Below are 72,089 nucleotides of genomic sequence, written 5' to 3' on the forward strand. Positions count from 1 at the left end.
TCACTATTTATTAGTTGTGTGACCTTGGACAAGCCACTTCTCTCTATGCCTGTTTTTGTATTTGTAAAATGAAAAACGAAGGGGGTGATCTCCAAGGCTCTTCCAGGTCTAAATTGCAAAATGCTACAGGCATATGGGGCTGCTGTTCTCTTGATCTGCAAGGCAGTCCCCCGCCCTTGGGACTCTGGTCTCCCAGTGTAGGTTGTTGGGCTCAGGGCCCCTCCCTCTGCCCCCTGCTTCCCAAGCCCCGCCTTCCCCAGGGCCCAACCCTGCTGCCCTGGGGATTACAATCACAGAACTGGAAGCTTCACCCTAGCAGCCACCCTTCCACCCACCCGGCCGGCTGCTCAAGTTAGGCACCCATCGGCCTTTAAATCAAGCACGGCTCATCCCCAGTGTCACTCTCCCAGTCCCCTGTGAAACCAGTGACGTCTCCTCCCCTAGGAGGCTTGGCTTAATTCGAGGTCATGTCAGCAAAGGCCTAGGGTTTTGTTCAACGAATGCTGCTGCCAAACACAAATGCCACCTCGGGCCACGTAACCAAAAGCTCTGGATTGCATGGGTGTCCTTGAACCAGTCATTTCTCTGCTGAACGATAGCTCGTCGGTAGGAGGGGAGAAACACTGATCTCTCAGTTCCCAAGCAGCCCTGGCATTCTCTGGCTGGGTCCTGAGGCTGGATTAGGTGATCAGTAATGTTTTCTCAGGTTCTGAAGCATCTGATCCCGTGTTCAAACCTCTAACGACACTGAAGTGGCCTGTCCCTAGCAGGGCCTCGAGGCCTCTATTGTGGGGCGGGTTAGTTTCACTTTGACCCACGCTGTAGTTAAGCTCTCTTCCTCCTAGGCCCTCCCCCTCCCCACTCCACTAGCCAGGTTTCTGGGAAAGCCTACCACTTCTTTCCCGGGAACTTGATTAAACTTGGGCCCATGACTACTACTCACGTCCCTGTCTGTAGTGCAGGCATTAGGTGGGACGTCTACCAAGCACACCCTGCTCAGTCTCCTTAGAATTCTGGCTGAAGCCCTAGAGCAAGTCACCTGCCTGAAGTGTCCTTAACAATTTACCCAAAGGCTGGAATGTTCTATCTTCCCCTCAGGATACCAGTCTCGACTCTGTCTTCTTCCTCCTTTCTCCTCCCTCTCTCTTCCTCCCTCCACCACTCCCTCTCCCCCCTTCCTCCTTCCTCTCTTTTTCTGACTCTCCCCTTCTCTCTCTCCTCCCCTCCCCCCAGGCCTTCTCCTAGCCATTCTTTTTGAAAATAACAGAATTATCTATTTCCTGGGTCAGGATTCTCTACAGGAACCAGCTTGGTGCAATGGACTAGGAGTTGGGGAACAAATAAGAACTTGTAGCTGAACAGCAGTGACTATAACTGTGGACACATCATCCCGCCCTCCACCTCAGTTTCCCCATCTGTTAAATGTCGGGGTAGAGTAGATTTCTAAGGTCCCTTCCAGCTCTAAGAAATTCTAGCTCCATTTCTAGGCCAGCTTCCCCCAAGCTCCTGACACTCATGAGCTTCACCCTGTAGCTACCATCTAGGTAGGCCCCAGTGGCAATGACCCCCTCCTGGATACAGTGACCATGTTCTTCTAAGGGGCAGTTACTTACGCAGCTGGGTCTCCTCAGTCACTGATTCTCCCTGGCTACCTTCTTGTAGGGAAAGGGGCAGACTTGAGCAGCTTCCATGCTGTGATGGCAATTCGCTCAAACAGATTTCTATCTAAAAACCTCAAAACATCCCACCAGTCTTGCTGACCTTTTTTTTCCCCTGCCCCACCCTAGTTTTCATGACAATCTTATGTTCAGCCGCTTCAGAGAACAGAATTCAGCTAGACAGAGAGAGGCACAGTATAGTGGGAAGAGCTGTAAATTTGGGAGTTTGAAGACCTAGGTCTCTGACGTTCACTGCCTGTGTAACCTGGTGTGTTTCCTCCCCCTTCTACGACTGTTTCCTCATGTTAACAGGAGAGGACTGAACTAAATGAGCCCCAAATCCCTTCCAGCTCTAAAGTCTTTGATCATCTTAGATATTAATATCCAAAGCAGGGAATTCATTGCAGTGCAAAGAACCCTGGATTTAAGCTAAGACAAACAGCCAAAAAAAACCTGGATTCACATGCCTGTTCTTCTTTACCAGTTGTGGGATGCTGGCCAAGCCACTTCACCTCACCCTTGGTTTCCCCATCTGTAAAATAAGAATACACTCCCTCCCTCAAAGGGCAAGGAAAAGTGCTTTGGAAGCTTCAAAGGGCTACTGTTAATGCAATTCAAAAGAAGCCATGCTTTCAGGATATAAATATTAAGAGCTGGAAGGTCCCCCTTTCACAAATGAAGAAATTGAGGATGACAGCAGTGATGGGACCACAACCAAGAATATTAGTTCCAATTCTCTTTAAAAGATATAACTTGAAAATGCAGCTTTTCTGAGTCCAAGTCTAGACCTTTTCCACTATACTGGGCTGCCTCCTTAAACAGGGAAGTATGAGATGTCACTTTGTTCCCAGGGAGCATCATGTTTCTGGAATCTAACATGCCAATTACTGACCCCCTCATGCTAACTTGACAGGCTATCAACTGGTTGGGAGAAAGCTGAGGTTCCTGGCGTTTTCATTAAACCACATAATTCTTTAACAGTTCACGGGTACAAGCAACATTAAAAAGGAAGGAAAAACAGTTGAAATGTGGACATTTCAGTATGGGTATTACATTGAGCCTCTATCAAAGCTTAAACCAAGTAAATTGTATTTTAAATGAGACTAGGGACAGACACTTGCCAAACTCTATCCATCCATTTGTGACTTAAAGGAAACCACATCTGATCATGTAAAGTGCCATTTATTTATGATGAAAATATCGAGTTAAAAAAAATTTGCACCAACAAAATGTTTGATACACTTTCTCCTTCCCCTTCAAAACCAAGCACAAAAAAAATAGCAACTGGGGGGTGAGGTGGAACCAACCCCAAGACAATATAGTTTTAGGACTGGAGTTCCCGACCTAATTTTTAAATTAAAATCCTCACAATTAGTTGTGAGTTTAAGAATTCCCAGGTGTATCTAGACCCATACAACCCTAGACGCTAGTAGTCATTTCAATCACACAATTGCACAGATTCATTCATATTTTAGAAAAACCTCTCCCCACCCCATGTCTGTACAAGATATTCAATCTCTAAGCCCAGAAATGTCTAAAGTCAAGAATCCTCAAGTTAGAGGGGTTAACAATTCACTTTCCTCCTCCAAGCTAACCAGTTTTAACATCCAATTCCTGGTTTAAAATGTCCATCAGATTTGAGTGACTGGAGTGGGATTTCCCCAGGCACTTAGAGAGAGCTTCGTCACTGTCCTTTGGGCCTGGGAAGGCAGAAGCTCTAGAGGGGCAAAGGTAACCTCATCGAAGATGGGAAAGAAACTGGAATGACTTCGGATCTGTGGGAGAGACAGTAGGTTTTCCAGCTTCTACGAAGACTGAGTTAGCACTGAAGTCTTCCTAAAATTCTTGGGCAAAGTTAAATGTTTTCTGGGCCAGACTCATTGGAAACTAAATACACAAAATAAAAGCACAATCCATTATAATTTTCTTAAAAAAAAAAACCCACACACACCAGCATATATGAATCACAAAATCAGCAGCATGATGGGGATGAGAAGGCAAAAAAAAAGGGTACCCCTTTGTTATCACACTTTGCCAACCTGTTAATGGACAGTCCACGCCTCTTCTTGGACCTGACAGCCATGTGTCAGTAGCAATTAGTCCCCACTGAAAGCCCCTCCCTTTCTGACAGATCTAACAGAATGAGGAGTTGCAGATTAAAGGACAATAGAGTTGGGGGATTCTTTTCTTGAGGGGATGGGGGCAGGAATAATAACTCACATTTCTATAGTGCTTTAAGCTTTACAAAGCACTTTCCCCACAACAACCCTGTGAGGTAGGTAGTGCAAGCATTATTATCCCCATTTTACAGATGAGGAAACTGAGGCACCAAAGGGAAGGGGGTAGAAGAGGAATAATCATTCTGCTGCCATGAAACACACACCACACCGAACGCTCCAACTCTCTGGTGTCCAGTCAGTCTCCCTGCTCCCCTCCTCCTCCCCCAGCGCTCCAGTGACAACTCACAGGCCTGCCTGGCCAAGTCAGTACTTCAGGTTTTAAATCAGCCCCAAAGTGACTGAAAAGTCGAATCTCAAGACCTGAGGCTGCCCTCCCCCCACCCCAGAATGAAGTTTCCTCCAGTAGACGGCATGGCAGGGGGAGGTTCAGCCACTTCCACTGCTCTAAGCATGAGGACCTAGCCAACAGCACAGGGTCAGATCCAGATGTTTGCATTTGATCCCCAATTCATCCAGAGCCTATGCAATGCACAATCTCACTTTCCTCCCACAGACCTGCATAGGATTTAGTATAACTTCAGTTCACAATGGTAAGCCTGAATTTAGACCCATCAAGTCTGTTCCATTTGGGGCAGGCAATTGGGGTTAAGTGACTTGCCCAGGGTCACACTACCAGTTAAGTGTCCAGGATGACATTTGAACTCTAGACCCCCTGACTCCATAGTGCTACCTAGCTGCCCCTTGGCCATCTTTCCACTTCTGATGGGAAGCCCGGAAAGGCCAGTATTCAGGCCCCAGGCTCAGCTAGCTCTTAACCCTAATTCCTGACCCTTCTGTTGGGGAGAGAGAAAAGCTCAATGCCCTTAAAAGAAGACATGGCTAAGAAACTCAAGCATGTGTTAATAATGCATAGACCAGTCCTACAGACATCAGGCCTCCCCTCTGAGGGATGCTCCTAAGGGAGCCTGGTTACCTACACAACAGTGGCTTGAGAACTCGGGAGAGGTTTGTTTTTAAAACCTGCAACACTGTATATGCTTGAGTCTCTGAAGGACAAAAATCAGAGAAAGTGTTCTAGTTACTTGTCAAAATCAGATTACGAATACAAGTAGCCTCTCCTTTGTGTCCTGGGAAGAGGAGAAGAGAACTTGGGAATGTGTCGGGCGGGGTATATCAAGCTGGTTTTCCAAGGAGAACCCAAAAAGCATGTAGGCAAAGTCAGCGTGCTTAGTGATCTGAAGCCTGACATCACTTGCAGAGTTTACCCTCTGGGATCAGGGGTCACATAGAAGGACTAGCAAAGCACTGAGCACTAACCCGGGGCGGGGGGTGGGTGGAATTGTAGAATCACAGGATTGTAAGAGACCTCAGGTGTTATCTGGTCCAACACATAATTTGAAAAGAATCCCCTCCACAACACAGGACAGAGAGCTGTGCAGCCTTTGGTCAAAGATCTTCAGGGATGAGCAGCTCATTACTTCCCGAGGCAGTCCATTCCACTTTTGGACAGCTCTGTAACAAAGTTTTTTCTTACATCACATTTAAATGTTTGCGGTGGTGGTTGCTGTTTTGCAAAATTCACCCATTTCGAGCTCCCTGTTTTTCCACTGGGATCCCCGCCCCCCCCCCGCCCCCCCCCCCCCCCCAGTCTTTCTTTTTCAGTTCCAAAGTTCCTTTAACTGATCGGCACACAGCAAGATTTCCAGCCACTGGTGGGGAGGGGGGGATTCTTGGGAATATTATTCACTTCCCTTTCTTCACACAAATGCTGATGACCTGGGTCATGACAAGTACCATTCTTTTAAAGCTACTTGCATGCAACTGGTACACAGGCAGAGTAACATTGGCTTATGCTAGGAATAAATGAAGGGAACGAACATCTCAGACCTCAAGGAAGAATCAGAGCCCAGAAAACACCCCTACAATCCACCGATTCCTATCAACTATCAGCCAAACAAGCCGCCTCAGTGGTGACTTGGCACTAAAGAAGTGGGTCTACCACCTAGGGAAGGATGGTGGCATCTCTGTTTGTTCAATAATCTGCCTTGCACTGCATCAGGGAGGCCAGGCATCATATTTCTGACACTCTAAGTATGACTTTTAAAGTGTTAACTATGGGCAGTTAAACCAGTCTTGCCCGGGTAAAGAAGGGCATGCTGGGTCCCAAGTTACAGCAGATCTAAATTCCATCTGGCTGAGTGTGAATGATTTGAGGTCCTTGTATGTGTACTGTGCAAAAGAAGCAGGGTCAGGGTAGGCTGGCAAAGGTCAAGGAGCCAAGACCTTCTCCTAAACACCTGCTAAAAATTTGGATGCATTTTTATTTACTGTAGAGGTTGGGTTTTTATAAATCACACTGACACTTCCTCTCTGGAAAGTTAAATATAAACTCATCCAAAGGGAGAACAAGTCAAAACTTCTTTCCCTAAAGGAACAGAGGTGGGGTGAAGCAGCCCTCTAACATCAAGCTGCTTAAGTGAGTGGCAATCTTCTGGAAAGAACGTTGTACCAGGCCCTGAATAAGAAGAGAAAGAGGATCTGGTGGGAAAGCAGGGAATAGGGTTCTGCTGTTTCTCTAACTCAAATAATTTTCATTGATTCTGACACCTTCTAACATGATCAAAACCACCTCAGGGTAGTACAGAAACATGAGGCTAGGTGACCCCTGAAAACCAACAAGCAATGTCCTTTCTTTGGCCTGTTCAACAAGCTAACACCTAGGTTTTGCAATGTCACTTGTTCCTTTTCAAAAAAGCAAAATCGATCTCTGAATTCCCCCCTTCCTCATCCTTCAGCCTGGCTCTACCACAGTCTGTAGACTACTTCTAGGGCTGGGTTCTGAAAGCCCCTCAGTCTGGGGATTAAAAGGAAAGACAAACACCCAATGGTGGAGGACAAGCATCATGTACACAGTTTGGTTCCCCTGTCTCTTTTTTTCCTTTTCAAAAAACCCTAAGTGAACAACAGGAGCACCACAATTCCCAAATATCAGAGAAGGAGCTGCACTGGACTGGAGTACGCGTGCAGGAGAATTAACAAAATAAAGCAAGCTGGTTTTGGCTTGTTCATAAGGGGCGAAAGACATTTCCTGCGATGGTGTTGTCCAGGTCAGGGTCCGTGTGGGGAAGGGAGATGGAGGATGGAAGGGGGAGGTGAGGCAAGGAGTAGGGAGGGAGGGAGGAACTGGGGAGGAGATTGTCTTTAGCCCAAAGGGCAGGAAACAGTGATGGACAAGGAGACAGACGATGGACACAGGACAGCCTGCTTCACCATCAAATGGCAGTGCGTGTGGGAGTGCTGGGCTGGTTTAACCTCAGAGTTTTACATAACCAGCCTGCAAAATCCACTTCTTCCACTTCTGACCGTTTGATAAAAGTGTGATTCTGAAAGAACAAATGAAAGACATTAATAAATCTAACAAGGCTTTGGCCCAAAGGGGTCAAACTAAGACTGTCTGTCTCTTTCTTTCTTTGTCAGACTGATTATCATCAGTATAAGGAATTCCTATAGTGGAAACGCCCTCACCTGACACAGATTAAAAATTCATTGGTCAATTAAGTCTTAAGAAAATTAACTAGGGCACTGAGGGTCTCCTCTAAGCCCCCATCTTGATTACCATCGACGATGAGAAGTCTAAAGAGGAAAAAAATCATAAAACTGCAAAAAAACACCAAACTACACTTTTCCTTTCATTTCATAGATAGAAACACTAAGGACCAATGACTTGCTCAAAATGTCTACAGCTAAATTTAGTGGGACTAATACCTGCGTCCCTTGACTCAGATGGTGTTTTTTCTATTACATCATACTCCAAAAGGGGCAGGATTTAGCAAAGAACAGAAATGAAAAGAAGCTGATTCAGTGGGGCAGATGGGGGACCCCTCGTGCTTATGACATAAACAGCATGAAGACTAGCTTCCCAGGCTGATAGGAATATGTGAGCTAAACATGTGGGATCAGATTAGCAAGTACCTTCATACTACAGTGGTTCTATCGAGGGAAGACAGTTACCAAGAACATAAGCACCAAGGTTAATCAAAGGGACAGGCCTTCAGAGAATGCCAATGCCTGGGCAAGCTGACTCTACTAACTGGACCTCAGCTGACTCCTCTGTAGGGGAAGACAAAAAGGAAAAGGAAGGCAAAGAACATATTTACCTCCCTGAGCATGCCTGTAGAAACTTGACTGTATAAAATGCTTAAGGGGAGAAACTAAGGTAAGGTGAAAAGATGAGTGGCTTCGAGTCTGAAAACTCAGGCTCAGGGCCCTTCCTAGCTGTAAGATCTTGAGTCACATCTCAGAGGGCAATACATACTAGAAGAGGTATCACCTCGATAATTCCAGCCTCAACCTGAAGGTCTCCAGTGACAGGGAAACCAACAACCCCTGAGGTGCATCGACTTTTGGACGGCTATAGTTTTTTAAATTGTCCTTAACACTGGGTCTGAGTCTGCCTCTTCATAACTCCCGCCTACTGTTGACTGGATCAGCAGATTCTTTGGAAGTTCGTTTGTCATGACCTGTTCTTGAACAGCCCCAGTTGGCTCTTAATGAGAACTGCTTCCCTTTAGAAATGCTCACAAACTATGTCCATTCAAAAATAATTTAGAAATTTTGCCAGTAATCGAAATCGTATCACTGATCAATAGTTTGATTGCTTCAGGTCTAAAGAACACAGATACAGTTAATTCCTCAACTAATCCAGGAGTCATCCTTCAATATGAGGATACTCTCAAAGCCAGGCCTTGGTTTTAGACTCAAATCCTAAGGAATTAGCCTGAATTATGCCTGGTTTGGAGATTAGAAAAAGAGTGAAGAGTCTGACTGGGCCTTCTGCTTCTACGCAATAAAGCCCTGACTTCTCTGGGATCTCTTCTGCTCAGAGAAAGAAAACACCCCAGGATGGTGGTAAGCAACCTAATAGCGAGACTCTATACACATTAAGAACTCCAATCCTAAAGCCCTGAAAGTTGCCATTCCTCCTCCCCAACCTGAATCAGATACCTACCATCAGCATCTTCAGATCTGCCCTCTCAGCTGGGTTTTTAATTAAGCTGGTATTTAATGAAAAAGAGAAATAGAGAGAAAGAAGGAAAAAAAGACCAGTCAGTTATTCTTTCCAAACCTACTTTCACTTAGCTGTGTTATCCTAGAATTTAGTGTATCAGGAAACCTGACCTCGAAGAACAAAACCTGTTCTGCAGCAGCCTTGCAGAGCTGCTGTTTGGGTGAGGGGCCCCAGCATGTTACTAGGGTTTGGAGGGCAGGACCCCCTGAAGGCAGGGAAGGGCCAGGGTCTGAAAACAGGAAGTGATCCCGGAAGGGGGGAGAGGGAGGAGAGTAGGGAGGGAAATTCCCACCCTGTGTCCTGACAGGAACTTTAGTTAACAACTTCAGCTACATTTTTAATGATAACTCTCTTCTCAAAATTGGGTATCACAGTTACAAAATGAAAGCTTTACTCTAAAAGCAGAACTGACTACAGACTCCAAATGGCTGCTCAAAGAAAGGACAAAACAATGGTAAATAACTTGCCTAATTGTAAAAATTTTATACTCAAAGTTGCTTAGCTGAAAATAACCAGATTAATTTGTCTTTACCCACCTTTTCTGAATAAAAGAGCAAATGAAACTGGCTGAAATTCAAAATACAAGATTTCTGGCAAATAGCTACTGACCCAGTTGCTCAGATCAAGTAATGATTTTTGCTGTTAAACTATGTAGAGTTCTCAAAGGGAGGACAGACTTATAAGACTCTGAATTATTTGCAGGGCTGCATTAAAACATAAGGTCAACCCTTTCTTCTGGCCGAACTGTCAATCATTACGACCGCTCCTTGAGCCCCAATGGCATTTTCCCACAAGGAAACCACCCCCAAAAATGACTATAGTAAAGTCAACAATTTTAAGCTGGACAAAGAAACTCTAGTTATTCTCTAAGATTGAAAGAGGCTCAAGAATCTTGTTGTCTAAGAAACCTTCTCAGAAGGGTCCTCTTTAGAACATATTGGATTATAGGTCTTTTGGGGTAAGTTCAATTACCATCTAGATCTCTTAGACTTCACTAACTTTTTGAAAAGTAGGAAAACCAGCTATTTCTAAGGTGCAGATGATGGCTCTGGACTAAAAGCATGAACTCTCTAGGCCTTCAATCAAGTGTTTCCCAAAAGGACAATTGGCCAGCAGGTTTAGAGCTGTCTGGAACTAAGAGAGCCATCTCAGGATCAAGAAGCAACTGACCTCTCTGGGTCGATGGTAAGGAGTGTGGGCAGGTCTCAGGGGACAGACAGGATGGCAACTAGCCCTAACAAGGAAACCATGCTGATGAAATGGATTTGTGGAACTTACCATTTATTTACAAACTCCTGGAAATCTTGTGTGAAAATACCATTCGGCAACTTAGGTGGAGGCTAGGGAAGAAAATAGATCAGTTTGCATCAGTCACAGTAAAACTTCAGCAATATTTTGGAAAAAGACAGACAAGTGGCACTAAGGTACACAGGATGTAAACCAGATCACACCTCAACTTGCATCTTCACGTATTTTCCTTTGGTTCCCACCCTTGAGCCATTTACTATGAGGAAAGAGGCCATCATCCTTCCTTCGTGGTTGAGGTAACTGCTCTCCCCTTGCAACAGCCTTCCAAAGGGAGGGTTGTACCACTGAACATGTAATACACGCCAGTCTCTTCCTTTAGGGAAAAGTTTAGTAATACCAATATTTGCACACTGCTTTATAATTTTCTGATTGTTTTAAAAGGGCCACCAACCATGTCACTAGAGCTTTACAGGATTTCTCTCCTTGGATTATTATTTAAGTCTTTTGATCAGAGGAATGCCATATGCCTAGATGGAAATAAGGGCCAGTACATTCTAACAACTGGGAGCTCCCAGAAGGCCTGGCTAGGTGTATAAAGTGTTGGGTTAAAAGTGGCACAAGTAAAAGCTGCAATGGTACAAGGTCAAGCTTTGGTGTGGGAAGCAAATGGAGAAGGCAGCATTATTTTATACTTCAACTATTCTCATTGACCTACATTCTCTCTGATCCCCAAGTCCTGGGGAGGGGGCATTGCTCCCAGAACTGTGGTGGTAGCAGTGGACCTGAGGGGGTGCACTCTTGGCTCTGGTGCCACTGCCAGAGGCAGGAAAAGGTGTGTCATGGCAGCCCCACCCTACTCTGTTGTCATCTGCTCCCTGCTTCTCACTTTGTGTAACCAACCTGAAGCCAAGCCCAGTGCTAGAGACCAGCACTGTTACTGTCTCTTCTTGCCCTAGGCCCTAAGTAGCTACAGGAGAAATACCTAAGGATACAAGCGTCCTACATGTATCATTCTCATGAAATCAAAGCAAAGATCTACCCAAGACAAAAGATAAAAGGAAGTATTCTACTGGTCCAAGAACAGAAGAGGGGGTCTATCTATTCTTAGCTCTCTCAATGATTTGCTGAAGGCGAATCACTTCACTTTCAGGCCCTTTTTCCCTGAGGACCATCCTTCTAGGGAAGAAGCAATTATTAAGAAGTTCATGTACTCTGGACTCCAAGACATTCAGATAAGCTGCTACCTTGGAATGATCTATAAAGGAGGTTGGGTTCCTAAGATTCAGTTGGATTGGAACCTTCCAGTTCTAAATTCTATGATCTAAATTCAGATAGCGCATCATTTCTAGAAATGTGACCCAAAAAACAAACTACTAGCAAAATTCTTAACTTAGGCTTATAAATACGCACTCCTCTAAAAAGCTTCATACCAGTTGAGTAGTAAAGAATACATGATTATTTCCTGTCTCAATAAAACTACATTAAAATGTAGGTTAGTTCACTGTTTATTCAGGCAATAGACTAGACACCTTAGCAAGACATATTTGGTTCAGACGAAAGAAGGAAATTTCAGTGAGCATACAAACCTCGTTAACGATGTAGTCCAATAGCTCAAAGATGGCCATGGCAGGCCTACTGTCCATCCCATGACCTGCAGAGGAGATAAATAGCTGCTTGTGAGATGGGCAGAGAGAAGCAAAAGAGTGAAGCTCTGTAAACAGAGAGAAGGTTATAGTTGTTCACGCCCAATTTTGGTACCAAGGACAGGCCTGTGCAAAAGACATAACAAGCTTCACCCTCCACCCACTGTTAACTCAAATTAATCTAAAGAGGAAAAGACCTTCTGGTTCTTTAGCTGCTTCTGACACTGCTGCAGTTTCACTCTGGTCCAGACTCTTCATTTTACAGGTGAAGAAAGTGAAGTCCAGAGAAGAGAAGGGACTTGCCCAAGGTTACACAGCAGAGCTGAGACTCAAATCTAGGTCTCTAAATTTAGTGCTCTTTCTACTTCAACACTCTGTGTATTTGTATAAATGTGCACGCATGTCACACACACACACACACACACACACACACACACACACACACACACACACACAGTGTCCTATTGACTGCAGACCAAGAAAAATCTTGTGCTGTGGTCACAAGCCCTTTCCTTGTAGCACACTGGGAAGGGGTGCTGACTGCAAGTGGGACAACAAACTGCTCAGTGGTCAAGGCAATCAACCCTTAGTGTTACCAAAATCCAGCCGGGTTCACCTTAAGTTGCCATTCTCAACAATACCAACAAAACCAACACTCCACAGGGAGAACAGCTTTTGCTTTTCTCACTCCTGGTCTGAACTGGTCAGAGAAGCTCAGGTAGCTAGAGAGTCTGAGGGTCATTGGCTTGTAGTGAGATGTAAGTGGGGAGCCAGGGGGTGGGGGAGGATGAATACATGGCAGACGCGGTGCCTTTGAGCAAAGCTGGGATGGTTAACATGGACAAAATCCATTTGGAATTGGGGCCAGGGAGAAATGACTGAGGAAGAAGCAAATGTTAAACAGGAGGGGAAAAAACTGTTGGGAACATAAAGCCCAAAATGGATTAACAATATCTTGAGTTTCCTGAGGAAGACTGACATTGACACTCAGAAAAATCTAGACTTGAAGCCCATCCCTTTAGGCGATCAAACCCAGACATGAAAACTATACTTTCTACCCATGTCCTTGGGCTATGTTCTAATCCTCTTTATTCCAGAGAGTAGCTCACATTTCCATAGTGTTTTAAAGTTGAAAATGGGTTTTAGAAACATTTTCTCACTCCACTCTCACAAATCTGAGACAGACAAGACAATTATCATTAAGTATTTTACAGATGACCGTACAGGGACTGTGGGGCTTTTTGTAATTCTTTATGTTCTGAGGGTCTGGCACATAAGAGTTTAAGAACTGCTTGATGAATGACTGAAATTCAACGTGGGCCCAAATAAATGAAGTCACACAGCTAAAAGGTGTCAGAGAAAGGATATAAACCCAAGTCAATGTCTCGTTTGGTGTATTTTCCACTGGCTCTTTTCCTACAGCTTCTGTCTCACTAACTATCCTTACCACTTTACTTCTACTTCCAAAAGACCCTGTGGTTCAAATAAAGGCATAACAATGAATCAGTGAAGATGATTTCCCAAGTCTCACAAGAAAATCAGTCTCATCTTCTATGTACTGGCTGTGCAGCCCCTGAACAAGTCTGCCTTTTTCATCACCTCAGTGTTTTCTTTTGGGGGGGGGGCAGGGCAATTGGGGTTAAGAAACTTGCCCAAGGTCACACAGCTAGTAAATGTTGTCAAGTGTCTAAGGCCGCATTTGAACTCAGGTCTTCCTGACTCCAGGGCCGGTGCTCTACTTACTGGGCCACCTAGCTGCCCCCACCTCAGTGTTTTCATGCATAAAGTGGGCCTAAGGCTATTTGCTCTTACAGGATCATTGTGAGGAAAGTGTCCAGTAAATCTTAAGATGCTACAGAAACATGAGTACCTACACCTTATGAACTGCTAACCATTTTCCTAGGTAGCTTTGGTTTTGGGGGCTATTTAAAAATGGCTTGGCTAAAAGGACAGCTTTCTGGTCCCTCCAGCAAGGGTAACTAAATTGGTGCCAAAAGATACAGTCAAAGTACAACTGGGTTGGGAATGATTTAGCTGTCTCTTAACTTCCCAAGAAATCTCATCTCAAGCTGAAAGTTCCTGCTGGGGCAAGCTCCCATTGCTTTTCCTAATGGGGGGTGGGGAGGGGGAGAAGAGTAGCTACCCAGAGTCCTGAAAGCTGATCTGGACCAAAGGAGTTGAGGGATGGGCCCAAACACTATGCAGAAACATAAAGGTGTCAATGCTACCACAGTGGCGTGGGGTCCAGGACACAAGACTTCTTCATTGAGTTTCAAACATCCACTTTCAACTACTACAAGACATCTCTCACCACATGTCCAAGCAGCACCTCAAACGAACCTTAACATCTAAACCATCTCCATGCTCTGACTTAAAAGTTGTGACTCTTCCCCTCCCTCTCATATTCAATCAATCAAATCCTGTCAATCAAATCCAATTCCACCTCTGTGCCAACCCTTCCTCCCAATGCCACTGCCTTAGTACAGATCCTATGTGTAGTAGGTTAGAGCACTGGGCTTGAAGTCAGGAAGGCCTGAGCTCAAACCCTGCTTAGAGATGCTTAGAGCTGCACGGCACTAGACAAATCATTTAACCTCTCTCTGCTACTCTAGAACGAGATGGTGGGACTCGATAGGTTCTCAGGTCCCTTTAAGCACTAAATCGATAATCCTATGCTGCGTTTCCCCATTTCTGCTCTCTTCCTGCTTTAATTCATTCTTCCAAGCAGTGCTCTACTGCTTAACAAATAAAATTCAAACTCCCCTTCGTGACTCTCAAGTCCCTCCACAAATTGGGACCAGTTGACCTAACCAAGCCATCCACTCCCTATGTTCTACACTGCAGTCAACCTAGTGCTCTGTGCTCTCCACACTCTACTTCTTAGACAGGATGAAGTGCTACTCATCTGGGAAAACCCATTTCACACCACTTCTTTCATGAAGCCTGCATTGACCCCCACCTCCCCAATCCCATGAATAAAGGCACTTCTTCAGTGGACCTGACAGACTATGTTTGTACCTTTGTGATGTACTGACATAAGGTGAATTGACGTTATCTCTTTGTGTGTCTTTTCCCTGCAATAGATACAAGGGCAAGGACCTACTAATTGACTCTTTTTACCCCCTCGGTGAGCAGTTTACTTTAATATCATAGTTACTGAATGCTGACTGCCTGAATGAGATATTCTCCAGATTTTCCACTACCCTTCCAAGGTTGAAGGCCCAGAGCATACCACTGATGGGGCGTCCTGGGGGTCGTGGCCGTGGTGAGATGCTGTGAGGTTCTCCCTCTGCCCCATCAACCATGGGCCGACCAAATATCACTTCCAGTTCCTTGGAGTCTGGTGGGGGAATCGGGTACCTTCCAATGGACAGCTCTACTAGGGACAGGCCCATGCTCCAGATATCTGACTGGACTGAGTAGTGGGTGCCTTGTAACCGCTCCGGCTGTTAGTTAAGAAAAAGACAAAATAGAGTGGGAAACCATGAGGTGGCAAGACAGGTTCTTTTTTTCTTGATGAAAGCTCCAGTATTTTATAACATTGTTCAATTCCTTTAATATCACATAAGCAGAAAAATTAGCATCAATCCTGTTCTGAACCACAACCCCATCTTCTAATATTAAAGACCAAAGTGAATGAAACAAAGCAATTCTTCTCCCATCACTCCTGAACCCCTTAATTTCCCCACTACCTGTGGGTTAATTAATTCTCAGGGGTGGAATTACTTTCAGGCACACTGGGATAGACAAATTTCAATTCCCTATCTATTAGAACCCCTCCCAAGGCTTAGAATCCTTTATACTCTTAGAGATGACAGATTCAAAGAACAGCAAGCTCCTTGCTTCTTCCCCCTCCAGAACTTATATACCCTGGAAAATTCACTATGTACAAAATGTAACAGGATAACACAGAAGTAAAGGTACCTGGGTACGTCAGCGGTAGAGTTCCTTACTTTTCCAGGTTCAACTCTGCCCTTTCCCCCTTAGGTACATGACACAAACCAAACTGTTCACTATTCCTGAAACACTTCTTGCCCTCTCCCCGCTCTGTGACTTTGCCTAAGCCTTTAACCACCACCCAAACCACCAAATGACATGCTACTCATCCTTCAAGAAGGACCCAGCTCAAATGCTGCCTTCTTCATGAGCCCTGATCCTTCTGAGGCAAAGGTGACTGTTCTGTCCCTGGTCCTCCCCTGATCCCAGTTCCAGCCAACTGGACCATCATGTTCCATTCTGCAGGACAGGTATTGTTGCATGTACAATATACTCCCATACAGGACTGTAATCTCCATGTGGACAGGGATTGTGTCTTATTCATCTGTGGATTTCCTAATGCCTAGTAGAGTGCTCTGAACACTAGATATTTAATAAATATTTGTTGGAATGAAACGAAAGAAGAATAATATTGAGGTAGGGCATAAGGAGGTTATGCTGCTTGTCTCTCGTATAGACTTCTCATAGAGTAGATCTAGTAGCCTGACCATCTTTGAACATTTTACCAAAGTGGCTCTATGTTAAGTAGTAAGGAGGAAGATTATTAAAATTAGCATAAAATCCACTTGTAAAGGCCTGGATCACCAAACTAGTTCACCCAAGTGTCACTGAAGCAAAGACAGAGGAATCAACTATCACAATTGCCAGTCTCGATTTGATCTTTATAAACAGGAGACTAAAAAGTTGGATGAAAATATTTCTAAGAGGAGCAAGAAATTCAGAATTATAGTGAAAAAGAACAAAAACTCAAAGAAAAGGAATTACAAGAAAGCTGAAGGAAACATAATCAATATGTTTTGTACAAAAGTATTCAATAAAAAAGAAGGTAGAAAAAATTAAATTAGGAAGATTCCTATTAAGGCTAAATGAATCCCTAATCCTCTCTGGCAAAGCTACTTCACTGCTCCCTCACTGTCTAGAGTAAATTCCTTTGCTTAGCATTCAAGTTTGGCTCAACCTAGGCTCCAGACAAGCCAGACTGCTCACTGTCACCAATATACAACTTGCACTTTTTTTCTTCCACACTTTTGCTCGCAATGTCTTCTCCTTGCCCTGATTAACTTCCTGGTGTTATGTAAACATGAGCTATGATTATTAAGCCCAACTCAAATGCCATTTCCTCCATGAACTCATCCCTAATCTTCCATCAGTAACAACTTTCTCTCTTGGACCTTTTTGTTTATATTTCCTCACTACATTTATGTTTCATAGTTAATCTGTGTTTGTGTCTAATTTCTCTAAATCTATAGCCCTATGTCCTCCTATTTCGTAATAAACCGTAAGCACCATGAGGTCATGGACTATAGCATCTCTAAATCTTTTAGCTTTTCTAGGAATGAGTACTGTGTTTAATATGACTATGTGCTGAAAGCATCAATCAAAAGACACTTACAGACATGTAGGATCGGGTTCCTACAAAGGAATTTGCCATAGAGTCGATGAGTTGCCCACTCACTCCAAAGTCACAGAGCTTGATCTCTCCCCGAGTGTTGACCAAAATGTTAGAAGGTTTCACATCTAAAAGTGAATCAAGACAAAGATATTATATTAGCAACAGCATTTGACAGCAGCTGCCAAGTGGAACCTAAGGATAAGTTCCAGAGAGGGCTACTTCATTTCCTTCTTACCTCTGTGCATAATCTGGTGTTTCTCTCTTAGATAAGCCAAACCCCGAAGAACCTATGAAACACAGAGGGAAGGGCAGACTTAAGAAGAGCAGAGGATTTCCTCTCAACTGGTATATCCAAACTATGTGCTCACTTTGTGCAACTCTAGTGCTCTTAGGCCTGGTAAATTAGATCACTGCCCTTTTTGTTTTGAGGAGTGGGAAAGGGAGAGGTACAGACCTGTGATTTCCTCAGTGTACAGCAGCCCTCCATTATGCAAAAAGGCAACTCATCTGCAATTTACAATCTTAAAAGAACTCTCTGGGGCATTCTTGAACCCAAATCTTCCCAACTCCCAAACCAGACTTCTTTCTACTCTGTCACATGTCTTTACTGACCCCATCACAAGAGTCAGAGCTGGAAGAGCCCTTCAAGATTACCTGGGGCAGCCCCTCATTTTACAGATGAGGAGTACCCTCCATGAGGTAACAGAACCAATTGTAAGCAGCAGAGACAGGATCTAAAGTCAGGTCTTCTGACTCTAACCCTCTTGCTCTTTCCACCATGTTACCTGCCTCTCTCCACTCTGGCGCAGGAGGCACCAGAGATGAACACATAGGCCTCTTGGCCTGCGGAAGCTAGGACATTCTCCACTGGGGAGGACTCTGCCCAGGCCCAACATGCCAGCATTCTTCTCCAGGTGGACTCTAGGATGGAGTGGCCCTGTTAAGGAACTCTCTTCAGCCAGGACCCACTATAACAATATCTTTCACCCAGGTGATACAGTGCAGGAGACCTGATGAGGTCAAAATGGCAGGTCTATAGGGGCCAGGCAGCCCTGGAAATTGCTAGCTTGGGTCAAATGTCGGAGCCAAGACCACCCGCAATAATGGCAAAGTAAGATCATCCATGCAGGGAAAGCCGGATGGCATGACTGTCTTGTCCCTGGGATTATGTCTGCTTTTTGTGCTCTGTTCAATTCTGCACCCTCCCTCTTACCTCCCCCACCCCCCTCCCAGGCACTTTGCCCAAATTCTCCCCACACAATACATAATATTGGTTGAGAGATGGAATGACTAAAAGTTACCTTTAAGGTGTGCTCTACAGATGGAGCCTGGTGAACCAACAATTTCCTAATTAGAAAATGCCATTAGCCCACCATGTAAGTGTACTAGTTTCAAGCTCTTTGAAGAGAGTCACTGTGTCACAGTTCTCTATTTTTCCCAAAGTGCACAGAGAAGGTAGTTAGTAAATACTTGAATTTGAAGGATCATTATAAAAGCAGCCAAGAATCCTCATTACTCCCTTTATTATTCAATCAAGATGCAAAAAGTGATATTACTGAAAAGTACTATCTACTGGGTCAGCTTTAATATTATGCTTAGCAAAATGACAGTATTCAGAAAATGAGAGAGGGTACAACATGCTACTGAGTTCTGAAAGGATTAATAGGTTTTGTGGAATCTTTCCCCCTAATCACTAGATTAGTCTAACAAGGACCACGTATTCTAAAATCCTGTAAGGAAGGGAATAAAGCCTGAGCTGTCTTTCATCCCTGTTGCATCCTATAAAAGGCTTTTCTGGTAAGGGGGGTGGGGAGAAGAGACATTTTGTAGAAAAGGAGCAAGAAGCCTCTGAGTTTGAAATGTGCCAAGCCACCAGGATGCCTTTTCTTCTGTGGCTTGCCTGTAGGATTTCCCAGTGACCAAGCACTCCTGTTCCACCAACCAATGTCACCACATAAACACTTCCCTGTCACACACATACATATCCTTCCCCGATATCACTGCCTCCTGTTCTATCAATTGCAGTGTCAAGTGAGGAACAAGGTGGCTTCTTACCACAAAAAGTTCAAGGACTCCTTGCTATGGTAGAGGACAGCAGCAATGGTTTCCTACAGGTACCATCTAGTGTTTTAAACAACAAATCAGAAAGCTAGTAGGGACTTTAAAAGCAATCTACCTGAATACCTGTTTTACAGATGTGGACACTGAGGGTGGATTTAGAGGTTCAAGACCTAGTCACTGAGAGAGCAAGAGAGAGAATCCAGATCTCCAGGTACCAAATCCAATGCTTTTACTCATCCATCACACAAATATATATACAAAAGATTCAAGCTGCCTTTCAATTTTTGCCAGATGGAAAGAATGAAATCGAGAATAGGTATTCAATGCAAATCATTATTTAAGAGTGAATGCTACTAATGGAGAGGAACATAAACATGAGGTTCAAACACCTAACAACCCCTCCAAGAATCACGAGTTCCTAAAACCTAAAATGTCAGATCCCATTTGCAAAAACCCAGAAAAAGAAAACACTTACCGCAATGCTAACTTTCCCCAAGATTTCTTCAGGGATTCTCTTGGCCTCTTTCAATACTTGATCCAGAGAGCCTCCATCCTAAATCCCAGAAAGAAAAGGGAAAAATCCCTGTCAAGACAGCCTCGAAGCAGCTACAGTGCTTTTCCTTTTGGCTTGGCAACACGGAACCTTCATTTCCCAAGGGAACACCCTAGTGGCAGGCATAGAAATGAAGCGTTTCCCCGGTTCACTGCAAGGTGTTATTCCACTTCCTCTACAGGAAATCTGAACAGCTCAGGGCCAAACACACTGGCAAACCGAAGGGCCCCTTTAGTCTGTCTCCCTTGCAAGATCTCTATGTACACAAATGTGTTTGCACCATGAAAAGAGAAGAAACCAATGCCAGAAGAGAAGCCTCGTTCTTCCCTGGGTCTGGGTGTCACTTATTTTTTAGTTCCTATTCCTCTAGTGCTTTAGTACCTGGCAGGGAATTCTGCTCATTTGGAGAGCACTGACACTGTAGCCAGATCAACCACAAGATGTTAAGACAGACAAGTGGTGCCACAAAAAAAACCTGGCCTCTGTCCTATGTGGGCAATGTGGAAAAGTAGCTGCTGACTGCCAGGCTTGGAATGAGAGCGAGAGGAAGGCCAACAGCCCCTCTCCCAAACCTTTAGGGAAAATTGGTAGGAGGAATACATTTAGCTCCAACAGTCTTCTGTATACAACAATACAACAGCAGCAGTGACAGTAACATCCTCACTGCTCCTTGCCACCGACAAGGTATTTTACCCATGTTACCCCATCAGATCTTTGATAGGCAGGGAATGCAAGTGTCATTATCATCATTTTACTGAAGATAAAGTGAGGCTAGACAAACTGAATGACTTGCCCAGAATAAATTAAAATTCAATTCAACAGATGTATATTAAGTGTTACAATGTCACATAAAGCTTTGGAGTCAGAGGACTTGGGTTCAAATCCCATTTTAGACCCTACCTATATGACCTTGGGCAAGTCACTCAACCTCATTAGGCCTCCATTTCCTCATCTATAAAAGTAGAAGTCAGAAGTAAATGGTCTTGGAGGTCTCTTCCAGCTCTGCAGCTATCATCCTAAGCGGCATAGTGAGTGGATAGAACGCTGGGCTTGGAGTCGAGAGGATGCAAACGTAGCCTCGGACCCTGTGCCGATCACGTAACCTGTGTTTGTCTCAGTGTCCTCATTTGTAAACTGACAATAACAGTTTCGCCGACTTCCCAGGCCTGTTGTGAGGATCAAACACAGTGACCATAAAGGGCTGTGCCAGTGCCTGGCACCCAGCGCTATCTAAGTGTTAGCTATTATCATTATCCTATGAACGACCAAAAAAGGAGGCGGGCCAGTCACATGGCTAAAGTAAGGGATAAACATGTGGATCTTAGCATCCACAAAATACTGGAAGAACCTGGAAAGCACAGATCCTCTAGGGAGGAACTACCAAAAGCATGTGTATGTACGAATGATGACTCCTGTGCCCAGGAGACTACAAACCTAACGAAATAAACTGGGGAGGTGAGCCCTAGACTTGGAGTGAGAAGAAAATCATCCTTCGGAGGATTTCCCAGAGGCCTTCTCGTCCTCTCTCCATCTGTCCAGGTTTAAATCCTGCCCTGAACTTATTAGCAGAGTGACTGCGAGTCGCTTAATCTCCCTAAATCTCAGTTTCTTCATCTGTAAAATGGAGTTCACAATATTTGTATATCTACCACACGCGGCTGTTGGGAGGAAAGTACTTTGCAAACCTTCAAGTGCTTTGATAAGTATTTGTTATCGTGGTCACACAGTCGGAGTCTAGCGCTCTTTACACAATGCTCCTCACATAAAAGCTGGGGTTTTGAGGAAAGGGGAACTAAGAAGAATGTTTCTGGAGGAGGCTCAGTCTCACAGAAGGCACCCCTAAGGACACTGCTGTCTCAAAGCCCGGGATCTCTTCTGACTATATCTTTCTGGCTCTACGCATAGATACATTCTCTTCTCTATTTCCTTTTCTCCCCTTGTAAAATGGACATGAGGCAAGCTAAAGTGAAGGGATGCTCATCACCAGAGGACTGGCTGCCAAGTGACAACTATGTCTATCACAGCACTTCACAAGACCCAGCGACTGAGTCACAGGAAGTAGCTCTGTCAGTAACAGCATAACCACAACTGGGCACTGAACTGGATCATCTACAGAGTCCCTTCCAACTGGAGATCCTGAATGAGTGGTCAAGTATAAGGGCAGATGAGCCCTTTGCCAAAAACACACACTAAAGAACTCCAGTACTGTTCCTACTGTCACACTAAAACAGCCGCGTGCCTCACATGCCTACAACCTCACATCTGCACAGAACATACTTTCCAAAATATGCTGACATGTATCACCTCAACAGATCCTCACAGCCCCTATGTTGGGTAGGGCAAGCGGTATTATTCCCAACTGGGAGAGAAGAAAACAGCCTCAGAATGGGCAGCTCAGTGACCTGGCAAGGTGAGGGAGCTAGTGAAGGAGGCCTTATCAGGACCGAGGCTGCTGGTCATTTGGCTCATGTTCTCAGCATTCTGCTACACGGCCTCCTCGGATGTCAAGAGCTCACAGGAACCTTCATGTGAAACCTTCCCATCATCCCTAGTGCACAGGCTGCTTCTATTCCACCAGGAATCCAGGTCAACATTATGTCCTTCAGAGAACTGGATATTTTGTTTATTAAAAACTTACAACTTCCAAGATCTCTAGCTCCTACCCTTTCAGCAACCTTCTCCTCACTACGGAATCACAAAATGATAAAGCTGGGAGGAACCTCAGGGATCATTTAGTCCAACTCCTTCATTTTGCAGAAAAAAAGTGAACCAAAGGCACTTTACAAAGGTCAGTAGCAAAGTCAGGACTTAAATCCAAGTCTTAGCTAGACAGCATGGCATAGCAGAAAGAACACTGACCCGGAGTCAGGAGACCTGGCTCTGTTGTTCACCTCTGATATTGACTAGATGTGTGACCTTGGACAAGTCAGTTCACCTCAATTAATCAGAAAGTATTTATTAAGTTCCTAATACATATTTGGAGAGGAGTATTTGTAGAGGGACAAAAAAAATACATATACAAGCACATGCAGAATAAATACAAAGTAGTTAGAAACTTAACACTGCTCTGAACCTCAATTTTCTTGTTTACAAAAAAGAAAATTCTTCAGCTCACCTACTTCATTCTGAATTTATCTTCTCTAGGTTCTAGATTGTGGGGAAAGTGCTTTGTAAATCATAAAGTGTTATATTAATGAGGGCCTTTCTTACTCTGGAGAGACAATATGGTATAGTCCATACAAAACCAACCTAAGATTTCAAAAAACCTGGGTTCAATTCTAGCTTCTGACATATACCAACTGTAAATAACCCCAGGCAACGCAACGAACACTCTCAATGCTCTATACAATTCTCTAAAACTTGGCTCCAAATGTGCTGATTTGCATCCGCAGACGGAGTTTCCCATACCAATGAAATTAAAGATTCAGAAAAAAAAGTCTAAGTCTACTATATCAAGCTGCTTCTCCCTCTAAGACATCTACAATGGGAAAATCTATGTTAGCTGGTGGGTCCCACTGACACAGAAGGGAGGTGACACGAGAGGTGGGAAGAGCCCAGGAGAAGCAGGTCAAGCCCCAGAATCCCCATTTACTAGCCATGCTCCATTTCTCTAAATGGGGAGAACAACGTTTGAATTACTTGGTTCCTAAGTGATCATGCGACCTCGGATGAAGTGCTTCCTGTATATGAACTTCAGTTTTCTCATCTGTATAACGGTAGAAATAAAACTTATTTCTCAGGGTTCTGAACCTTAAATGAGATACAGCAGGTAAGGCACTCAGTCAATAGGGAAGTGAAGTGCTCTATGTGTCAGTTCCTATCGTTACCATTAATAATGGTCAGCAGCGGCCCCGGACAGAGGTCACTTTGCACACCAACCTTTTCTCGAGACATATACACCAGCCCTGACTCATTCCTGGTTCAGCCCAGTTAAGCAGGGCTGTGCGAAGAATGCTGAGAAGGAAGATCAGTTCTCCCATACCATAACTTCATATTCCAAAAGCAGATGATAAGGGGGCAGGAATTGGTGGTAGAATGCAAATGAAGTTAAAAAAATATGATTTCTATAAGTTGCCCAGGAATTTTCAATTGTAAACACTGTCATTGGCAAGGAAGGTACTGAAGAGCAAATGTTTCAGGGGCTAATAATGAGAGTTTTTAGGGCTAATCATGCTTGAATCTGATGATGACAGGTAAAAAGCACCAAAATGGTCAGAGCAACCCCTGGAACAACTATTTCCTACAGAACAATCACTTCCACATAGTGACAATGTTCCCTGAGAAAGAGGAGGTGGTCACCTAAACCTGTCAAAGTATTAAGCACTATTTAAAAACAAATGCTTAATCAGTACTTACAAACAGAACTTCCTAGTGAGAACAGAGCCCAATTCACAAGAATTACAAGCACCATGAATGCTTTACAACACATGTATTCAAATTACTTCAAAGAATCTTGTAGTTGGAAGAGACCCCAAAATCATTTAGTTCTGTCCTATCTTTCACAGAGTTGGTAGGTGAGACCCAGGAGGAGGAAGTGACACAGCTACTGCTGAGTGGAGCCCATCTACGGTCTCCTGGTTTAGTATCTATTTCACTCTCTTGGTTCCCCCAAGGTAGGCTCTTTAGAACCCTGGCCTTGCACACAACATGGATCGGGACTGGGTGAGGGCATCTGATGCCGAAGGTTTCAAACCCTCTAAAATTCTAAATGGGAAATTATTTGGTTTTAGACCTGGAAGAGGCCTTTGGAATCACCTTGCCCAGGTATCTTATTTTGCAGAGAAGTTAAGTGACTTGCCCAGGGCCACAAGCAATCAAGAGCAAAGCCTAGAACTGGAATACAAGCCCTGACTCCAAACCCCATACTCTTTCTACCAGGCCATACTGCTTTCTATCTAAAATACTTCTTACATTCAGCAAGTTTTCAGTAAACTTGCTTAATTTTTCCATTTGGCCCCCAAATTTCCAACCTCTGCTTCATCCAGGGCCTGCACTGTATATCCAGACTTTAGGAAGACAAGGAAATCGGATAACTATTCATAGGTTCTGCCAATATAATTAAGTCCAGAAGTGTCTTACAGCTAAACAAGTTTAGGAAATACCATCCTGCCTCTTACCTGAACACTGTAAAAAAAAAAAAAAGACAATGTTACATTAGTGTACATAACTCTTAAAACTTAACCAACGCTGGACTTGGAGTCAGAAATCTGCTCTGAGTGCCATCTCTACTACTTACAAGCTATGTGCTAATGAAGCAAGTATTTACCCTCTCTGACCCTCAGTCTCTTCCCTTGTAAAACAGGATCATAATATCTACAGTACCACCTCCCCCACAAGGTTGAGAGGAATAAAAAGCTTCATAAATTATAAAGCACTCAAGAAATGTGAGCTAATATCATCACGCCACTCAAGCCCCAGAGGCCTTCCACAGCTGTCCTTAAGTGGCAGATGCAGAGTAAGACAGGCTGTTGGGGGTGGGGAGAGGTAGGGAGAGTGGGGTTTCAGCATTTCCTCCTAAGGGCTTTAATTCTGACCACTTCTGCTTTTAACATTTTTACTTAACTTTATATTTTCCAAATTAAGCAAGGAGTTCTTAGACCAGAGACCTAGGCAGAAGCACCTGTCCTAACTTATATTAAACAATGGCTTTTCCACAAGCTGCTGACGTACTCATTAAGGATTTCCATTCATTCTTTTTTATTCACTAGCCTTCCCAGGGTTGGACTCACCATGTGCTCCATGCAGATGCTAATTTCTCCATCACTATAAAAGGCACCATAGAAACCCACAATGTATGGAGAGTTGCATTCATGTAGGACTTGGAGTTCACGGATAATCTGGTTCCGGATTGCTGGTTTGATCTCTAGGTGAATCAACTGCAAAGTGACAAGAATTTAATTCAATGAATACTTATCAAGCATACAGAAAACAGGCAAAATCAAGACCTGAGAATCCAAGTAACACTAATGAGCCACTTCAACTTTAGCACAGTTATTGCTCCTATTAGGCTCTTCTCTACCTTCATTTTGCAGAATGCCTTATGCAACGCCAACACCTTTTCTGGAGGCAAGCCAGATAAAGACAAGTCAGAAGGATAGAGAAGGAGTGACAGCACCAGAATGTCCCAGTAATCCTATCACCTCCCATCCTTCTAATGGGCAGCTAGGTAGCCCAACAGATAGAATGCTAATGGGAGTCAGGAAAACCTGAATTCAAATTTGGTCTCAGACACTTACTAGCTGTATGACCCTGGACATTATCACTTAACCTCTGTTTGCCTCAGTTTCCTCAACGTAAAACAGGAATAATAAAAGCACCTACCTTGCAAGGTTGTTGTGAGGATCAAATAGGATGATAGTCATAAAGAACTTAGCAAATGTCTGGCACATAGCAAGCGCTACATATGCTGCTATCATTATTAAAACCACCACCTACAGCCTCAGGGTGTTGCAAACAGGTGTTGCTTTTGCTGACTATATGAATTCTGGATCCTAGGATTTTGCAATCTTGGGCAGTGTTAACAGAGTCAGTGTCTAGGACCAGGCAGGCAATGGTTCCTCAGTACTCTGTCCTGGTCAGACAACACCTGTATTATTGTGTTCACTTGCACGCACCCCATTTTAGGAAAGACATTGATAAGCCGTAGAGCAACAGAATGAAGGCAACCAGAACAGTGAAGTCCTGCATTCAGGCCATATGAAGATTGCTAAAGGAACCAAGGATGTCTGCCTCATAGAGGAAAAGACTCTGAGGGGACACAATAGCTGTCTTTATGTATTAGAAGGCTGCCATGTGGAAGAGGGATTAGACTTGTTCAGCTTGGTTCTAAAGGGCAAAAGCAGGAGCAACAGGCAGATGTTACAAAATTGTAAATTTAGGTTTCACATAAGGAAAGGCTAACAATTGCTATTACTATCAAGGAGAATGGGCTGATTTGGGAGTTGGTTTCTCTTCAATCTATAAGCAGAGGCAGGAGGACTATGATGCCAGGCATGTTGTAGATGCTAATCCATGCAGATGCTAATCTCTCCATCACTCACTCCATCACTCCATTACTCAGTATATGCTGGACTAGATACCCTCCAAGATCCTGTGACTTCTCAGGTCTTCTCTTTGGTCTTAATTTGGACAAAGTTTTAAGAAGGCTACTAACAAACTAGGGTACAGAGGAATGTTAGAGGGGGGAACAGGGGGAACAGGGAGGGAACCTGGAGGGCCCTTAGAGCCGTGTCATCTGAGGATCAGTGGAGGGAACTGAGGAGGTTTAGCCCAGAGAAGACTCAGGGGACATAACCTGTGTTTTCAGGCATCTGAAGGACTATCAGGAAAGGACTGGGCTTATTCCATGTGGCTAATGATGCCAAAACCAGGAACAAGCAGTGGAAATTCTTTATTCTTTACCTCTGTTTTAGGTGGAGACTGGATGAGCTAACCTCCGATGCTCCTTCCAGCTTTTAAATGTTAAAGGTCTAGTATCTGCCTATTTGGACCTATGCTATTCACCTGACCCTTCTGGACTCTTTGTTCTTTTATCTGACTCTTTGTGCCTGACTGATCCATAACTTTTGCCAAATTGAACCAGTCCCCTCACCCCAACTCAAATCTAGTCCCACTGACACCTGCATCCAGCAAAACAGAGAAATACACACTAAAACCAATCTCAACCTGTGGACTGCAGAGTTTCTGTAAAGTATTCCTAAATCCATAAATATGGTAACACCCCTTCTGTAGACTGAATAAAAGTTTCACATTCATATATGCTATTGCTTTTCAAATGTATGTAAATGCTACTGTGATGAATATAATATACACTAATTTGAAGTGTCAATGAATTCACGGGTGTTTTTGTAATCAGTATTTTCTCAATCAATGGATACATAGTAAATCTACCATTCTTTGGTATTACAAGGGGGTCCTCCCTCTTGCACTAGAGATGCATTAGAGATGATGGGCTCACAGATGTAGAGTTGGAGGGACCGTGGAGGTCATCTAGTCCAATTCTCTTAACTTACAGAAAAGGAAAGTGGGAGACAGAGAGAGAAAATGATTTGATTGGTTCAAACTCTGGTTTGAACAAAAGAGACAGAAGTCACAGATGTATCAGTGAATGAATCAAAAGGAAAGTGAGAATGCAAGTTACCTGGATGGGAGGAGTATTGTAGACGTTTGTTTTATTGATGCCTTAAAAAACCTCAAACACCAGGCATTTCTTAATATGCCTCACCCCATCAAACCTTTTCTTTGTAACAAAGGAAAACTGCTGAACAAAGTCAAACTGACAATGTAACCACTACAGAAGATGCAACATTCTGTACTGCAGTCTCTCAAATCTGGTAGGTGGGAAGCTTGCTCTGCTCCCTACTCTTGGAGTTTGGGTGCCATTTCCTACTACTTTAATGCACATTACTGTAGTCATCATTTTTATTGTTTTATTCCTGCTTCAGCATACTTTATTCTGCAACATGTACTGCATCAGTACATGTTCCTCTGAAGATCTCACATTCCACATTCTCTGGAGTGCAATGGTATTTCCAAGAAATAAGCATTTAGGAAGCACAAGCTGTGCTGCCATGTGCTGGGGGACAGCAAGATCCAAAAAGGAAATACACCTGCATTCAAGGAGCCTATATGGCAGCTCGGTGGTGGAGCGGACAGAGCACTGGACCTACAGCCTGGAAGACCTGAGTTCAAATCTGGCCTCATAGACTTACTGGCTATGTAACACTGAAGAAGTCACTTAACTTCTATCTGCCTCAGTTTCCTCAGCTAAAAAATGGGGATAATAATAGCACCTATCTCCCAGAGTGGTTGTGAAGATAAAATGAGTTAATATTTGTAAAGTGTTTTACAAATATCAAAGTGCTATAAAATGCTATTATTATTATTCATTCATTTGGGAAAGACAACAGGTACATTGCATATGCGAAATAAATACAAGGGAAGGCACTCACAGCTTGAGAGGGAGACTCCAAAAGGGTTCCATGCTTGTAAGCGAGATGTTCTATGGTGCGAAGGTGAGAAGGAAAGCGTGTTCCAAGCATAGGGGATACACAGCTTGGCTGCATAGTGAGTGCAGAGGAGAGACAATGATATATATAACAAGGGTGGCAAGAGGTTGTGGTCGTTTAAGTCTGATCTAAGGAAAAACTAACAACCGAAATTATTGTCAAGTAGAACAGCTGATTTGGGAGGTACAGCGAAGGGCTGTGAAGGGCAAACAGAAGCATTTACATTTTATCCTGGGGGAGCGAGGAGGGGGTGAATGATACAGCTCAGGTTCTCTCTTTCCATAGAACATGGGTATAACTTCAAACACTCTGCACATCCTCAACAAATGACAACTACAGGAGAATGTAGGACAGAAGAGGTGACATACTGCAGTGGCAAACTCCCTAGTCTGGTGATCAGGGTTCTCGTCCTGGTTCTGCCAACTCACTATGTGACCAGGGAAAGGTTGCTTAATCTCTTCTTCTTCAAGTTGGCCTCAAAAATACCTTTCAAATAAAAAAAATATATTTTGGGGCCAATTTTAAAATATTCCATTTATCTAAGCTGTACATAATACAAAATGCCCACAAACATTCAACACATGAGGGACTGGACCCAAAGAGGCTAAGGAACGCATCCAAGGACAAAAGAGCCAATATACTGCAGTGGAAAAAAAAGAGTCTGATGATCTGTGTTCAACATCATCCTGGTTCTAACTCACTATGTGACCAGGAAAGAGTCCAAACTCAAAGATGTAAGGACCTGGGAAGAATAAAGAAACCAGACACTACTCTCAAATCAAGAAGCCATTTAAAAAGGAAGTTACTTCATGACATATACACACAATGTAATGATATTCATTATCTTGTGTTTATAGATTCTGCACCACTGCCTTAGAGGAGTAGTGCTTAATCGGGGGTACAAACTTTCTGAAAAATTTTTTTTCGATAACTGTATTCCTATGTATTTTATACATTTAAACACAATTATGAGGAGTCCACAGTCTTGCCAGGCTGCCAAAAGAGTTCATGACACAAAAAAGGGGAAGATCGTCAGCTTTATGCCACTCCCAAGCACAGATGGCCTGCTTCTGCACCAAGGGCAAAGGAAGACAACATGCTGAAAATGGATGAAACTGGGCTGCAGAAGATTTGTGACTAAAGACAGTTGTGACCAGGTCTTTTGAAGTAATTAAGAAATTGAGATGAAAGAAAACCCATGCAGTTTTCTTTATAGCCCTCATCCCTCATGCATTCCACCTGGACTCTAGGCCCAGTTATTGTAGGAAAGACAAAGCCCATCCCCCCCTTTAAATCCTTTTCAGTCCAAACATGTCCACTCTGCAGCTGATCAACTGAAACTGAGTTTCTAACACAACACAAGGAAACAAGCTGCATGAGCCAAATGGTGCTAAAGACGCTGCATTTGTTCCCCCACAAGGCACTGCAGAACAGCAGGGAAACGACGAGCCAGAGGCCCAACATCGAGTCAAGGTTCTGCCACTAACCTTCTGCACAAATGACAAGTCACCTGTCTCCATGTTTCATTTTTTCCAACTTGAAAATGGGGGGGAGGGCAGAGCCAAGATAGTGGAGTGAAGGCAGGGACTCGCCTAAGCTCTCTCCCATATCCCTCCAAATAATGACTCTAAACAAATTCTAGAGCAGAAGAACCTATAAAATGATGGAGTGAAACAAATCTCCAACCCGAGACAACTTGGAAGGTCAGCAGGAAAGGTCTGTTGCACCAGCATGAGAGAGGAGCATACATGGAAAGATGATATTTGTAACTCATAAGACCTTTCTCAATATTAGGGTAGTTAGAAAGAGCACATATAGACAGAGGGCACAGGTGTGAGTTGAATATGAAGAGATGATATCTAAAAAATAAAAACACAGGGTGAGAGAAGGATGTACTGGGAGAAAGAGAAAGAGAGGGATAGAATGGGGTAAATTATCTCAAATAAAAGAGGCAAGAAAAAGCTTTTGGAGTGAAGGGGAAGAATGGGGAGGTGAACCTTACTCTCATCAGAACTGTCTCAAAGAGGGAATAACATACACACTCAATTGAGTATAGAAATCTATCTTACTTATCCTATAGGAAACTAGGAGGGGAAGGAGAGAAGAGAAGTGGGGGAGTGGGATTGGTGGAATAGGATGGAGGGAAATACAGTTAGGAATAGTAACTGTGAAAAAAAATTTGAAGCAAGTTTCTCTGACAAAGCCTCATTTCTCAAACATATGGAGAACTGAGTCAAATTTATAAAAATAAGAGCCATTCCCCAATTGATAAATGATCAAAAGATATGATCAGTTTTCACATGAAGTAATCAAGCTATCTATAGCCATATGAAAAAATAACTCACTATTGATTGGAGAAATGCAAATTAAAACAATTTTGAGGTATTACCTCATGCCCATTAGACTGGGAATAGGAGAGAAAAAGGTAAATGACAGATTTGGGAGAGTACATGGAAAAAATGAGATTTTAATGCACTGTTGGTGGAGTTGTGAATTGATTCAACCATTTTGTAGAGCAATTTGTAAATATGCGCAAAAGGCTATAAAACCATGCATACCCTTTGACCTAGCAATACCACTACTAGGCCTGTATCCCAAAAGAGATAAAAAGGAAAAGGACCTATATGTACCAAAATAATTATAGCAGCTCTTTTCTGGGGGCAAAGAATTGGAAGTTGAGGGCCTACCCATCAACTGGGGAATAGCTAAACAAATTGTGGTACATGATTATGAGGGAATACTCTTGCACTAAAAGAAATGATGAGCAGGATGCTCTCATAAAAACCTGGAACGGCTTACATGAGTTGATGCAAAGTGAAATTACTGTTTACAAATTAACAGCAATATTATAAGATGATCAGCTTTGAATGACTTAGCTATTCTCAACAATACAATGATCCAAGATAACTCTGAAGGACTTAGGATGAGAAAGAACTGTTGGTGTCTGAATACAAATTGAAGCAAACTTTTTTTTCATACTTTATTTTTCTTGAGTCTTTCTTGTCTGTTTTCTTTCACAATAAAACTATTATGAATGTTTCCCATGACTACACATGTATAACCTATACGGAATTGCTTGCCTTCTCAATGAGGGGTGGGGAGAGAGAGGAAGGGAGAGAATTTGGAACTCAAAGTTTTAAAACCAAATGTTAAAAATTGTTTTTACGTGTAACCGGGAAAAAAAATAAAATACTAAATAAAAGCTTTAAAAAATGTGGATGAGAGAGAGGAAGGGTTGAGAAGAGTTAAAATGAAAGTAGACACAGAACTGGGCTTCAAGCTCCAGAACAGCAGCTGAGAGAGAAAAGATCCTGTTAAGTCAGAGACCCAAACGTATGACCACCTCTAGGGTCTTCCTCCTAGTTTTAAATGGATGAAGTAAATAATACCTACTGTGGTGAGAGGAAACAATGCTCAAATAAAGCTGAAGATAAATTTCTTATAAGCAGTGTTCTCAAGTTTAATCAAGTCCTGAGCTGTCCTTCAACAATCTAAAACAGTTCTTCTCCATCAAGGTGGAAAGCCTTTTTGGATCCTGGGATGTCAAAGATCCTTAAACTCACCAAAGAGACAAGCTTCTGATCTTTAACCCTTAGCTTTTTCCTCCTCAATCACATTCTAACCATTTTCTTCCCTGTGCCTAGTCTAAAGCAAGCCAAAGGCTTGAAATGTTACTTCTGGCTTCGAGAAGACTTCCTGCAGTGAGAACAAAAATAGAATGCATGCAGCCAAAAGTACTATGCTCAATCAGGAGAGAGAACAGTACCTCAGGAGAAAAGGATAAATATCTGCAGAGCTAAAGAGCAAAAGAAACCATGTTATTTCCAGTATGGGCAAGATCCTTAAAAGCTAATGCTTGGATTTGTCGGGAATAATAAGATTTCAAATAGAGCAATTTGATACTTATAGAGTAACGGTTTTAGGAGGCGGACTTCTCTGATCAAAAAAGTACAGTTTTCACACAAAGCTCTGGCAACCTCCATAACATGTGCACAACATGCAGAACTTAGAATAAAGTCACTGGAACTGATGTAATTAGAAGTTGCTCTGAAAAAAAAAATCATTTCTCCCAAATTTCCCAAAGGCTACTAAGTGCTTGTAAGCCTTAAGGCACTATTTAAACATGAGGTATTATTAATAATAATTTCTGAAGAGGTTATATCATGGGGCAGGGGGAAAGGGCATCAAACAATGTTAAGCAAGGTTCTAAAAAATGACAAATATTTTACCTGCACAGTTCAATGGCCCAGGAAAAGTGGTTTGGTGTATCTGGGCTCCAGTAGCCCAATAAACCCAACTAATCTATTCCCCAGCAGAGCTCAAAGTCTCAGATCTACAGATCCTACACAATTCCCTGTTGTGAGATGAACATTAAGTCCAAACTTTTAAAAAGCTTTTTAAAAAAGCATTTGAGCCTATGTGGACAAAAATATTTATAGCAGTTCTTTCTGTGGCAGCTAAGAATTAGAAACTGAGGGGGTGCCCATCAATTTAGGAATAACTGAACAAATTATGGTATATGATAGAGTACTCTTGCGCTGTAAGAAATGATGAAGGGGAAGGCTTCAGAGAAACCTAGAAAGACCTGTACGAACTAATGAAGAGCGTGCTGAGCAGAACCAGAACAATTTATATGATAACATTATTGTAAAGACAAACACATTTGAAAGATTTGGGAACTCTGATCAACATGATAACCAATCACATTCCAGAGAATTGGAGATGAAACACAATGTCTACCTCCTGATAGGTGATAGAAACGGACGCAGAGTGGAACACTATGTTTTTTGCACATGATCAATGAAAATTTGTTTTACTTGACTATAAATGTTTATAATAGGGGTTCTGCTTTTCTTGCTCTCTCAATGGAGGAGAAAGAGAGGTAAGAGGAAGATAAAGGAGATCTTTAAAAATAATAAAAACTTAATTTTTTCAAAATGGATTTGATCAGATTCTCTTCCCCCCTTGCTGGAGAACAGATAATTCCTATTGTCTTACAAATACTTTGATGAAACGGGTAGTCTCTTTAGGACAAACACTCCTTCCATCATTACGGAAAGCAACTCCAATGCACCATTTCACCCTCAGCAAGTTGCCCATGTCTGGTCAAGTCATCCACAAAAGAATGTACCCATTCACTGAAGGCTTCCCATGGTCCTCTAATATCTTAGGCCCTAAGACTTAGGCAAAGCCAAGGGTCAAGATTCAAAGGGAAGGTAAGAGTAACAATGTATATGTCCATAATGTTTTATGTTTTACAACATGCTTTCCTTGGAATAAACTCATGACGTAGGTAGTACAAGTATGATTATCCTCATTTTACAGATGAGAAAGCCTAGGCTGAAAGAAAGGAGACCAAAGACCACAAAACTGGCGAGTACTGAAGTCAAGATGTGGAAAGTAACACAAAACAAGGAAGTCATCAACAAGAAGGTGCTCATTTCCAGCAATGAAATCAGGTGCTACTGCCTGGCACCAATGGATAAAATACAATCTCTGAACATCAGTAAATCAGACTATTATCAACTACATCTCCGAAGGACATACGCAGGAGAAGCTTCTCTGTGCTCTGGGCTCTCTGAAAACGAGTAGCTCCCTAGCAGCTGTGGAGGCCAGCCTGCTTACCTTTCGGGCCATGATGAGGCCTGAGGGTCTATGCTGTACTTTGGTGACCACCCCGCCATTGCCAGCTCCCAGCTCGGAGATCCTCTCAAAGTCATCATCCTTCAGCTCCCCCACCTTTGCCTTCTGGGTAAGGAAAGCTTCCAGTCGCTTCTTTTGCTGCTCATCAAGTTCTAGCTCTTCTAATTTTTTCTGCAGATCTGCCAAGTTTGCCCTGAACACACAGGGATATTGGAAAGGAGGGAGACAGGAAAAAAAGACTGGTCAGTCATCTGAAAGCATAGATCATTCCATTCCTTGTCTAAAGGCGCCACCAGGGGCTATAAAAAGCCTTGGGATTCCAAGGGCTTACCACTACTACTAATAATAATAGATGACATTTCTCTAGCAGTTTAAGGTTTGCAAAGCATTTTAAATATTTTTTTTCTCATCTGACCTTCAGAACAGCCCTGCAAAATAGTTGGTACCAATATGATTATTCCCATTTTATAGCTGAAGAAACAGAGGCTCAAAGCAGTAAGTGACTTGCCAATATTATACTATTAATATGTGGTGGACCAAGTTTTTGAATTCAGATCTTCAGGCTTTAAGTCCAGTGTTATTTCTACTATACTAAAATCCCCTCTTTAGTTTAAAACTTGGAAAGATAGAATATAAGAGAGAGCTAAGACTAGGGAAGAAAATATGTAGAGCGGCCTTCTTCTCAATATTCCCAATAGCAAGGTAAGAATATCATTCACATTAAACAACAGAGGCAAATGGATTTCTGCCATAAAGCAATAATGACAGAACTCAAATAACTCATGACACCCCTGTGTGCTCTCTTTTGTCCTTGGTAAGTCTAAAGAGGCTTGGGTTTATAAAAAACGACAGGCACTTCAAAAGTGGCCCCAAACAGACTAGTCTTCTCTTTTGCACACTAAGCCTCATTCATTCACACAGGCCAAACCATAAACCTGCCTGATTCACCCAGCTCCAAAGGCACCTGAACTAGAAGGGCTTGACTGTTCACTGCCTGGGAGCTAGCCAGCCTGGTGACTTTCCCTGGAGCTGCAAATTCATCATGAAGAGCCGGAGGAACGGCCCTCCCTGCCTATATTCCATAATTATCTGCCACACTCTGTTCAAACATCTTCCTTTGGTTTTGTTCCCCTTCAGAGTCCCCAGATTTCATCTCCCTTCACAAGGTACCACTCCATCTTCACATCTCCCACTCGTTCTCTCTTCCTTACCCAACCTGTTTCTTTTCATTGTTTGCCCTAAGAACTCTGTTTTCCTTTCAGCCCTCTCACCTCTCTGCGCAAGCCTTGCACACCTCCCTCCTCCCCTTCCCCTCTAAGCAAAGTAGTCTAGTGGAAGGATTCCTTCATTTGGAGTCAAAAGACCTGGGTTCAAATTCAAGATCTACTATTTACTACTTGTGATTAGACCCTAGGCATAGTCATAACCTCCCTGAATCTCACTTTCCCCATTTACAAAACTGAAAAAGGGGAGAAAGGTGCTTGGATTAGGTGATACAGGAGAAAGAGGACTGGATTTGAAGTCTCGACGGACCTGGGTTCAAACTCCAATGTTGTCACTACTACTTGGGTGACCTTGAGTAAATCACTGGACCTTTCTGGGCCTCGGTTTCCTCATCTGTAAAATGAGGAGAGGACTGGTTCAGATGACCTAAAGTCTGTCCTCCAGCTCTAAACTGAATACCATGTCCCCTTCCCCAATTCCCCAAGTTCCCCTACATACACATCCTTTCCAGAAGACCTCAGCCCCGTTCAGGACCTCCCCCACCAACACACACATACATATAGCCCTCCCTCTCTATTCTTTCCCCCTTCTCGGGTGACCCTCTTCAGTAACTAGTAGGCGTATAATAAATGCTTGCCGACTTTGCGCGCAACTTCGCTCCTCGCAGTCCCTTCCTTCCCAGGACCGCCCCTCCGTCCCTTCCCAGGTGTGGAGTACAAGCAGCGGGGAAAGCACGGACTCTCAAGTCAGCCGAGAGCAGGGTTCGAATCCGGCCCCGCCGCTGCTCCCGTACTCTCCGCCGGCCCCGGCGGCTTCACCTGGAAAGGGAGGGGGTGGGCTGGCCGACCCCTCCACCCCAGCCGCCCCCCTCCGGGCCCCTCCCGGCCCGGGGACTCACTCGGACGCGCCCTCGCTGGTTGGGGACGGGCCCTCGGCGATGGTGGGGGTGATGTTGAGCGCCGGCAGCACCGGCTTCCTCTTGGCCAGCATCGGGGCTTCCCGGGGAGCGGGGGGCGGGGGCGGGGTGGGCGCGGCTGCAGCACCTCTAGCCGGGGCCCATAGGGGAGGAAGCGCCCCCGGCTCCGGCCCGAACCGGCCCGGCCCCGGCTCCGGCACCGGCCCCGCGGGGACCTTCGGCCTAGGCGAGGCCGGTGTTGGGGCAGCGGCCTTCGGGACGGAGTGGGGAAGGAGGCTCCCGACGGGAGCAGGGGTCGCACGGAGGCTGGACCCGCACGGGAAACTGGGGCTGGGGGCCAGGACCGGCCGGAGCCGCCGCCAGAGCTGGAGCCGGGGCCGCCGCTCGAAGGTGCTTGGGCCGGAGCCGGGGCCGGGGCCGAGGCCGGTGCCGGTGCCGGGGCCGAGCTAGGCTGACGCTGCAGCTGGAGGGGAGGGAGGTGGAGGTAAGGGGCGGAGGGGAAGAGCCCGCCCCGAAGTCTCGCGAGAGCCGCGCACCGGCGCCCAAGTCCCCTCCGCTCCTCCTTCCCTCTCCCCAGCGCTCCCCAGCCTCACTGCGCATGCTCCTGAGGACAGCTGTGGAGTGCGGCGCCAGGGCTAGGGTGGCGGCTGTGGGCTGTTGTCAGGCTTCGGCAGCGGGTGAGGTGCGAGGGTCGAGAGGGGATGAGAGCAGAGGAGGAACGAGAGAGAGGGCAAGGCCGAGTCCGACGCCGAGCCCCCTTGTTGAGCGACTTGGGGCCGCTGAAGGTGAACCCAGAAAGACTGAGAATCAAGTTCCGCAGGCTGGGGGGAGCTGAGGGGTAGGAGAAGGAAGGACCGTGGAGGCGGTGGCTTCTTGGTCTCCGCGTCCTCCTGCGGGAAGCAGCCTCCAAGGCAGTGCATTTCAGTCCTCTCATTTACCAGAAGTCACACGAGTAGCTGAGCTGGTCTCAGTTCTACAGGGAATTCCCATCTGGAGTCGGAAAACCCTTCTCTGCCCTCTGGTCGCTTCACCCGCCAGGATTTATCCTGGCCAGCTTAGGAGACGTTGCCGTGGAGTGGAACTGGAGCCAAGCCAGTCTTGGTGGAGGGACAGCTCTAGCTCCTAGGTCTCCCGAATCCTAAATCCAGGGTCCTTTGCACCGTACCTTGGACGAGAGATGCCTTTTAATCATATGAAAGGAATTGTGCCCCAGGAGGGAATCCATGTAGGGTTAAATCTAAGGCTAGAAAACTGTGGGCTGTGGAGCAGCGCCCAAATGATCGCCTGAAAAACATTTGAGTGCCAGTGATGCCAGGTGCTGTGCTAGGCTCCCAGGGTACAAATCCAAAAAGAAATAATTCCTGCTCTTAGGAGCTTGTACTTTGTGGGGGAAAACTATGTATGTATGTGTGTGTGTATGTTCATACATATATAGACAGAATAAATATAAAATAAATACAGAGCAGTTAGGGAAGGAGGGCACTAAACAGCTGGGATGAGGGTGGTCCTTGAGCTTTTGGAAGAGGGATTTTGTGAGGCAGAGATGAGAAGGGAGTGCATTCCAGGAATGGGAGGGAATAACCACAGCAAAGGCTCAGAATAGGAAGTTCCCCCAAGAACAGAGAAAAAGATCAATTTGACTGGATTTGAGAAGAGGAACAATGAATAAGGAGGCTGGAAAGACAAGTTGGGGCCATGACCCTTGAGGCAATAAGGAACCACAGGCGTTTGTTGAGTAGGGTTGACATAGTCAGACCACCACTTAAGGAAAACCACTTAGACAGCTGTGCAGAGCAGTGATGAATAAGGAGACAAAGTAAGAGCCCATTTCGAGAAGTGATTCTGATCTTAATTAAAATGGTAGCCATATAAGTAGCAAGAATGGAACATAAACAAGAGAGGCAGAGGCAAAACTGGCAAGATTTGCAACTGATTGGAGACATGGGGCTAGAGAGAGTGAGGAGTTGAGGGTGACACTAAAATTATGAACCTGGGAAACTGGAAGAAGGGGAAAAAGTTCCTTTTACAAAAACAGGAAAGTTCTGAAGAACTGGAGAACTGACCCCTCAAGTGGACTTGAGGGGAAAAGATAGTGTATTCTGTTTTGGACATGTTAAGTTTGAGATGCCTAGAAGACATTCTGTTTGAGATGTTTCAATAAGCAGTTGGTGATGTGGGACTGGAGCTCAGGGAAGAGACTATAAAAATATAATTAAATTCATAGGAACAGATGAAATCACCAAGAGAAGAAGGTTCAGGGCAGAACCCTGAGAAACAAAGCTAGTGATTATGATACAGATAGCAACCCAGCAAAGAAAACTAGAGGGAGCAAATAGGAGGACCAGGTGAAAATAGTGTCATGACAATTTAGAGAAAGGAGTATCCAGAAAGAAAGTAGTTAATGGTTAAATGCAGTGGAGGTTGAGGACTGAGGAAAAAATAATCAAGTCTATCAATTAAGAGACCATTGGTAACTTTAGAGAGGACAGCTTCAATTGAATAACAAAATCAGAAGCCAGATTGCAAATGGTTGTAAACTGTGAGAGAAAATGAAGGTAGCAAGTGTACACAGATTTCTTAGGCTAATTTTAAGATTATAGATTTGCAATTGGAAGGGACCCCAGAGGTCATCAGGTCTAACCATATTATCTTACACATGAGGAAACTAAGGCACAAGTTAAATGACTTGCTCAGGGTCACACAGCTAGGAAATAAATATCTGAAGTGAAATGTGAACTTAGGTCATCCTGTCTCCAAATCCAATGCCCTGTCCACTAAGGGCTTGTTATAGATTTGTGAGAGTTTTGTAGTTTGTCTTCTCAAGGTACAAAAGCTTCCTCCACCTCATTTCCTATGTTTGTCACCTGAGAATGTTCTGATCTACAGCCCTTCCCTATTATTTATCTTTTCATTTATTGCTGATTAGAAAAAATATCTTTCTTAGTGTATCTGTTTCCTGTCTCCAGAGACTGGCATGTGTCCTCACTTTCTTACCCTAGGAAATGAAAATCTAAATTGCTTTGAGATTATATTTAATCTAAGGCTGTAACATTTATCTATTTCAGTCATAATAGGGTATCAGTAACTTATATGTATATTGTACTTCTCTCTAGGATTCATAGTGCACTGTGGACTTCATCACATTTGTTCTCTTGTGCAGGACAGGTAGTATACAGGCTGACCAAGGAAGATTATGGTATCTTCCTCTGTAAGGATGTCTGAGAGTAAAAGATGATTGTTGAAGGACATCTTGGACTCCCTAGTGATCATTATCCTCATTTTTCACCTGAAGAAACTGAGACCAATAGAGATGTGACACACTAGAGAAATACAGGACTCAGAATTTCTAATGACTATGTGGATATGGCTTAGTAAGGACTATATAAATATATGTATATATGCAAGCAATAGTGTTCTCTGATTGGAGCAAGTAAAGATGTTTGTAGTTTGTAGCTGAAACTCTCTGCAGCTATAAGCAGTTTGGAATTCTGGGTCCTAGACTCACTACCAGAACAAAATATTTGTATATCAAGATAGTACATTGCTCCGTTTTGACCTACTTAATTTGTCAAACATGTACTAAGGACTCACAGACATATACAATAGGCAGAAAAAGAGTAGAGAGAACATTCCAGGAGTCATGAAGAACATGAGGAAATTCAGGAAAACTCGGGCATGTTCAAGGGGGAAAGTAGGAGAATGACATGATCAGATTAATGAATAAGGAAAATTAGTCTGGCAATGAATAGCTTGAAGCTTAGCATTAAAAAAAAAAAGCAAAGACAGGGCAGCTAGGTGGCACAGTAGGCAGAGCACTGTCCCCAAAGTTAGGAGGACCTGAGTTCAAATCTGGCCTCAGACACTTATTAGTTGTGTGACCCTGGGCAAATCACTTAACCCCAGATTGCCTCCAAAAAACCAAATCAAAACAAAAAACCCAACGACTAAGATCATGGCAACTGGTTCCACCACTTCCTGGCAAATAAAGAAAAGAAGAAATGAAGGCAGTGTCAGATTTTATATTCTCGGGCTCACTGCAACCATGAAATTAAAAGATACTTGCTCCTTGGAAGGAAAACCATGACAAATATGGACAATATACTAAAAAGCAGAGAAATCACCTTGATGACAAAGATCTATATAGTCAAAGCTATGGTTTTTCTGGTGGTAATGTAGGGCTGTGAGAGTTGGACTATAAGGAAAGCTGAGTCACAGAATAGACGCTTTTGAATTGTGGTGCTGAAGAAGACTTTTAAGAGTTCTTTGGCCAAGAAGGAGATCAAATAACTTAATACTTATAATTCAGACCATTCATTGGAAGGACAAAACTGAAGCTGAAGCTTACTTTAGCCACATAATGTGAAGACAAGACTCATTGGAAAGACCCTGATGTTGAGAAAGATTGAAGGCAAGAGAAGGGTATGGTAGCCAGCAGAGAAGTTGCTAGTAGAGGGAGAGATTCAAGATTATTGAGAGAGTGGGGATGATAGAAGGAATGATCTGCTGAAGAAGATGGGATGGAATTGAATGACTTGTGCATGTAGAGGGGTTCACTTATCAAGGAGAAGAGTCACCTCTTTATTCAAGACAAAGATGAAAGAAATCTGAGTAATCTGATGTAAAGAAGAGTGGAGAAGAGGGAACTCTGGACAAATGGACTCAATTTTTTTCAGTGAAATATGAAGCAAGGTCCTCAACTGAGAAGGTATGGGAACGGGGAACCAAGGGAAGGTTTAAGGAGGGATGAAAAAATTTGGAAAAGGTATGGTAAAGATAGTGAATCAATTAGGGAAGTGTAAGAGAACTGCCTTGCCTAAGTGAAGGCCCAATTGAAATTATATAACATAAATTTGTAGTGAACCCAGTCAGCACAATTTCCTAATTTATTCCAGCCTCATGTGCTCCTGAAGCACATGAATAAGAGTGAAGACAACAGATGGCAGGAGTAATCCAAGGTCAGGGCTTGGCAAGGAATGGGCAAATGGCAAGGAACTATCAGTATGATACAACGCAGCAATGCACTCGAGTGCAGAGAACAGTGTAGAGTTGAAGTTGTTCACCAAGGCGTCAAGACGGGAAGGAGAGTGTCAGATAATGGGACTGGAGGATATGGTGAAAATGAAAGACAGGGTTGGGGGTTTTAAGGAAGAGGTAAAGATGGAATGATAAAGGATTGTGACTAGGTAAAGGGATTTCAGTTGATAAACATGGAAATGAAATACTTGTAAGTGTTGGCAAGATGAAGGATATGACCACCTGTGTGGGTACCTGAGGTACAAGGTGGGGATTAGTTTTATGGGAAATTAGCAGATTGAGGAACTGGGAAGTTAGAGTGTTTGGGAGAGTACTGAGATATATGTTGAAATCCCCAAGTATGAGGGTGGGAGTTGAGGAAGAAAGAAAGACTGTGAACTGAGCACTGAACTAATTAAGTAAGAAAGGAGAGTGTCTTGGGAGTGGGTAGATAATAGCTTCTCCAATCTTGATAAATATGGATTGAATGAATCTCAAAGTAGGAGAGGTTACTGAGTGATGGTGGTGGAGGGAGAGTCTGGAAGTTCAGAACAAAGAGTATTATACTCCCCATCCCTGCACCATGACTAGTGGGGGAGAAGGAAGGTGTGCAAAGGTGAAACCAGTGCTGGAAGGGATGGTCAGGGAGAGCGAGTTATCAGAAAAGTCTCAGTAAGTACAGGGGGATGAAAAGAGTGAGAAAGGAGGTTTAAGGTCTGTTTATTCACTATGAAGCAGGCTTTCCAAAGAGCACAAGACCAGTGGAAGGGAAGGTAGATTGAGGGGTAAAGGAGGATTGAGGAGGATGACAGTAAGAGAATGGGCAGTGGAGAATGGGGTTTGTCCAATGATGGCTAGGCTTCTGAATCACGGGGATGGGTAAACTACAATGGGCTCGGAGCAAGCTAAGCATTGAGGAATGAGGTCAGGAAGATTATCAGTGACTGGAAGATCAGTGGTAACAGCTCTGGTTGCAACACATTTTGGATGGGCAGAATGTTCCTTATTCATCCAATGTTCATTGAATGCCAGCTATGTGCAGAGCATTGTGCTATTAGGTGAAAGAGGCAATTAGATTGTGCAGGGCCCTCCCTAGATGTCCAACTTTGGGCAGGTGATGAGGTTGAGTCTTGTGAGGCCCAGGAGACCCACCTCAGGACAGGCAGGAGCAGGCAAAGGTGTAGCCTTGAAAGTCCAGACACGAGGCAGGACCTGGCAATGCAAGGTGGATCTGGTCTGAGAACTCACTGGAGAAAGCCGTGGGCTGAAGACAGAAGCCAGAGGCCTCAATGGGGTGGTGAGATGCTCTGGGAAGACTCAAGAGTGAAGAGGAGGAGGGGAAGGGGAGATGGGGTAAGCTGAATTGGAGCTAATTCAGGGGCAGGTGGGCAGGGTGAGCGTGGGGCTCCATGGGAAATTTAAGGGGCAAAATAGAGGCCATGTAAGGTATGCTACCTTCCATCTGGCTCTAAGCTCTTTGAGGGCAGAGATCACATCTTACACTTCTTTTGTGTCCGTCTCAGCACCTAGCCCTAGCCCAGTGCTCTGCACTCAGCTAGCATTCAACAAACATCTGATGAATAAGAAACATTCTGCCCATCCAAAATGTGTTGCAACAAGTGTTGTCAGCACAGCTGGCAGAGCAACAGCTTCAAGGGCCTCATCGTTAGCGTGCCTCTACTGCTGTTCAGGATTAAGTACGGTCAGACCTAAGTAAATTGTCATCTATTAACAAGAATGACTTGTGCACGACATAAAGGATATCATACAGAACAGGTATGACTGGAAAGGGTGGTGGGCTGGTCACAGAGCCAGCAGCAGCTGGGTGGTGAAGCAAACAGAGGGCTGGGCCTGGGTGAGTACAATCCGGCCTTCAACACACTTATTAGCTACGTGACTGTGGACAAGTCATTGCACCTCTGTTTGCCTCAGTTTCCTCAACTGCAATGTAGTAATAGCACCTACCTCCCAGGGTTGTTGTGGGGATCAGATGAGATAATGGCAAATCACTTTGTAAACCTTGAAGGGATATATGATGCCAGCTACTATTATCATTGTGGTTGCCATTATTTTATCATTACTATTTAAGTGTTGTACTGGTACCACACAAAATATTGAAAGAAGCAGATTAAGGTCTCCAGTATGTTGGGTGTATCATCAAAGTATGGTCAAATGATCCTGGCAAAGCTATTTGAGAAGCCAGATAATGTTGTTGTTATTCGGAGACATTAAAGATCTGTGATTTCTGCCCAGCCCATTCCTGGGGCTCAGAAGGGTTAAGTGCTTTGCCCATGGGAATGTATAAGTGTCTGAGGCAGGATTCAAACCCAGATTTTCCTGTCTCCACGTTTAGCATTCTATCTAGATACCATACTTCCTCGCTACTGGCACATAGTAAGTACTTAAAAATGCTTGTTGATTAATGGAAATGGAATTACATTTGTAATTTGCCACACTCTGAGACAGAGGAGGAAACCTGGCAGGGGTTTGCTGGAGTTAGCTAAAACCAGGTTGGGAGAGCTGATTGTTATATTTTCAGTGTGAGCATTTTATACTTCAGAAATTGGCAAATGCTGCAAATCAGGGCTTGATTTATTGTTTTTGTTGATTATCTAGATTTAGGAAAGTAATGGAGAAAATATTAATAATGCAGATAAAACTTAAAAGTGTATTGTGGCCGTGTACAAAAACATATACATATATGTATATTGTGTGGATATGTGTATATATACTTTGTGTATATGTTTGTGTATAAAATTTGGTTGTTAAACATTCACCATTATATCCCTGTCTGGGAGTGATAGCTACTTCCAGCCCAGTCCTCACAACCAACATCCAAGGAAGCAATTCTTGTGGAGAAGGAGCCAATAATCCTTACCAAGTACCGTACACAGGGCTGGAAGCCAGCCGAGCTGAAGCAGCAGAGAACCCCACAAGGGAGACAGGAGGCAGCAGGTGCTATGCAGATTGAACCACTACCGCCGCTTTGGCCATTACCTCTCCTGAGACCCCAGTGGAGGCAGCCGAGGGACAGAACCCAAGAGCCTTGGGAATAGCAGTTCTTCCCGCCCAGTGGGATGCCCATAACCATCATCCTGGGAAGTGACCCCTGTATAGATGCAGCCTGGCAACTGTTCCTACAGGTGCTACAGCCACAGCTCTGAAGACCCAGGGGAAAAAAATGTCCTTTCCATCAGAATCCTTGGCACTGTCAGACGGTTCAATATCGGAAACTAATATGATTTTATCAATGGAAATGGCATTGAAGAAGAGGCATTACCATCTGCTTTGCTGGTATACACTCAGGACCATAGGGCTTTTCCATCTGGCTTATAGCTTGAAACCTCTTGAGACCTATTGTCTGTCCCATAGGAATGTGAGCTCCTTGAGGGCAGGGACTGTCTCGCTTTCCTATTTGTATTGCTTAGCACAGTGCTTTGCACATGGTGTTTAATAAATGCTTCATTCATTATTATTAACACTCCAATTATATTAGAATGCTAGCCTTATTGTCAACATCGATTATGGTATTATTATAATATTAATAACATATTATTGGCAATCTATTATTGGCAACAATATAGATTAGGTTCTTTCATACTCTGTTTTGTCTGAAATTGGTTCTGATGTGTCACGAGGAACTGGTGAGCTTTCTTGAGTTAGTGTTCCAGCTCTTGGTCTATAAAAGCATCATTGCACAATGCAATGCACCGGCATGTGGCAGAATTCAGGTGCCAGTATGTGTGAATACAGCCTTAGCCTTCTTATAATACATAAGTTCAAAGTTGGGGGCTGACTCTGAAAGGCTGCCCATTTTTTTTTCTGGAGTCAGGCAAAAGATCATTTGCATGCTGCTTTGCATATGGGCTTATAAAGCATAATCATTCTATCTGTACTATACTTCTAGAAGCCTGATGAAATATTTAGATAAAGTTTCCTAGATTGCCAAAAGCATATTCTATAATCACGGAAAATTTTTAAACCTATTTAGGAAAAGATGGAGATGGAATTATTTGTGACAGCAGAAATCAACCTGGGCTGAAAATCACAAGATTTAGGGTAAATTCCAGCCCCATCATTAACTCACTTTGTAACTTTGGGTGGAATACTTCTCCTTTGAGGGCTTCGGTTTCCTTATCTGCAAAATGAGGAGACTAGACTTGATCTCTGAGGTATCCTCCAGTTCTAACATTCTATGACCCTTTGAATTTAAAAAGGTGATTCAAGCAGTCTGCTCCTATCCTGTCAGTAAACAAAACTCAAGTCACTCTACTTCCTTAATGCCTTGGAGGTAGTAGGTTTCTCCTTATTTAGGGGTCTTCTAGTAAAAGCTGAGGGATAGCTAGGGGCCTGGAGTCAGGAAGACCTGAGTTCAAATCCAGCCTCAGAAACTTACTAGCTGTGTGACCCTGGGCAAGTCACTTAACCTTGTTTGCCTCAGTTTCCTCATCTGTAAAATGAGCTAGAGAAAGAAATAGCAAATCATTTCAGTGTCTTTGTCAAGAAAATTCCAAATTCACAAAGAGTTGGATATGACTAAAACACTGAACAACAGTAAAAGGTGAATGACCTCTTTTGAGGAGTGTTATAGAGCAAAGGTGTCAAACTCCCCACTATCAAAACTCCCAAATGCTGCCTGAACTAGATGAAAATGTAATTGGGAAATGCTTAACAGAATAAATAAAAATACAATGCAACATAGATAATGTTAATTTGTGGTTTTCTAAGTCAGTCTGCCCCTGGCTTCAGGGATGGTTTCTATCTGAGTCTGACAGCACTGTTATAGAGGAAATTCTTATACAAGTATAAATTGAACTCTGTGACTTCTGATGTCCTTTACATTCTGAGATCATGATTGTGTAATTAATTACCTTTCACTTCTTCTTAACCTACTGGTAATCAAAGTGATGTTGCTGGTTCCTTATGTCACCAGCTTTTGCTTGGGTCTGTGATAAGCTGTCTTCAGGCAGAGGAATCCAATTTTGGTTCTGATGAAATGGCATAATTTCTTTGTTCAAAGTATCAAACTCAAGGTCTCCGGAAGAGCAATGACTTTTGTACAGAGCAATTAAAAATAACCTAGGCCTGCTAAGATCTGATAAGTATACGACTGTCTCAAGATTGTTTTCCAGCCCAAGTCTAATTTGTTGATTCGTGAATTTTAAAAGTAGCTTTCCTGCAAAGAACTCAAGGTTGTTCGGAGAATTTGATAACCCTGTCCATGCCAATACAGAGGAGCATCTGGAAACCAACCAATCCAAAAGCATTTAAAAGTGCCCTAGGCACTGTGCTCAGCACATTTCAAAAATGAAACAGTCCTTGTCCTCAGGGAGTTTACATTCTATTGTGGGAGACAGTACATTCATATAAGCATATGTTTAAAATGAGGTGACTGTGAGGAGAAGTACTAGCAATACGGAAAGATTAGGAAGGCAGTGTTTGAGCTGAGCTTTGAAGGAAACTTGGGACTCCAGGAAGCAGAGGCGAGGAAGGAGTGTACTCCAGGTGTGTGGCACAGCCAGGGCAAAGGCCTCGGGGTGAAATATGTGGGGGAAGAGGACAGCATGCAGGCTAATTAGGCTGGATTATAGGATGAACCAAGGGGAGTATTGTCTAATGAGGCTGGAAAGGTAGGCTGTAGCCAGGTGGTAAAGGGTTTTAAATGCCAAACAGATGAGTTTCTATTTGATCATAGAGGGAATAGGCAGCCACTAGCTTTTATTGAGCAAGGGAATATCAAGGGTCAGACTTTTGCTTTAGGAAGATCACCTTGACATCTGGGTTAACAGTAACCTTTTTTTACTGTTCAGTTTTGTTTTGTTTTGAGTTGTGTCTGACTCTTTGTGACCCCATTTGGGGTTTTGTTGGCAAAGAGTGATTTGACTCTCCAGCTCATTTTACAGATGAGGAACTGAGGCAAACAGAGTTATGTGACTTGCCCAGGGTCACATGGCTAGTAAACACCTGAAGCTGGATTCCAACTCAGGAAGATGAGTCTTCCTGATTCCAGGCCCAGTGCTCTATCCACTGCGCCACAGAGCTGTTCCAAGCTTGGGAATTGAGTTGAATTTTGCAAAATAGCCAGAGAGACTTGGGGTGGGGACATCTGGTCAGCCTCAAGCAATTTATGGGTCTGGGAACCAGACAGGGTCAGCTTTAGCCAGCTAGTAGTTAGTAAGGTCAGCAGCAGTCAGTTCATAATCAGCTGCATTCAAAGAAAGAATTCCAACAGAGTAAGGGACTAAGTCACAAGAGATTTGTGACAGTCATACGCATTCCTATAAAGAGCCAGGAAAAGACATCTGGGGAGCTGTGGCCTGAGCGTGTTCAAGTGGAGGTGAAGAAATTGTTCAAAACTGGAGCATAGATGATGCTCACACACGTGCAGTGGGAGCAAACTGAGGCAGCCCAGGCTTGGACCACCACCTCTTGGCTTGGGTAGATACTGTACTCTGAAGAGTTATTCCAGTTACACCCCAAAGATGCTTGTCCTTCGTTCTCGAAGAGGATTATGACATCAGGGAGGTGATGCCATGACATGCAAGTGAATTGGATTTAAGTGAGGGAGGGATGCACAAAGTCACCAGCCTCACTCTCACCTACTGAGCTGTCTGGGTCCAGTGGCCAGATATAGATCAGGACAACTAGAGATGGCCCAGGATGCAGTGGGGGACCTTGGCCTTTTTGATCTAGGTCTTTAACAGGTCTCAGAAAGACCAATTGCCTCTCTATGTAGTCACACATGCTTTCCACGCCAAATAAATTCAGTGAGGCTTGTTATAAGAAGGGTGGTTGCAGAGTAACCAACTCAACTCATGAAAACTGGCTTCCAAGGTATAGAGGTATCATCTATGTCAATGAAAGACTCCAGTGGTTTCCTATTCTAGAATTAAATATAAATTCCTCTGTTTGGCAGTTAAAGTTCTTTACAACCTACCTCTTCCTACTTTAGCCATCTTCTTACACTTTTAGTGTCTTTCACATTTTTCTACCATGTAGGTGTATTGATTCACTCTCTGTTCTTTGAACACAACACCATCTCTTCTCTCTGTATCATAGTATTATTGAACATCCTCTATGCAGCTGGTTGGAATGCTGGAATTCTGGAATGCCTCACTTTCCCCTCTTAATCCCCTTGGCTTCCTTCAAGACTCAGCTCAAAGTTCCAGGAGGCTTTCCCCATCGCCCTAGCTGCCTGTATCCTCCCCTTGGAGATCGCCTTCTGACTATGCTGTAAATACCTTGTATTTTATTTACATGTTGCCTCCCCCTTGTCCCTTTTCTATAACTAAAGGGCATAGCATAGTGCCTGGCATGTAGTACGCACTTAGTAAATGCTTGTTGATTGACTGCCGGTGATGAAATAAATCATGGATCCTTGTAGTATTGAAGTAAGTAATAGGTGAAAGAAACTGAGGCTCAGAAAAATTAAGTGATTTGCCCAAGCTTATAATCTAATAAATTTAAGAGTCAAGATGCCGAGCCATGTCCTCTGACTCTACATCCAGCAGTCTTTCCACATTGCCTCTGTATGTCTGTCCTATTTCATAGCTAATTAGAGTTACAAATATTTAATCGATGTTTTGTTATTGCTATCATTACAGATGAGAGAACTGAGACAACTGAGAGTCCAACTCCTTCATTTCATAGCAGAGGAAGCTAGGGAGGAAGCAGATGAGGCTGAAAAGGAATGAATGATGTCCACGGTAGCTTGTTGTCATAGATGGCTGCCTGCCTATGAAGTGGGGTTTAGTGGAACCAGTCATTAATGCTTGACATTCCACCATTAGAAATTCATTCCTTGGTGAAAAGAGCACTGGATTAGGAAGCATAAACTAGATTGAGGTCCAGCTCTGCTACTTAATAACTTGGACAAATTATTCGATATCAGTTTTCTCATCTATAGAATGGGAATAATAAAATTTGTTGTACCTACCTCACAAGGAAAGCTGTGGTTGTTTTTAATTAAAGCTATACAAATGTGAGCTATCATTCTTATGCTTCAGTAATTCAATGCGTCTATGATCTCAGTGATACAGGTACTCCCTTTATCAGTGCCAATCAAAACCCATATGCGCCACCTTCTTATCTTGTTGAATTTCACATCCTCCCATAAATGCTCCATGGAAGACCTAATATGTAGGGCTGGAAGAAATCCTATTGAATTGTTTTTTTTTCTTTTGTTTTGGTTTGTTTTTTGGCGGGGGGGGGGGGGGGGGGGAGGGGGGAAGGCAGGGCAATTGGGGGTAAATGACTTGTCCAAGGTCACACAGCTAGTAAATGTGTCAAGTGTCTGAGGCCACATTTGAACTCAGGTCCTCCTGACTCTGCCAGGGCTGGCACTCTACTCACTGTGCCACCTAGCTACCCCAATGCTATCAAATTGAATTAAATGTCCTAGATGCCAACCTTCTACAAGAGGCCTTTTCCAATCCCTCTTCCTTCTGTTGATTACCTCCAGTTTATCCTCTCTATAGCTTGCTGGTACATAGTTGTTTGTCTCCTCCATTAAATTTTGAGCTTCTTGAAGGCAGAGATTGTCTTTTGCCTTTCTTTGTATTTCCAGAACTTGGCACAGTACCTGAAACGTAGCAGGTGCTTCATAAATGCTTATTGACTTGCAGTGCTTCTTTGTGTGTACTCTGCATTTCCCCCAATCAAATCTAAGTTCGGAGAGGGCAGGGACTTGGGTTTTTTGGGTTGCTTTCTTGCCTTTGTTTCCCCAAAGTCTTGCAGAGGACCTTCTGCACAGGAGGGCCTTAAATGTTTGTTGAATTTGATTGAATTGATAACTCAAATCTATACAGTATTTTACAAAGCACTTCACAACAGCCTTGTTATTTCCATTCTGCAAATGAGGGAAACTGAGGCTCAGAGAAATAAAGCAACTTGCCCAAGGTCACACAGTTAGTCAATAGGAGAGCTGGGACTTGAACCCAAGTCTTCTGCCTCCCTATGTGCCTTTTGTTGTGCTGATTTTATGATGATAAAAGGCTGCATGTCTTGTATTCTATTGTTACTTCTTTGTAGTCTCTGTTTCGATACAGTTTCACTATCACCATTAATAGGAATTTAAACAGCCAATGAGGAAATTTGTTTTGCTTTCATTATAAATATTTGTTACAAGGATTTTTCCCTTTTTTCCCCTCCAATGGGCTGGGGGGCAGGGACTGGAGAGAAATTTTTTAAAAAATAAAATTTAATTTACAAGACCAAAAATTAATACAAACTCTAAAGAACTTAGGACAAATCTTGCCTGGGTTGTATGTTGTTGAAGGTGACACCTTTTTCTTGGCACTTTTTATGTTTTTCACGAAAGATTTCAAGCTCTTAGACAGCAGGGTTTATCTTTTACCTTTCTTTATCTCCCTAGTGCTTAGCATAGTGCCTGCCACATAGTAGGTGCTTAATTAATGCTTTTTGACTGACTAAAGTTTTGTGAGTGTGCTCTAGTTGACAACATAATGGCCTGTAAGTGAAGACTTGGCTTCTTGTTCCAGCTTTGCCATTAACTATGTGACCTTGGGAACTTCTTTGGGCCTCAGTTTCCTTACGTGTAAATGAGGGATTTGTACTCTATAAACTTTAAGATCCTCTCCTGCTTTGGTTTCCCAAGAGTACCCAAATATGTCAGTTCTGAAGTATTTCAGTAGGTCTGAGATCTGTGACCTGCAGAGGATCGAGGAGCCCTGGAAGTTAGTAAGAGTCTACAAACTGAAAGGGGAAGGGTTAATGGCTGGGGCTGGGGGCTGGGGGAAGAGATGAAGGCAAACATTTTTTGGCCTTAGCAATTTTGCTAAGCACTAGCATGTCCTCAGTAAATCTCTGATTGAGGAGGAATGGAGGAAGTTCAGACCCAGATCCCTTTGCTCCTATAGAGGGCAATATCAAACCAGAGCAAAAGATCATACACAACTTTTCCTTCTGGAATTTACTGAAATAGGAAAAGTGAACAAATAACATAATGGGCTTTCTTCCTTCTCCTTAACATTATTTTAAAGAAATGTCCTTACATTTTTACCAGGTTAAAATAAACATGGAAGGAAGTCATAAAAGATATAGCCTGGGATGAGAGGAGGGGATCCTTCCTTTGGAAGGGGATAGGGTACATTGTATAAATGCATCTCTTCTTCTTTGTTGCCATCAGCTTGGAGAACTATAAAGGGACATCAGAGCACATCTAATCTAATTTCTGTCTCATGCATGAATACCCTTGACAGCATCCCCAGAAACTGGTTATCCAGCCTCCACTCCAGTGACAGGGAACTCACTCCTTACCAAGGTAGCTTATTCCACTCTTGGTCTGCTTTAATCACTAGTTCTTTGTATAAAGCCCTCTGCAACTTCTTTCCACTCACAGAGGTCAAGTAGAACATATCTGATCCTTCTTCCATGTTATAGCCCTTCAGGTATTTGAAGATAGCTCTCACAGCCCCTCCTACCTCCAGGCTAGACATTTCCATTTCTTCCATCTGAGTCGGTAGCAATGTGGCGATCACGGGAATGATTAAGGCCAAGGATCAACAAGAGAAAAAGGAGGAGGAGGAGCTGCCCCAACAGTCAGATGACTTGAAGAGGGAACTTTCACAGTTACTTGGAGGGGCTTCATCCAAGCCATCTAAGATCTGAGTTGTCCACAGATCCATTGCTCAGCTCCTGACTATTATCAACATGGCTATTATTCTACAAGGGCAAGAAACACAAGCTCCTGGGTGTGGCCCAAGACTATTGTGAAAAAAGTTACATAAAGAGGGATGGTGGGGGAAAATTATGGCACCCACCATGTGCCACGAGCTTTATAGGTAGGAAGAAAGAAGACCAAAAAACAGCACAGGAAGGAATGCTTGTGTCCTCTTCAGAAAGCTGGGCACCTTAACAGATGCTCAATAAAAAGACAAGTTGTTAAAACCTAAACCTTTTTTCCCCATATTTTTCAACCAATCAACAGATAACATGATTTCAAGTCCCCTCCTCATGCGCTGACAATAATAGCTCATATTTAAGCAACACTTGACAGTTTACAAAGTGCTTGGTTTGCAAAATGAGGTTGTTCCCTCACAACCCTAGAAGGTAGGTATTCTATTTTTATCCCCATTTACAGATGAGGAAACTGAGACAGAGAGAGGTCAAGTGACTTTCCCGGGGTCAAACAGCTACTAAGTATCTAAGGTAGTATTTGAATGTGGGTCTTCTTGACTCCAAATCCAGTGTTCTATCCGCTGTACCATCTAACTGCCTGTAGCTGGAGTGAAGGAAATTCACTCCAAAGCAGTTGAAATGAGGGCTGACTTTCCTAGGACAAATGGTTGTAGATAGTTCAAGTATTATCTCCATTTTACAGATGGGAAAACCGAGGCTGAAACAAGTTACATGACTTGGTCAAGGTTAATAAATAAATGTAACTAAACCTCAGGTCTTGTGATTCAGCCTGGTACAGGGGAGGTAACGAGTCTTGAGTCTCACTCCCATGTGAGGCAACATAGTATAGTAGAAAGAGCTAGAGATTTGTTGTTAGTAGCTATTAATTACTACCTGGGTGACATTGGGCAGCTAGGTGGCACAATGGATAGGGTGCCTGGCTTGGAGTCAAGAAGACCTGAGTTCAAATCCAGCCCCAGACACTTACTAGCTGTGTGACCCTGGGTAAATCACTTAAACTTGTTTGCCTCAGTTTCCCCAACTGTAAAATGAGTTGTAGAAGGAAATGGCAAATCACTCCAATATCTTTCTTAAGAAAACACCAAATGGGGTCACCGAGAGTTGGACACAACTGAACAACAACCACCTTGGGCAACTTTTTAATTTACCTCAGCCTCATGTATAAAATGAACGTGGTATGAACTTATGTTGTAGTCCAGGGACAGCCCCAGATATGGATGGTAGTTGTTTGAGCAACAACCTAGGAATTCAACAGCTGAGCATACTGGAAAGACAACTGATTTTGGAGCCCAGAAACCTAGGTTTGAATCCACCTTCACCACTAATTATGAGCTCTGTGACCTTGGAAAATCACTGATCTGAGACTATGTCCTCTTCAATAAAAATAGATGTAATAATGCTTGTTACCCACCTCAAAGGACTATTTATGAGAAAAGTTATATATAGAAGAATGGCAAGAAAAAACTTTAGGTTATAAATATACTGGAATATCATTGTGCTAAAAGAAATAAGGGGTTAAAATGTGGGAAGAGTTGTATGAATTCATCCAGAACTAAATGAGCAATATACATAATGTATATTATATGTAGATATATATTATATATACGTACCTATATATACAGTACACATAAATATGCAAAAATGAAAATGTTTACTAAACCCCAAGTAGTTAAAAAAAACCCCAATGAAAATCTGGAGAGTAGATAACGAAACATACCAGCCTCAGAGAGGAGCGTGACTATTAGGACAGAATGTTGTAGATGTTGCCAGATGTCACCACTGTATCATGTTTTTGCTTGTTTTTTCTTAGTCGATAAACATTTATTAAGCACCTATAAGGGAGGGGTTTTTTTCCTCCAGAAATGAATGCAAAGACAAAAGCATCAATAAAATGCATCTGAATAAAATAAAAGTTTATGTGAATGTGAGCCATTATGATTGTTATATTGATGCAACATCTGGAAGACCATATACGATTAGCTCTGAAATGTAAGTTTAGTAATATGTTCCTTTGGGATAAGCATCATCTTCTTTTAAAATGCAGAGTCTCAGGAGAGGTCACATTAATTCCACTAACTTTCTCCTTTGTCATTGTGGTATAGAGGTCACCCTGGACTGTGTGGCAGCCAAAGCACATCCCATCAAGCTGGAAAGCTTGTTTGAGAATCTGTCAAAGGACCAGCCTAGTTAGGGCAGAGATGTGGAGAGGGTGGCTTTTGGTTTTTGGATTTTAAATTGCAGAAACTCATTCAGACTTCTAAGGCATAAAGGCTTGAGTAAGGGGGTCAGTGGAGGAACCTCCAACTGGATAAAGCTACCAGTCCTGAAAGCACTGAAGTCCGGTGAATGAGTTGCTCTTAGACTTTGCTCCAATCAGAAGCCTGAGCTTCTAAGAGGTGGGGGATGTGAGAAGGATGAGAGGAAAGGGGCGGAGACAAACTTCACTATCTCTACCATTTTGCTAAGGGACAATTCTCTTTCACCTGGTCTCATTGGAGGGTTCTACATGATTCACAGTCAACCTGCTTTTCAGATCTAGAGAACGCTGCTGGAATACTAAATTACTCCTTGTGATTTACTCAAATATTTTCAGGGATTGTGCATTGCGGAGGATCCAATTGGTTGGACAACAAGGTTTCTATGATGTGTTGAAATAAAATACGTACATATGTGTAACAGATCATTTTGGCCCCTCTTCCTGAAGGCCAAGTGTGTTAGATTTCACTCTTCCCATCCCACCCCACTCTAGCATCCTTAAGGAGACCGGAGGTCTCTGCAAATGGCTCTTCCCGCACCGCCCCCCCCTCCCGCCCCGCAAGGCTGTTCCCTCAGTTCTAGGGGTGTTCCCCTGCACTCCAGTTCTGTTAAGCACTAACAGCCGGATTAACTTTTACACAGAAATGGTTTTTTCCAAAAGGTATGACCACAAACATACAAACTTACTCCCACAGTGGGGTTTTGCGCCCTCTCCCCCTTTGCACCACACCAGTATCTGGAGGAGAGGAAGGGAGATTAGATTCACAGCACAGCTGGGTTGTAAAGAGCACCATCCCAGTTCCAAGTCCAAACCCTGCTCCCCCCACTCTAGCTGGGGTCTCAGGCACCTGGGCTCCCCAGGGATTCCTTGCCAGTCTGGCAGGCCATCCCATCCCACTGGAGACACTTCAGAAAGAACCCGAGGGAAAAGAGTGGTGGAAAAATTGCAAATGGCACAATCTCTCCAGATTAAAGCCTAAGGCTTTAAATCAAGAGATAGCTATCCCTACCCACGTGGTAGAGGACAGCAGGCTCCACATTAAGAGAACTGGGCATACCTAGAGAAACTTGGGTTACACATGTATATATATAAACATACACATACATGCACACACATATATATTATACATAATTAACAATAAGCATTTATTAAGTTTCTACTATATGCCAGGCACTGTGCTAAGCACTGGGGATACAAGGAAGGGCAAAAGACAGTCCCTGCTTTCAAGCAGCTCACAATCTAATATAGGAGATTAAATGCAAACAACCCTGTACTGAAAAGCTTATAGACAGACAAATTGGAGAGAATCACCAGAGAGGAAAGGACTAGAATTAAGGAGAATCTGTAAAAGACTTCCCATAGATAGAAGCCAGAAGTAGAGAAACTTGAGACAGATTTAGAAAATGAAAAGCCACAAATGCATTTTTGTTGTTGTTGCCTATTAATTTGTTTGGTTCTTCTTTGTGGAACACTAAGGGTTTTATGTAAACTTTTTTTCCTAATTCTGTACATTCTATTATTCATCTTTATTGATGGTTATTAATTATGAAAATACTGGATTATTGAATGTGTTTCTTAAACGCTTTGATGTCTTTACTCCCAAGATGCCATTCATTCATTCAACAAACATTTATTGAATGCCTAAAAGACTACAGAGTCTTAGAATCAGAAGATCAGGAGTTAGAGTTCTGGCTTTATCACAGACTAGCTAGCTGTGTGGCCAAGAGCAAATCATTTGATCTCACTGAGACTCTGTTACCTCATCTATAAATGAGGGGCTGGATTAGATTATCTCTAAGGTTCCTTTCAATTCTGATATCATATGTTTTATATTCCTACAGAATACAGGTTTTTAACTTGGGGTCTATGGATAGATTTCAGGATGGGAACTTGGATGAGGGGAAAAAATGACATATTTCCCCCAACCTTCAACTGAAATTTAGCATTTCTTTCAATTATTTAAAAACATTATTCTGAGAAAGGATTCACAGGTTTCTCCAGAATGCCAAATGGGTCTATGACACACAAAAAGTTTAGAACCCCTGCCTCAAGAACATAGTTCTGTCGATGTGTAGGTGCTATTTAGGTGTTATTTGGGGATACAAAAAAGAAGTAAGTAAAAATTCAGTTAATTCTGTGTCTTAACTTCAGTCTTGGGCCCAGCCTTCAGGACTACACTCCAGGACTCAAGGGTCAAACACCGAACTTCTATCCCTCCCCCATCTCCAAATAGGGCTCATGGGATACTCTACCAGTCCCTTCCAATGATACCAAGCTGGACTGAATCACCTACCCTAGATTTCTCCACCTGGCCAATAAGGAAGAGAGAAGGGGTGGGGGGGAGAGAGGGGGAATAACAATATCTTCAGTTAATAGGCAGCCCCACCCCCTAAGCATGAGGGAAGGCCCTCTCCCCCAATGACCCTTGTACCAGGTACAGATCAGTGCCTTCCTCCCAAGGAGAGGCATAAAGTAATCACGGAGATGAGATTGGTGGCTGGACTGGAAGGGGTGGGGACAGAGCAAGGAAAGAAGGAACTGACTGTTTTTTGGGGGGCTTAGAGTGTAAACCCCTAAATAAAGTTTGAGGATCTTATGCAGTGATTATTGATAAAATTTCTTTCCCTCTGCTCCCTAAAGCTGAGCTTCCTTCCCATGTTGTGACACAGTTATAAAGCTGCTGGAACACAAATAGGGAAACATCTCTCCCTGTACTCCCTACATATACTGGCCTTCAGATCAATTGCACCTCAAGGATCAGTAATTTCATTGGGATGAGCATTTGCTCCATAACCCCTTTTCTTCTTCATGAAAAATCTCATTACCTGGCCACTCTTGTGAGTTCAGAGCTAAGTCACCCTGAACTTAGCTAGGCTGGTCCTTCAATGAGTAACCCATGGCAGTTCTAGCTTGGGAGGACCTGCTAGGGTTTGTGCTCTGATGATGATCTTGGAAAACCCAGGGTCACTGCCTGACCACAACAAGCATCAGAGCTGGACTTTAGTGGAAGATCAGTCAGCTAATTATTAAAACTGTAAGCAGGGGTTATACAGAGAATTTTCATAGCTTTGCTACCCTGCTTCTAGTCACTGCACATGCTGGCTAAGAATTTGGGTGCTTTGGGAATGAATGAAGCCCCTGACTTGTTACAGCAAGCCATAGGTGACTCAGGGCTAGGGTGCTTCGTGGATAACAAAGCAATCAATCCCCTTATTGGCTACTGAGCAGGAAGAGCCCATGACTCAGGGAACCTTTAAAAAGGGAGAAACTGCCCTTGGCTCTCTTTTTAAGACCCTAGAGAAGGTATCATCATGTAACCCTGGGACTTCCCATAAGGGGTTGGGAAGAGCTGGACCTTTTCCATCCCATCAATCATTCCCACAGGACAAGAGCCATGGGGCTCATGAAGGTTAGAGAATTTGAGCCAAGGCCTTTTGCTGCCTCCTTAGCTTTGTGTTACTTTGCCTAATCCTAGTTCTGGAACACTGATAGACATTTCCAAGTGTGGAAGCACCTTTTCAAGTTTGGAAGATATGGAGATGCTGGGTCCATTCATCCAAGCCTACTGGGAGAGAAGTCCCTGCATTGGAGAAGAGGAGCACAGATTGGAGGATGAGCCCAGTCCCTGGCCTGGTTTGTTGGAAGATGTCTACCTTGAGGGAGGACAGATAACCTCTCTTTTTCTCAGACTTTGAGATGAAATCCAACAGTGCTTATTCAGCACAGGATCATTTCTAGGTCTTTTCAGCTCCAATATTATACATTCTATATTTTTACAAAACAGGGTTTTTAAGCTTGAGGTCCAAGGACCCCTCCAAGAGTTCCTGTATAGATTTCAGGATGAGAACTTGGATGGGAAAAAATGACATCTTTTCCCCTAACCTCTAACTGAAATTTGGCATTTCCACCAGCAGCTTCTTGTTCTGAGGTTTGGTTCTCAGTATCCCAGAAGGGGAGAACAGTACTTATAACCCATTATCCAGTCTGCTTAAAGTCTTTCTGCCAATGCATACCTGTGACAAGCATGCATTTAGCATCTCTTGTGTGTACAAGAAGTATCTGCTTTACAATGCATGCTGAATGCCCTTCCACTCCCTCCCCTCTTTGGGGAGATCCTAGACATGAGCCAAAGCCTGAGACATAAGCAAATCCTCCCCAAATGCTGGGGTGGGCATGTAAAGAACCAAAGAGCATGAGAAGAAGAGTGGACTGAGTGCTGGCTGACCATGTGACTGGATGCAGAGCTCAGGAGAGCCCCAGCCCCTCCAGCCCAGCAGCAGGTTCTTACTGTTAGGACAATAATAATTCACACTTGCATAGTGTTTTAAGATTCGCAGAGTTCTTTCTTCACAATAAGAATATTTCCTACAGATGAGGGAACAGAAGCTCAAAGAGGACAGCTGGCTTGATTATTGTCATGGAGTTTTCTTAGGAATGCTGATCTCCCAACTAGCTGAAGTCTTCCTCCAATGCTCCACCTTGGCAACCAGGCTTCTAAGATGCCATACCAGCAGAGAGCAAGATCTATCTGGTCCCACAAATCTGGAAAATTCTAGCCTGCAATGTTCACTACACGCTGGAGAAGCAGTCTCACTAATTTCAAAGAGGTTCACTATTGACCTTTCAGTGATTTAAAAAACAAACGCCCCCCCCGCCCCCACCCCCAACAATAGCTCATGAAACCATCCATTAAAGCTTGGAGTAGCTACGACCTATATCAGTGGAAGGAGTACCCATACCAAATGAATGAATGATAAAACATTTATATTATTTTGTGCTAGGCATTTATTAAGTTCTGAGGACACAAATACAAAAGCAAGACAATTCTTGCGCTAAATAAGCTTATTATGTTCTAATAAGGAGAAAAGGAAACGTATAGGAGGTGGAAGCTAGGAGGGGTGTTTTTGCCCGGGAAGCCACCCAGACAGTGAGTGGACTCGGAGAATAATTGATTGATCTATCTTTTCCAGGAATGGCAGTGTTAATTTGATTACAATCCCTAGAATAAAAAGAGGAACATATCCAGGCACATCAGGAAGACGGCTGAAGTAAATGTGGTAGGTCTGGAGCATGTGGGATATGGTGAACTGTCACCAGTCAGTAGGACAGGGTCACAGGATGGGAGTTGCAAAGTCATTGGAATGCAGCTGCATAGGAGGAAAGTGGCCATGCTTGGGCCACACCACTGAAATTTAAGACTCTGTAAAGTTGAATTTTCAATTGAGTTAATGCCTAATACCAGTTAGGCACCTTAATGGACACAAAGGTGAGTGAGACCTAATCCTTTACATTTCCCAATATATACATTCAGATATGCACAAGAATTCCTGCTACCCAGGGAAAGAAAGAGATATACACAGTCACGAATACATTTAAATGTACTCATGTACCAAATACCACATAATATATCTGCACACTATACATGTATACATGTCACATTCAAATACACACATGTAACAACCACACCCCCCCTCCTCCTCATATAGACGGTAAACCCTGAGCCATTAGAATTAGGGCAGAGGATCAGTGGTTGAATACTGGTTATGCTCCTTACTATCTATAGGACCTTAGACAAGTCCCCTCTCTCTTAGCTTTACAGTTTTCTTATCTGTAAAATGAGGTGTTTGGAATAAATGATTCTAAAGGTCCATTTTAGTTCTAAATCGTATGACTGTATCCAACTGTGTCACATCCCCCACCTTCTCCACCTTTATCTGGGTCACAACTTAGTAAAGGGGAAAGAGATTGGAGGCAGGAGAAGAACCCAGCTATTATCCCTCAAGAATGCAGTTTAGACTCAAAGGATTTTTTTTTTGGAAGGGGGAAGGCAAGGTAATTGGGGTTAAGTGACTTGTCCAAGGTCACACAGCTAGTAAGTGTCAAGTGTCTGAGGTCATATTTGAATTCAGGTCCTCCTGACTCCAGGGCTGGTGCTCTAATCACTGTGCCGTTTAGCTGCCCCTCAAAGGATTTCAAAATGAAGAAATTCCCTTCCAATTATTGACTGACCGCTCCTTCCTAGGTTTCTCAGAGATAGAAAAAACATCAAGGGAAGCCTAGGTAGCCCCCTGCATTCCATATCTGCAGGACTTGAAGTCTCCTCTCCTCTGGTGAGAGTGGCAGAGGATGCAATCAGCTCCCTGAGGGCAGGCATTTGTTTTGTTTCTGGGTTAGTATTCCCAGAGCCCACCGAGCCAGCCGGCCTTTTGCAGGTACTTAATAAATGTTGGCTGAGTAGGACAGCATGGAGGAGGCTGGGTGGTCCTGGGGCCACCACTTACCCAGTCTAGGGGTTGAAAGCAATTAATTCCTAATCAGTTAGAACTGCATTACAAGCAGATCAGTCACCCTCCTTCCCTTCCCCCAGGTCTCCCCCTGAGCTATGACACTTACCACACCCAGTCACAAGGCGTCTTACTCACCCTCACTAGTGCCAGGAAGAAAGCAATCGGTTTTCCCAGTAGCCTTCAGGGCCAGACCTGAGGGTACTGAGGTTCCTATACTGAAGGTTTTTAAGTCTTGGCCTCTTCCTCTAACTCAGGCCCCTTGGGAGTGGTCTGGAATATGAATAAAGATTCCCCTTCCTCTGAAAGCATCCTGTTCCTCCTACAGACTCCTTTAAAAAGTGGAATGAGCTGCTTCAGTCCATAATGAGTGGTCATCTAATCTCTGGAGTTCTTCTGCAGACACAGAAGGTCTAAATTTTTCCGGGATGTTGTTGTAAGCGGATCCCTGTCCTGAAATAGGTTATATTAGGTGCATTCTGAGGCTTCTTCTAGCGTTGAGATTCTATGATTCTTTAATCTCTTAAGGGAAAGAGAAGAGCAAAGGAATCGACACACTGAACACTATTGCTAGGGGCCCAGCCCTTTGTAAATTGCTGTAGAATTGTATGGTTTACAAAGCACTTACTGCACAAAACTCATTGCTCAAATATTATTCATACCATCTTATAGATGCGAAAACTGGGGGGAAGTGACTTTTCCAAGGTCTCCTAGCCAATGGATATCAGAGTTAGGATTTCAATAGAGGCATCCTGACACAGTCCAGCATCTATCCCAGGATATTGGGCTGCCTCTCAAGTGGAGCTAGAAATGATGCGACAATATCACTGGGCTTTGCGCAGATCTTGGCACGCAGTAAGTAATTAAATGCTAGTGGGCTGACTATTTCCCATTCACTCCCGTCTGAAAAAACACTGAATTGGTATACTTTGTTTTGATGCTAAAGACACTTCTCAAGCAAACGCATGAAACTCTTTCAATTTTATAGTGTCAGACTTGCCTTTTATAACTCCTCTAACTCTGTCTGGTTGCTAATTCTTTCTGCCCATAATTGTGAAAAATATAGGCTTCTTTTCTCTATTATGGTGTAATTTTAAAGGTTTCTATCATAGATCCATTTGGAATTTATGTGCATGAGGTAAATATACAGATGTATGTATATACGCACATGCATATGTATGTGATGTCCTATGGATAGAGAGCTCGACTTGGAGGCAGGAAGACCTTGGCTCATATACTGCCTCTGGCACTACCATAGGCAAGTCACTTAAGCTCTCAGGGCCCTGGGTAGCTCTCTAAGACTTAAGTTACTGAGAAGTTGCCTATTTGCATCAAAAGAGGTTTCTACACTGGGAATTCCTCATAAAATTACAAATTCAGACCAAAAACTAAAGTCAGTCAGCTAAAGCATTTATCAAGTGCCTATTGTATACAGGGTGTAACTAGGTGGTACGATAGATAGATTTCAGGGCCTGGAGTTTAGGAAGATCTGTATTTAAATCTGGCCTCAGGTACTTAGTAGCTGTGTGACCCTGAGCAAGTCACTTAACCCTGTTTTGCCTCAGTTTCCTCATCTATAAAATGAGCTAGAGAAGGACATGGCAAACCACTCCAGTATCTTTGCCCAGAAAACTCCAAATAGGGTCAGGAAGAGTCAGATATGACTGAACAACAACTCTATTAACTGTGCTAAGTTCTGGGGATACAAACAAAGATAGGAGATTGTCCTTGCTCTGAAGGAGCTCATGGTTTAATGGAGGAGGCAACATAACAGTCACTATGTACAAGCTATATACAGGCTAAGCTGAAGATCCCCTCAGATGTAAGGACTGGAGGGAATGAGGAAAGGGAAGGAGATGGGGATCAGGAAAGGCTTCCTGCAGAAGGTGAGATTGGAACTGAATCTTGAAGGAAAACAGGGGTGGAGGTGAGTAGAGAGGGCATTCCTAGAATGGTGAGAAGACTCTAAGTAGGAAGATGCAGTGTCCTGTGTGTGAGGAATGGCAAGAAGCCAGTGTTATTGGATCTTAGAGTAAGCAGAGGAGAATAAAGAGTAAAAATTCTGGAAAGGGAGGAAGGGGCCAGATTGGTAAGGATTTTAAGAGCCAAAAAGATAAAATTAAGTATGTACGGAGATAGGTTTTTCTCTGGCTAAAATACACCATTCCATGCTGCTTGACCTAAACTTATTTTCATCCAAAATTCTTTCCCATTTTCCCAAATGTTTCCAAGTGCAGAATTCCCTAGTAGTGTATATTTTTGTATTTATTAAACACTAGGCTACTATGCACTTTTGCTTCTGTGTCATGTTTGTTGAATCTCTTCTACTGATCTCATTTCCTATTTTTTAATCCAGTACCAGTGTTGTGATAATTATTTTGTTATATGAGGATCTGCTAATACCAAATCCCTTTCGTGTGTGCTTTTTCCCAGCTGTTATTTCCCTCAATATACTTGAGCTTTTATTTCTCCATACGAATTTTGTTATTATTTCATCTAATTCTATAAAGTACCCCCTTGGTACTGAGGAGTACAGCACCAAGTCCGTAGACAGTCACCATCATCTTTTCGGAACATGTGGTTCCCAAGTTCTCCTCTTCTCTAATAATGCTTGTTCATCTTTTAGACACGTGATTAGTTGATTCATTTAATTCAAAATATTTACCCAAAGATCATTCAGTGCTTGTGGGCCCCTTTTATCTTCCATCTGTTTATTCCTACTGTTGCTGGAAATTCTAGGGCCCTGTCCACTTCCCTCAGCTCATTTAGCTCTTAGGAGAAGCCCTCTTCCCCTAAAACAACTTCGATGGCAACCTGACATTTCACCTATTAGAGTACCATTCCTCTGGGTTAAGTGCTGACCTTTCCTTTCAAAAATGCATATCCCCCTAGGTGATGCTAGGAATCTAGAATCTGGCTTAGGTGACCTCAGTGCTTATCCAGTCCCACAGAAACAATTCCATATTTGATAGTAGTTCTAGATCACAGGACTTGAAAAGAATTTTAGAGATAATCTAGTATATTTCCCTCATTTCCTAGACGAAGAAACCAAAGCATAGAGAAGTTAGGTGATTTACCCAAAGTCACAGAGGTACTAAGTGACAGTGTTTGATAGAAAAGATAATATTGAAAGTCTGCAGAACAGGAAGACTTAGGTGGGAGTCATGAGAGCTGGAGACACTTACCTAATGTAATGTCATGTGGATGAAAGATTACTTATCTTGCTTGGCCTCAGGTAGCAAAACTAGGAGAAAGGGGTGAAAGTTACAGGACCACAGATAGTTCTGCTCTCTATAAGGAAAACCTTCCTGCTGGTCAGAGCAGCCCCACGATGGAATAGGCTTCTTCAGGGGCTGCTGGGCTTCCCTCTCACTGGAGGTCTTTATGCTATTTTTTCAGGGATGGTCCAACAATGTTCTGTGCTGAAAAGAGTCATAAGGCCCAGGAGACCTGGTTTAAATCCTAACTCTGTCAGGCCTCAGTGCCTTAGTTTTTTCGTTTACAAAATGAAAACCCTGTACCAGACCATCTCTAAGGTATTTTTCAAAAACCAGCAGCCCCCAAAGTGGGGCTTCAAGCCTGATCCAGAGGGACAGGGCACCCTAGCAGGAAGAAAAGACCATATTGTGTAGCAACACCCAAACACACCTGGTTGCCTACATAGGGTCATGAGATGATGGGGTGATAGACTAGATGGATTATGTTACATCATACCACCATGAAGCCATCTTGGGGCACGATGGAGTAATATTGCTTCATGACATTCTTGAGAAGATATTGTTCCTCCTTCCTCCTCCACCTCCTCAACAGGTAAATGTGCTACTGGACAGTGGGAGATAAATATCTGACCGTGTCACCTATTAACTCTTCTCTACACAAAAAGCTCAGCTTCAGCACAGCAGAGTAGGTCTCATCTTTGAGATGCGATCGAAAGAGATCTGAATGTGCCACCAGGAGACCTGAGTCTGAGCACCAGCTGTAGTACTGATGAGCTGTGCGACCATGGACAAAATCAATTAATCTCTCTGAGCCTCTGTCTCCCATCTGAAAACTAGGATGGGTACACACCACTCACCTCACAGGGATATTATAAATAGGATCATCTTAAAGCCCTCTATCTTGGGTCCTGAGGCACTCCTGCAGACCCTTCCTTTGATTGGTTGGTTCTCCCAGAATCTCCATTTCCAGGTGCCCAGGTGTAATAGCCAGCCATGTCTTCCTGCCTCTCTCTCTCTCTCTCTCTTTTCAGCCAGGCTTGCCTCCTGATTCTCTGGACTTTCTCCATCATGCCCCTCTACCTTTTCCCCACTTCTTTTATGTGTTTGCTTCCCCCATTAGAACACTCCTTAAGGGCAGGGATTGTTCTGCTTGTATTTGTATTCCCAGGATTTAGCACAGTGCCTGGTAGACAGGAAGAGCTTTCTGATATGTTCCCCTGTTCTCCCAGGCTGATGACAATCTATGTTCCAGCCAAACCAGCCTACCTGATGTTCCCCTTACACAATGTTCCAGTCTCTTTGTCTCGGCTATCACCGGGGATCCAGACCTAGAAAGTTCTCCCTCATCACACTCGGTATTCCCTTCAAGACTCAGCTCCAGTACCACCTCCTCCAAGGGCCTTCCTTATTCCCCATCTGGGTAGCGCCCCCTCCTCCTCTCTCAAGTTACACTGTATGTACTTTGTATTGACTTCTCTAGGAGCAGGAGCAGCTTCACTTTCGTTTCTGGTTTCCCAGCATTAGGCACAGTGCTACATATAAGAGGAACTTGGGAATGCTGAATTAATTGAGGAGCTAGCTGAGTGAGAGTTATCACTATCATTGTACTCATCTACCTCACTCCTGACACGATACCTTAAATCAACAGACAGTGGCAAGCTACCATCTCTAGTGGAATTCTAGACCTCTTTTTGAGTCAAGGAGACCTTAGTCACTCTAGTGAAGCCTATGGCCCACTTCTCAGACTAATGTTTTTAAATGCATCAAATAGAACACAGAGGATTACAACGGAAATCAATTATATTGAAATACAGTTATAAAAATATTGGGGGAAAACAGGTAAATGGACCCCTAGGTTAAGAAACCCTAGATAGGATAAAATACAAATTTGGAATTTGGCCTGCCATGTAAGATCCTTCAAAATGTGGTTTTCACATACCTTTCCAGCCTTCTTTCACCTTCACCTTTGTTTCTCCAACACAGTGATTAATAAGTGACTGCTGAATTGAACTGAAATCCTCATCTTGCTTTCTACATCTTTAAAGATCCCCACTCCAGATAGGAAAAGCAAGTACAATAATACATTGCTGGGAAATCTGGGAATGGATTCAGTCTTTTTGGAAAGCAATGAGCAGAATTAGGAGTTACAAGAATTTTTTTTTTGATAGTCTTTGACCTAGTTATCTCACTACTATGTTTACACCCTAAGGATACTGTTGACGAAGGGGGAAAGCCTACATGTATCACCATATTTATCATCTTCAACAAGTACTTATTAAGTTCCTACTGTATACCAGGATCTCATGCTAGGTGCTGGGAATAAAAAAACAAAAAATAGTCCCTGTCATCATTTATATTCTCTTGGAGGAGACGACATGTAATACATGTTTATACAAAACAAATCCAAGATAATTAACTTTCAAAAGGGAAGACAATAGCCACTGGGAAAGATCCAGAAAGGCTTCTTGTAGAAGGTGACACTTGAGCAGAACTTTGAAGGAAAATAGGAATTCTAAAGGTAGAGATGAAGACAGAGTGCATTCCAGGCATGGGGAAAAGCCTACGGAAAGATATGGAGACCAGAGGTGGGGTATGAAGAGGAGAAAATGACCAGTTTGGCTGGATTGTAAAAATTATGGAGGGAAGGAATGTGCAATAAGGCTAGAAGGTAGGTAAGGGTCAGCTTGTGAAAGACTTTGAGTATAAAACAGAAAAGTCAGTATTTGACCCAGAGGTAACTAGGAGCCAATGAAGTTTATTGAGTAGTCAACTGACACCATCAGACTCATGCTTTAGCAAAATCTCTTTGGCAACTGTGTGGGGAGGACGGATTGGAAAAGGGAGAGAGACTTGAAGCGAGAAGACTAGCTAAGAAGTTATTGCAATAGCTCTTTTTGTAGTGGCAAAGAATTGGACATTGAAAGGATGCCCATCAATTAAGGGATGGCTAAACAAGTTATAATATCTGATCGTGATGGAATACAATTGTGCTACAAGAAATGATGAGCCAGATCGTTTCAGATAAATGTGGACTTACATGAACGGATGCAAAGTGAAGTAAGCAAAACCAGAAGAACACTGAACATAGTAACAGCAGTACTGTACCATGGTCAACTTTAAATGACTTAGCTATTCTCAGCCATACAATGATCTGAAAGACTTCCGATGAAAAATGCTATCTACCTCCAGAGAAAGAACTGATGGAATCTGAATGCAGGTTGAAGCATACTTTTTAAAAACTTTTTTTATTATTCTTGTTTTTCTTGGTCTGTTTTTTCTTTTGCAACATGGCTAATGTGCAAATGTTTTGCATGACTGCACATGTATAATCTATGTAAAATTGCTTGACTTCTCAGGGAGGGGGAAGGAGAAGGAGGGAAAGAGGGAGAGAATATGAAAATCAAAATAAAAAAGTTTTAAAATTTTGTTTACATGTAATTGAAACAAATAAATAAAAATTAAATGGAAGTTCCTGCAATAGCTCAGGCAAGAGGTGATGAGGTCCTGAACTATGGTGGTGGTAATATGAATAGAGATGGCTGTAAAAGATGTTCTGGAGATAGAAATTACAAGTTTTGATGACTGACTGTTGCCAAGGAGCCAGAGTAAGGAGCCAGGAATGACCTACGTTTTGAACCTAGGTAACTAGAAGGATGTTGGTGTCCTTGACAGGAATATGGAGGTCTGAAAGAAGGAGGGAAAAAAGATGATGATTTTAGACATGCTGAATTTGAGGTGTTTATGGGGCATCAAATTTGAAATGTCTAATAGGCAGTTGATGATTTAGGATTGGAGATCATGAAAAACACTGGGACTGGATATATAAATTTGGGAATCATCTGCACAGAGATGATATTTAAATCCACAGGAGCCAATAAAGTGAATATAGAGTTAGAAGAGGGCCCTGTATAGAACCTTGGGGTGCCCCCACAGTCAGAGGCCAAGATATATTGACAATCACACAAAAGAGACTGAGGAGTGATCAGAGATGTGGAAGGAGAACCAGGAGAGAGCAATGTCACAAAAGCCTAGAAGAAAGATCATCCAGGAGGAAAGGCTAGTGTCAAACACACCAAACATTGCAGTGAGGTCAAAAAGGAGGAAGACTGGGAAAAAGATATTTGACTGGGCAATTAAGAGATACTTGGTAACCAGGAGAGGGAAGTTTCAATTGAGTGATGAGTTTGGAAGCCAGACTGCAAAGGATCCAGAAGCGAGAGAGGACAAAGGGGAGGCAATGAGTATAGACCACTTTCCCTAGGAGGCAGCATTACCGAGAGAGGGAGAAGGGCTATAGGACAATAGCATAAGGAGATGGTAGTATCTAGTGAGGGTTTTTCCAAAATGGTGGAACAGGTGGAATTACAGGCAGCAGGGAAGAAACCACTTGATAGGGAGAGGTTGAATTTTAGAGAGGAAGATGATTGTGGAGACAAATGCTGGAAGAGAGGGAAGGGAACATGAGTAAATGTATCAAGGGTACATGTAAAGGGGTGGCTTTGGCAAGGAGAAGGGTCACCTCTTCATCAGAAAAGAAAAAAGGTAATAATGTCAGGGGGTTTTGAGATGAAAGGAAGGGGAGAAGATGGAGTTCACAGAGAATGGCCTCAATTTTTTCAGGGTTTTTCCTGATCTACTGTGGGGCGCCATATTCCCACAATGGACTCTGGCTCTAGGCTCAAGCTGTTCAGTCCTAGAGGAGTCTAACATGTAGAGAGTGGGTCAGGCTTTTCTCTAGCTCATTCCATCCCTATTCCACAGTGGAATGCCAAGAAAAATCTCTGCAACAAAACAGAGGCATTGTTTATGTCCAGAGGCTCCACTAAATAGGATGGATCCCTTATGGAATAGTACTCATGGCCCAGAACAGTCGATAGTAGATGTAGGACAGATATTTATTTCCTGCAAAATAAAATAAATGCTTGAAACACAAAACTCATGAACAGTCATCAGCAAATACTTAGAACACGAAACACACTGTGGGATAACTGAACTAACTAAGCAACTCACAAGTCCTGGTAAGCCAGAACATGGCTTGAGGTTTAGCTCATTCTGGGGGGTTCCTTTTGGCAGTCGTGTGCACCTTAGCCTCTGAGAAGTTCTATAGTTGCAGGAACCATCTCCTGCTGCCTAAGAACTCCTGACCTTGTCCTATACAAGCTTACCACCAGGGCTAAAAGTGAACATCTCAGGATTGCTGTTCAGTCACCTATATTTAGGTAAAGAAACACAATGCAAATAGGAAGCCAGAGATTTAAGGCCCAGACTCAGGCCCACCCAGGCAATCACCCTTTTTCACTGTCATATGTTTGTGGCTGCCATAACTGCTAATGAGGAAGGAAAGCTAGAGAGAAATTATTTCTCTCCTGCTGAAAAGTCCAAAGGGAAGCTGGTGTTGACTGTGTCCCAAAAAAGACACAGCCTTGAAAAGGGACCAGAAATGATCTCTCATCCCTCAAAGCCCACAAAGTGAGCATCTTTTCTTGGGTCAGCTGATCATGCTCTTTGACTGACACAGGTCTCTCACTTCCCCCATACTCACCTTCATCACAAAGACCCAGGGACCAATTAGGAGCCACTGATGGCACTTGTCTTTTTGTGTTTGTCCTTCGTTCTTGAAGAGGACCATGACATCAGGGAAATGATGACATGACTTGCAGTTGACTTTGATTTGAGTGAGGGAGGGCTGTGCAAGGTCACCAGCCTCACTTTCTCCTCCAAAACCATCTGGGTCCAGTGGCCTGATCCTTGTCCTTTTAGCAAGGGGACCATAGCATTTGTGGCCTACTGCAAGGGGCCAGAATAAACCCATTATTATACATGATCCATGGGATGGATCCCCTGTTGCATCAGCAAAATAGGTAGTACTCAGTTGAGAGGGTGTGTGTGTGTGTGTGTGTGTGTGTGTGTTGGGGGTGGGGGGATGAGGGCAGAGTGTGGAAGACTTAAAGAGAGCAGAGAAGGCTTGGAATAGCCTCTATGTGGCATGTAATAGAGACTCAATTAGGAAGGAGAAAAATACAGTGCTATAGTACACTGAAGATCCAGCTGAGAGAAGGTAACATAAATGGACCAAGTAGCAAGTCTGTATAATTTCTTCAAGTTCCATTCAGTAATAAATGAGTAGGAGTTGAGGAGATGGATGGTGTGGATAATGGTATAATGGACGTAATCCAATGTTAATACAGATGAATATAAAAAACGCAAAGAAGTCTAGGAAGGAAGAAGTGTATGAAGTGATAGACAATGAAAAAAGCAGTTGAGAGAAACATGAACACTCTCACTATGATTATGCAGCTAGAAGCAACAGTAGCAGCAACAAATGCCGAGCTTTTGTGGCTACCTTGTTAGTATGGAAAGCTCTTGTTTCTTTAAACAATCGATAAATAACAAGTATAAGTTTATAAGTTGTAACAACAATGTTACCAGCAGCTGCTGTGGAGGTGAAAGATTGGTAACACCAGCACACAGAAGGGCTGCTAGCACAAATTCTTTGATCTGTTTTTCTAAGGAAAGCAACTTTAAGTGGTTTACAATCTTACTTTAATTAAACATACATATATTGTTCACTTAGTTCAGGGGGAAAAGCCAGCACCCTGAACTTCAGAGAGTATACAAACAGAAATTACAAGCATGCATTACATAAACAGAGCAAATAAACACAAAACAGTAGACAGGCTTCCAATCCTCTAACCGTAGCAATACATAGTTACCAGAGAGAGAAGCATCAATATCTGGGTTTTCAAAGCTGGGGGTGGGGGGTGGGGCTCTGTGATGGCTCTCCAGAGTCTCATCTGGTCAAATCACACAACACTCTTCTAGTCAGTGAGAGCCCCAAAACAAAATGCCAACCTCAGATCTTCTATACCCTTCTCAGGGTCAGAGGGCATCACAAGCATGCGACTCCAAACCATGTGAACTAGGCTTTCTTGTTTCCTAAGCAGATCATCAGAGACTCTCAATTCAGTCAAAGAAACAAAGGCAAGACTCATCAAAGGCACCCCATTACCCCAGTGCTGGGAAGCACTCAAACAAAAAATGGCATAAGGCTCCACTATGCTTGCCATTAACTTTTGAAAGGTAAGACTTAAAGGTACTTTATTACCTTAGCATTCCAAAAGAGAAAACAGTAAAAAAAAGTCCTACTCTTCTTACCATTACATAAGTACTGTCATTTAAACTCGCTTTTTTCCAGTTTTGTCTAGTTTTCATTCTATTATTTTTTTGTACTCTTTACCATTCATGTATCTGAATATTATATTGGCCAATAGAAATTAAAGCATTTATTTTTAAAAAATATATAATATATTACATTATATATTGTTATAATATAAAATAATGTAATATAATCTATAATAATATATATTTCAAAATTTAAAATATATATATTTTAAGGGAAAAAACCCTCCTCATTCAAGTTTCTTCTCCAGGAAGCCTTCTTCTCAAACTGTAACTCATCCTGCTCTTACACCTTTGAATTTGAACATAGAGAGATAAGCAGAGAAAAAGGTGGACAGATCCCTCTAATAATTAATCAACAACTATTTAGGAGAACATTTCCCTGCCTCCTCTTCATGTTTTTTCATCCTCATCCCCACCCATGTCCCGATCCAATTTTGCCCTTCCCTTCCACTCTGCCCTCTGGAATTCCTGTTATGTAGCAAACTCTTCATCCTGGCCCTCTTTCTCTCATACTTGTTTCACATACTTGTCCACACAGAGATCTGGCTCCCCTCTGCTGATACTGCATTCCCAGCTATCTTTTCCATCACTGGCTGTATTTTCTTTCACATCTTTTACTTTACTACCCTCTCCCTATACTCAGCTAGGTGGTGCAATGGATAGAGCACTGGGCCTGGAGTCAGGAAGGCCTGAGTTCAAATCTGACCTCAGATACTTACTAGCTATGTGACCCTGGACAAGTCACTTAACCTTGTTTGCCTCAGTTTCCTCATCTGTAAAATGAACTGGAGAAGGAAATGGCAAATTGCTCCAGAATTTACAAATGGGGTCACAAAGAGTGGGACATGATTGAAGCATTTGTGAAGCACTGGAACATAGTAAGAG

The 72,089-nt window shown here is 43.2% G+C and overlaps 1 protein-coding gene across 1 annotated transcript; it reads right to left on the bottom strand.

The window, feature by feature from the left end:
* Nucleotides 1-2,824: 2,824 nt before the first annotated feature.
* Nucleotides 2,825-37,044, bottom strand: MAP2K2 (mitogen-activated protein kinase kinase 2). Its single transcript, XM_036759049.1, has 11 exons — nt 36,574-37,044; nt 34,434-34,644; nt 25,530-25,676; nt 19,723-19,800; nt 17,422-17,473; nt 17,187-17,311; nt 15,030-15,243; nt 11,741-11,805; nt 10,185-10,246; nt 8,847-8,892; nt 2,825-7,221 (listed from the first exon to the last, which is right to left on the bottom strand). Exons 1-11 carry the CDS (start codon nt 36,663-36,665, stop codon nt 7,111-7,113), a joined length of 1,203 nt encoding a protein of 400 aa, XP_036614944.1. The 5' UTR covers nt 36,666-37,044; the 3' UTR covers nt 2,825-7,110.
* Nucleotides 37,045-72,089: the final 35,045 nt, after the last annotated feature.

Source organism: Trichosurus vulpecula, chromosome 1, assembly GCF_011100635.1.
Source record: "Trichosurus vulpecula isolate mTriVul1 chromosome 1, mTriVul1.pri, whole genome shotgun sequence".
Classification (NCBI taxonomy): domain Eukaryota; kingdom Metazoa; phylum Chordata; class Mammalia; order Diprotodontia; family Phalangeridae; genus Trichosurus; species Trichosurus vulpecula.

Bases quoted from the DNA above. Each gene is read 5' to 3' on its own strand.
- MAP2K2 (XM_036759049.1), bottom strand. From the start codon at position 36,665: ATGCTGGCCAAGAGGAAGCCGGTGCTGCCGGCGCTCAACATCACCCCC. The intron at 34,645-36,573 runs GTGAGTCCCCGG...CTGTGTGTTCAG, and splicing joins ACCAGCGAGGGCGCGTCCGA to GGCAAACTTGGCAGATCTGC. The intron at 17,312-17,421 runs GTAAGAAGGAAA...ATTCACTTTTAG, and splicing joins ACACCAGATTATGCACAGAG to ATGTGAAACCTTCTAACATT.